The sequence below is a fragment of the Nicotiana tabacum genome, chromosome 10 (assembly GCF_000715075.1).
Source record: "Nicotiana tabacum cultivar K326 chromosome 10, ASM71507v2, whole genome shotgun sequence".
NCBI lineage: Eukaryota > Viridiplantae > Streptophyta > Magnoliopsida > Solanales > Solanaceae > Nicotiana > Nicotiana tabacum.
The window spans coordinates 93,413,269-93,485,357 of record NC_134089.1 but is presented as its reverse complement, the minus strand read 5'-3'; the positions used below and the strand labels follow the sequence as shown (position 1 = coordinate 93,485,357).

The window sequence follows — 72,089 nt, the reverse complement described above, 5'->3', positions numbered from 1 at the left end:
GGGATTTAAAATTCAGTCCTAGTTAACTTATTTAAATAATCAGTGATTCACTAAAAATGAAATATTAGTTTAATTACAAGTCCCATGTACCTTCAACTGATGGATATCTAATGGTTTATTGACTCATGAACTTTGGGCTTTAAGCCAGGCCCAAGCAAGATCTCTAAATAATCAGCCCTTTCTTTTAAAAAGGTATTTTTTTAGCTAATATGGGCCATGGTACAATCATAACTCTCTTAGTGTTTTAGATAATTAAGTTCTTTAATTGATGGAAGTAAGCCATACTAGATAACACAAATGGCTTATGGTCCTCCAAAGTCTAGTTCGAATTCCCTTTTTAAAATTGGAATTGAGGGGTTGTGCCAAATAAAATCTTCAAATGCATGGCCCTCGCTTAGCTAATATTTTAATCCTTAGAATTCGAGGCGTGCCATTTAGAGAATTTTCCATGGCCCTCGTAAAGATAAAAACGCGTAGTTGCTTTAGGGCGCGTTATTTAATAATTTTACTTTCTTAAACTTGGGTGCGCATTTCATGTGACCCAAATCAAATCTTAAAACGTTGAATAAAATATGTTTAGGATTGCAGGTGCATTTCATGTAGCGTGATCCAAAGACGTGTTTTAAACGACGTTCAATCTTCTTTATAAATAATTAAAAGTGGTTAAAGGTTTAAAATCTGCACATAGGTTCACAATGGATTAAAATAAGATAATTAAGCCAAATTGTAACAGTTGAGCAACCGTGCTAGAACCACAGAACTCGGGAATGCCTAACCCCTTCTCCCGGGTTAACAGAATTCCTTACTCAGATTTCTGGTCCGCGGACTGTTAAACAGAGTCATATTTTCCTCGATTCGGGATTCAACCGGTGACTTGGGACACCATAAGTCTCCCAAGTGGCGACTCTGAATCTTTTGACAATAAATCCCATTTCGATTGTCCTTTAAGTGGAAAAACCCCTTTACGCCCTTGCGGGTGTAGTGAAAAAGGAGGTGTGACAGCTCTGGCGACTCTGCTGGGGATCAAACCCAGAATCTCTGGTTCAGGGTTCAAGAATTCGAGCTTAGAATAATTGTTATAGTTGGATTTATCCATTATCTGATTTTGTTACATGATTTGGGCCTAATGTGCTAACTGATTGCTTTTACCGCTTTGATATTCCGTGAACTGTATATAAATTGTTGTGAAATCCCTCCTCTCTGAGTCTTCTAAATCATGAAGAAGTGTGCACTTCGTGTGACTTCTTTTCTGTTAGAGTCATATCCCAAATTTAGAACGAGGTTCGGACAAGTTGCAAAGCCGGTGAAGCTTCTGTATTCCTGGTACGCTGCCCCCCTCGGCTCGAGCTGTCCGCTCAGGTAAGCCAGGTATAGAACAATAAACCTGAGTTTTGAACCTAGTATAACAAGACCTCACGCCGGATCTCTAGTAGGAACGTTTGTTTGCATCATGTGCATTTTGGATTTGGAGGCTCAACACAGGGGTTGGGTCTGTCTAGGACAGGTGCACCCGAAACAAAATGACCATCCTGATGCATCCTACTTGCTACTTGTGCATTTATTTGCTTCGGACTTGCATGCTGACCGGTTTATGAATATTGGGAAAAGTTGAGGAAAGAGAAATAGCAGTTTGAGGGTTAAGAGAGTTAATCGCCTCTCCTGGAAAAATAATGTCCAAATAGTGTCGAAACTCTGCCGAATTTTGAGAAAATAAAAACAAAAAAAAGAGTGGTCCAAACAGTCTTGTTTTCAAACAAAAATAGTTTGTTTTGTTTGCCCAAACTACGCCAGTTTGATTCTCACAGTGCGTGAGATACGTCGGCAAATCCCATCGGGTCCAACTCCCTTTTGCGAAAATAGCCAGAAGCCCAAAAATTTTACTTTAATTTGAAAATAATTAGGGTGATGTCATTCTTGTCAGAAATAGCCAAATGTCCTTAAAAGGGCGCCGGAAGGCTGTTTTTGCAAGAACAACCACTTTTTGTCACTTTAAAGGTTTTGGCTGGTTAGCTGACACAGCCTTAAAATCTTCATTTTCGAAGTGCTGAAAGGTCGTGTTGGCAGGGCCGGATGTTTTGTGGAAAATTTTGAAAACGGTCTTTTCTCATAAGTCAAAATGAGTCATAGTTTTCTTTTAATTAAAATCACCTTAATAAATATGCAGGATGAGCACAAATCAAAATGAACCTTTCTCAGTCCGTGAAGAGATCCCTTTGGAGCTACATATGTGGTGGCATGATTTGGGGGACGACAGTAGGAAAGTTGTGACAAAAGCATTGGGCGGTCTTATTGGGCTTTTGAAGGTTAAGCCTAGAAAAGATGTGATTGAGGCCTTGATACCGTTTGGGACCCAGCCCATAATGTGTTCCACTTTACGGATTTCGAGTTAACTCCTACGCTAGAAGAGATAGCAGGCTATGCCAGGTTCGAAAGGAATCTTAGAAGTCAGTACCTGGTAGCACCAAGAGCAGTAACCCCTCACAAATATTTGGACTTGTTAAGCATCAGTCCGGACATCCGAGATGGAAATTTGGCCAAAGGATTTTGTACCTTCTACTTTCTGTACAGACGATACGGGAATCCTCGTGGCTTCGAAACACCAGATACTGGTCTTACTCATGCTGGGAATCAAGACAAGTGGGAAGCTCGGAGAGGATTAGCTTTCATAGTGGCGTTCCTGGGTATTTTGGTTTGCCCGAGAAAAGACGGGAACATAGAGATGGGGTTAGTAGGGATAGCTGAATTTATGATGAAAAAGGAAAATGGGACTATAGTGCCGCTGTCTTGGCAGAAATTTACTGAGCTCTCACTCTCCGTCGAGAAGGAGCGAAATTCTTTGAAGGGTGCAATATGTTGTTACAAATATAGATGGAGAAACACCTTTGCCACCGTCCTGGCTACTTGAATTGCGGTATGACCGGCCTTGAGTGCATTGAAAAACATGAAAAGCGAGTAGAGGGTTATGATTTTCCGGATGGTACGGAAGCATGGCATGCTCATTTGAGATCTTTGACCGCAAATAAGATCGAATGGACATTCGGGTGGCTCTCGATCAACTAAGTAATCTATATGTCGGCTGAGGTGTGTTTCCTGTTGTTGATGGGCTTTCGGAGTATCCAGCCTTATGCTCCGCACAGAGTCTTGCGTCAGTTGGGACGATACCAAACCATCCCACATGATGAAAATTTGAGTCAGCAAGTCATTGAGTTAGACCCAAAAGTTGCCTTCCCAGAAGAGAAAGTGCATCGGATTTGGCATCAGTGCAGATTCTTAGGGCCTAATACTCAGGTACGAGACCTACCTAGAGGCGAGGTGGAGCCTAGTTATACTGCTTGGTATGGTAAATGATACCAAGCGCAACATGAACCTGACAGGCCTGCAAAAAGACCCCATGTCCATCAATTCACCGACGGAGCTCAGGTGCAATGGGATTGGCTAACCAAAGAAAACGAGTACAGGGATACCATAAGCAAGTTGGAAAAGCAAGTCAGAAAAATTCAATTCGAGAATAGCTTGCAAGTGGCGGCGGATGAAGGAGAAAAGAAAAATCTAGCCAAAGAATGAGGCCCTTCGAGCTCAAATTCAAAAATTGAAAGTAGCGACAGAAAATCCAGTCCGAAGTGACAGAGATGAAAAGCTCATAGCTAACCTGAGGCAGGAAGTGAGTGACTATAGTTTCGATTTGAACAAAGCAGCAAGTGAACTAGCCAAGGCTCAAAAACAATTAGTTAAAAACACAGAGGAACGAGTACGCCTGGTTAAGAAATTGAGAGAAAGGTACGACGATGAGATCGCAGGGTTAAAGAAAAGGGTCATCGCCCGGAAAACAAAATGATCAAACAGGCAAAAGACTTCAAAGTTGAAAGGGAATATTGTTATACAGCATTGGCGCAATTAGAAATAGGTTTGCAACAACTCCAGGAGCAAAATCATGCGGCTGAGAAAACTTTGGAAGCCAGGGCCCAGCAGATTAGGCATTTGCTACAAGAAAAAGCGTCATAAGAGAGAGAATTAGAAACATTGCTGACTACATCGTTATGAAGTGCCAGATCTATGAGGATATGACTCGCACTACCTTCTTTGCAGCAGTAATGACATTTGTCAAACAGATAATGAGCGACTTGGATCGACTTCAAAGGGAACTTGCATATAGGCCCACAGTGAGACCGAATGATGTCCCGCGGGCACCAGGAGCACTGATGTATTCATGATTTGTCCGTTTGAGTCTGCATTTCCCTTTCGTTAGCGTCTATTAGTCATGTTGAGTTTGTGTCTTCTTTCTGCTATAGTTTGGCAAATTGTTTTCGAGTCTGTATTTTCTGCTGTTGATGTCTATTTTCGGAGTCTGTATTTCATCTTTGCGTCGAAATCTGTTAGTCTTTTGGAAGTTATTAATTTTGAGTTTGTAATGGAAGCATTTGTTGTTTTATTTTATTTTATGAAAATTGAAAATCCCAAAAATATTTTATTTCGCACTTATCTACAAGAACTACGCTTGGTCTGATTCATGCGGGGTCATGATACGTAGGTAATCTCCATAGAATTCGACCGTAACCAAATAAAAGAGAGAAAGAAAGAGCGAAAAAATAAGAGAGAGAAAGAAAATAAGAGGGAAAACAAGAGAGTAAAGAAAAGAAAAGAGCAGAAAAAGAAAAGAGAGAGAAAATAAGAAATAAGAGAGAGTAAAAACAAAGAGAGAACAGAGGCAAGAATGAAAGGAAAGGAAAGAAAAGAAAAGAAAAGGGGATGTTTGCAATTAAAAGAAAGAAAAGGCCGAGATGACGCATGCAACCGATCAAATACATAATAGAAATGGTTAACTGTTTAGGTGCATTCACGCCCAATATGCGGTTACCAATCTGTTAAAACCTAATCGCTAACAAGGTTGGTGTTTGATGTATTAAGTCCAGGCAGGTGGTTAGCTGACTGGCATTCTGGCAACTCACTCCTACAACACCCGATCGAAAGACAGGCTGAATATGGTCAACCAGGAACCGAAAACAAGTATTGTCGACCCATCGAAAGAGGTGGAAGAAATGGACGTTAATGCGATGAGGGAAGAAATGTATAAGCTGAAGCAGCAGATGGCTGAAATGTACCAAGCTTGGGCAAAGGGGCATCCACTACTGGTTTATCCCGCCAATCCTGCTTATATCCCACCATCAGTCCAACCTCCGGAGCCTCCCACTGTGAACTCATCTCCAGCCTTTCCCCTCTACCAACAATGCCATGGCACCACTTCCCATACTTGTCAAGCTCCACCACCCAAACAAGTCCCGTACCCTCTCCCACCAATTACACCTATTTTTGTGGCACCTCCACCTGCTACATTACACCGATCTTCCAGTGAACCCCTGTTCCAAACTCACGACAACCAGTACTATCCCCCTGAACCCACCTTAAAAGTTCCAGAACCATATCCTTACACCCTTCATTTTGATATCCCGGTAGAGACCGAGAAGCCGCCCAAAAATCCCGAGCATGAAGAGTTGATCAGAAAGGTCAAAAGCTTAGAGCAATCGTTCCGAGATATGATGGGGCTGGGAGGTCAAGTGAGTGTGGCCTAAGGATTTATGTCTGTTCCCAGATGTTCAGTTGCCGGTAGGGTTCAAAATGCCCATGTTTGATCTGTACAATGGGCATGGTGACCCAGTAGCGCATTTAAGAGGATTTTGTAGCAAAATGAGAGGAGCAGGTGGAAGAGATGAATTGCTGATGGAATATTTCAGCCAAAGTTTAAGTGGATCGGCCTTGGTATGGTACACCAGACAAGATCACAACAGGTGGTACACATGGGACGACTTGGCCCAAAGCCTTCGCCTGCCATTTTCAATACAACCTCAAAATTATCCCAGATCGTCTGTCGTTGACAAAGTTGGAAAAGAAGCCCGGTGAGAGCTTCATGGAATATGGATTCCACTGGAGAGAGCAAGCAGCGAGGGTTGACCCTCCGATGAAAGAAAGCGAGATGGTTGATTATTTCTTGCAGGCTTTGGAACCCACTTATTTCGGTCACTTGGTGTCAGCAGTAGGTAAGTCCTTTAATGAATTCGTGAAAATGGGAGGCATGGTTGAAGAGGGACTCAAGTCCAACAAGATCATGAGTTATTCAGCAATCAAGGCAACCACTCAGACCATTCAAAACGGTACTGGGGATGTGCTCGAGAAGAAGAAGATAGAGGATGTTGCGACGATCGAGTCGGCAGCTTGGGCTGGATCCAGGAACCTTCCCCGTTTCTATAACCAGCCTCAACCATATCCCCAAACTTACCCCCACACACCATATAGCCCACCACAACACTATTACCCACTGCCAGATCCCCATTTTTCTGTCCATCACGCACAAACCTATACCCAACCCCCCGTTCACACACAATGGCATGCACCAGCTCTACAGAGTCCCTACCAAGCTCCACAAAATACCCATCCACCCCCAAAAGCCTACAGAAATCCTCCTGGAACAGGTTTTCGGCCCAATCAAGCTTTTAAGAATGAGAGGTTCCAGAAGCAGAAGACTTTCACTCCATTGGGAGAATCATATACCAGCCAATTACACAGACTGAGACAGTTGGGTATGTTGAATCCGATCAAGTCCAAAATGCTGAATCCCCTTCCCAGAAATCTTGACCGCTCGGTGAGTTGTGAGTATTGTTCGGGGGCCCCAGGACATGACACAGAGAAGTGTTGGAAACTGAAAATAGCAGTGCAAGAGCTTATTGATACTCATCGGATCGAGGTTCAGGCCCCAGAAGCACCAAATATCAATCAGAATCCGCTGCCAGCTCACCACGAGACCCATATGATTGAGTTGATACACAAGGGAGGGGAGCCTAAGAAACCCTCGCAGACGGTGATGATGATCTGTTCCAATGAAACCAGTCCCAAGGAAAAGGTAACCAGTGGGAAATCAGTGGTCCAGTTGAAACGGGTATACAATAAGCCAGCGGCGGTAGCCGAGAAAGGGTCTTCAAGCACTGTTGCAGTGAGACCGGAGAAAGCTAAAGTGGTGGTACCAGGGGTTACAAGTAAACCTGTTGTGGTCATGAAGGGTGCTCGCACAGAGTCTGTTATTATAAAACCAGTAACTCAACTTCCAGTAGTCAACAGCAAGGCCGTGGATTTATGAATGAGTGACAGTAACTTACCAGGGGAAAGAGGTTAAAGAAGAAGTGTGTGAGACCCATGGTTTGACTCGATCGGGGAGATGTTTTGCCCCCGAAGAGTTGAGAAAAGCTAAGACCTCAAAAGATAATCCAGTGTTGGTGAAGAAAGCGGTGACTGAGGAAGAAGCAGAGGAATTCTTGAGAAAAATGAAAGTGTAGGAATATTCCATTATGGAGCAGTTAAGGAAGACACCAGCTCAGATATCGCTCTTGTCATTATTGATCCATTCAGACGAGCACCGTCATGCTTTGATGAAGATCTTGAACGAGGCCCACGTTCCCGACAAAATATCAGTAAACCACTTGGAAAAGATAGCTAACAAGATATTTGAAGTAAACAGAGTCACTTTTTCTGATGATGAGTTGCCCGTGGAGGGTACCGAAGACAATAGAGCCCTCTATCTGACGGTGAAATGTGAAGATTCCGTGGTTACTCGGGTACTGGTTGACAATGGGTCCAGCGCGAACATTTGTCCTCTATCCACATTGAACAAGCTACAAGTGGAGGATGAAAGAATTCACAAGAACAGTATTTGCGTTCGGGGATTCGACGGTGGGGGAAAGATTCAGTCGGGGACATAGTGCTTGAGCTCACAATAGGGCTAGTTGAATTTACTATGGAATTCCAGGTGCTCGATGTGGTTGTTTCATACAATCTGTTGTTGGGACGACCCTGGATCTATGCGGCCAAAGCAGTCTCATCTACTCTGCATCAAATGGTCAAGTTTGAATGGGATCGACAGGAAATTATAGTACACAGCGAAGATAATTTGTGTGTGCCCAACGGTGCTATTGTTTCGTTCATAGAGATTGACGATGACAAGGGACCATGGGTTTATCAGGTTTTCGACACAGTATCGGTAGAGAAAATTCCGGAAGGAAAGTGCGTGCCAACTCCAAAGATGGCTGCGACATCAGTTATGGTGGCTGTTGAAATGTTGAAAAATGGTTTCGTACCGGGCAAAGGTTTAGGTGCGTCTCTGCAAGGTATTGTGCAGCCAGTTTCTCTTCCAAAGAATCTGGATACTTTTGGTCTGGGTTTCAAGCCTACCGTTGCATACGTGAGAAGAGCTAGAAAAATGAAACAGAAAGCATGGGCATTGCCAAAGCCAATCCCGCGTCTGTCTAGATCATTCGTCAGGCCGAGTATTAGAAAGCAACTGCTGTCAAAGATTCCTGGATCACTGATTAGTGCCGATGGAGATTCGGAGAAGGGGTTCGAAAGGTTATTCGCCGAGGTTAACATGGTTCAGGCTGGGGAAGGGTCCAGCAGGGCATGTTCAATTCGTGGGACCACGTGCAAAAGTCAACAATTGGGAAGCTACCCCTCTTCCTATCCGAAGGGAGTCTTGGTAGTGGGTTTTGATTTTCTTTTGTTGTCTGGATTATTCCAGGGTCTGTAATTCATATATTATGTTTTGTCCAGTTGGATGTGTTAAAACCCTATTATCTTTAAATTCAATGAAATGCAATTGTTCCCTTTTCCTTCATTTCTTCTAATTTTATTTTTGTTTTCTTCTTTTATACAGTTCTTTTTATGCTATATCAATGACATGACATGCATGAGGAATCTTCGGCCCAGTTTTAAAAGCCAATCTAACTCTGAAATAATAATACAAGAAATTGAGTGTGATGATGAGTTGGAATTTGATGATGATGAGGCCTACGAAGAAATTAGTAAAGAACTAAGTCATTTTGAGGAAAAGCCCAAACCTAATTTGAACGATACAAAAGCAGTTAATCTAGGGGACCAAGATAATGTCCGTAAAACTAAAATAAGTGTCCATCTGGAACCTCAACTCAGTGAGGAGATAATTAAAATATTGTTCGAATACAAAGATGTTTTTGCATGGTCCTATGACGACATGTCGGGTCTAAGCACTGATTTAGTGGTTCACAAGTTGCCCACTAGCCCGACATTCCCTCCTGTCAAACAGAAGCTGAGAAAGTTCAAAACGGATATGAGTGTAAAGATCAAGGAAGAGGTCACCAAGCAGTTCGATGCCAAAGTCATTCGGGTCACCCGGTATCCCACCTGGTTAGCCAATGTTGTGCCTGTACCGAAGAAGGATGGCAAGACCAGGGTGTGTGTTGACTATCGGGATCTCAACAAGGCGAGTCCAAAAGACAATTTCCCATTGCCGAACATCCATATATTGATTGACAATTGTGCCAAACATGAGATTGGTTCTTTTGTGGATTGTTACGCGGGTTATCATCAGATCTTGATGGACGAGGAAGATGCAGAAAAGACGGCATTCATCACGCCGTGGGGAATGTACTGCTATCAGGTCATGCCATTTGGTTTGAAAAATGCTGGGGAAACCTACATGAGGGCAATGACAATAATATTCCATGATATGATACACCAGGAAATCGAGGTGTACGTGGATGATGTGATCGTGAAGTCTAGAAAGCAATCTGACCATGTCAGGGATCTAAAGAAGTTCTTCCAAAGGCTTCGCAGGTACAATATCAAGCTTAATCCTGCAAAGTGTGCTTTTGGGGTGCCGTCTGGAAAGTTGTTGGGGTTTGTAGTCAGCTACCGAGGCATTGAATTGGACCCATCGAAAATCAAGGCCATCCACGAATTGCCACCTCCGAAGAACAAGACCGAGGTGTTGAGTTTGTTGGGGAGATTGAACTATATCAGCAGGTTCATCGCTCAGCTCACGACAACTTGTGAGCCTATCTTCAAGCTGTTAAAGAAAGACGCTGCAGTCAAGTGGACAGATGAATGTCAGGAGGCGTTTGATAAGATAAAGGGGTATTTGTCAAATCCACCCGTATTGGTCCCGCCAGAACCAGGGCGACCTTTGATTCTATATTTGACGGTATTGGACAATTCATTCGGCTATGTATTGGGTCAACATGATATCACTGGCATGAAGGAACATGCCATACATTATCTCAACAAGAAATTCACACCGTACGAGGTCAAGTACACTCAACTTGAGAGGACATGTTGCGCCCTAACCTGGGTGGCGCAGAAGCTGAAACATTATTTGTCATCTTACACTACCTATTTCATATCTCGCTTGGATCCATTGAAGTATATCTTTCAGAAGCCTATGCCCACAGGGAGGCTTGCAAAGTGGCAGATCCTGCTCACAGAGTTTGACATTGTCTACGTGACTCGAACTACAATGAAAGCACAGGCCTTGGCGGACCATTTGGCCGAGAACCCAGTTGATGAAGATTATGAACCTTTGAAAACTTATTTCCTTGATGAAGAGGTGATGCACATTGATGAGTTAAAACAAGTTGAGAAGCCGGGGTGGAAATTTTTCTTTGACGGGGCTGCAAACATGAAGGGCGTGGGAATAGGAGCAGTACTTATTTCTGAAACAGGGCAGCACTACCTTGTTACGGCTCAACTTTGTTTTTACTGTACCAACAACATGGCTGAGTACGAGGCATGTATTTTGGGTTTGAGGTTAGCTGTGGATATGGGTGTCCAGGAAGTCTTGGTCTTGAGTGACTCGGACCTCCTGGTGCACCAAATTCAGGGAGAATGGGAAACACGGGATTTGAAACTCATACTATACAGACAATGTTTGCATGATCTTTGTCAACGGTTTCAGTCGATAGAATTCAGGCATATCCCAAGGATCCATAATGAAGTCGTCGATGCTTTGGCTACTCTGGCGTCAATGTTACATCATCCGGATAAGGCTTATGTGGACCCTTTGCAGATTCAGGTCCGTGATCAGCATGCTTACTGTAATATGATAGAAGAAGAACTTGATGGGGAAACATGGTTCCACGATATCAAAGAATACCTCTGGATGGGGGTATATCCAGTACAGGCCACAGGTGATCAGAAAAGAACAATTCGGCGATTGGCAAGTGGATTTTTCTTCAGTGGAGGGGTGTTATACAAAAGAACTCCAGATCTTGGATTGCTAAGATGCATAGATGCCAGACAGGCCACCGCTATCATGACTGAGGTACACTTCGGAATTTGTGGACAGCATATGAGTGTGTACGTTCTGGAAAAGAAGATTCTCCGAGCAGGTTATTACTGGCTCACTATGGAGCGGGATTGCATCAGTTTTGTGCGCAAGTGTCATCAGTGCCAGGTGCACGGAGATTTGATTCATTCCTCACCATCTGAATTGCATACGATGTCTATGCCATGGCCCTTTGTTGCTTGGGGCATGGATGTCATTGGGCCAATCGAGCCAGCATCATCGAATAGACACAGGTTTATTCTGGTAGCCATCGATTATTTCACCAAGTGGGTTAAAGCGAAAACTTTCAAATTTGCGATAAAGAAAGCAGTGGTGGATTTTGTGCATTCAAATATCATCTGTTAGTTTGGGATTCCGAAGGTAATCATCACGGACAACGACGCTAATCTCAACAGTCATCTGATGACAGAGACATGTCAGCAGTTTAAGATTATACATCGCAATTCCATCCCATACCGCCCTAAGGCGAATGGAGCAGTCGAGGCAGCCAACAAGAATATAAAGAAGATACTTCGAAAAATGGTGGAAGGTTCTAAACAGTGGCATGAGAAGTTACCTTTCGCATTGTTGGGTTATCGCACTACTATTCGCACTTCAGTAGGGTCCACTCCTTATTTGTTGGTGTATGGCACGGAGGCAGTAATACCCGCAGAAATTGAAATCACATCCCTTCAGATTGTCACTGAGGCAGAAATTGATGACGTTGAATGGGTCAAAACCCGTTTGGAGCAACTAAGTCTGATTGATGAAAAGAGATTGGCAGTAGTATGTCACGGCCAATTGTACCAAATGGTGAGAGCATATAACAAGAAGGTACGTCCACGGAAGTTCAAAGTGGGTCAGTTAGTGTTGAGACATATCTTGCCTCATCATGCTGAAGCAAAAGGAAAGTTCACCCCGAATTGGCAGGGGTCATTTGTTGTAACTAGGGTATTGTCCAATGGCGTGTTATATCTGACAAATGTAGAAGGGAAATGTGTGGAAATGGCTATCAATTCTGATGCAGTCAAGAGATACTATGTATGATTTCTTTGTTTGATTGTACTTGTTTGTATGTGGCATAATTTGAAGATTGAAATGACGAAGGCGCTTTGTTCTGCTATCTAAACACTTGATCCCTCGTCACCCCTTTTGAGCCTTACTTGTTTTCTTTCTTACCCCTCTTTCGGAATTAGTAGTGAATATCAGAAACACAAGCGTGAAAGATAACTAAAGGAAAAGGAGAAAAGAAAATAACGAAAGGGAGAGGAGAAAAATGAAAATTGAAAAAAAGAGAAAGAAAAGAATGAAAAGGAAAAAAAAAAAGAAAAAAAAACAACAACAAAAAGAGAAAAGAAAAGAGAAAATCACAACAACAAAGTAATTCCTATGACATGAATTACGTTCGACCTGATTCCTTTTAAGGATACATAGGCAGCCTCACGGTTTGGTCTCATCAAAATAAAAATCCAAAAATCCCCATGCAAGAAACTGGGGCAGAAGTTGTGGTTGTTGTGAGAAACCTGATTCCGAAAGTTGTAATTTTAACCCATTTGTATTGTTTTGAGCCTTTTATACCCTCTCTTCCTAGCCCTGTCCAAAAGCCCATATTACGGTCCAAAGAAAGACCTTCTGATCAGTATATGAGAAATGCCAAGTCAAGCAGGTAAAAGGTAATTTATGTCGGGGGCAACACTCTGGTTCAAGCAAGGAGGGAAATTGAAATGAGAGAGTCTTATTGGTGAAAAACCTTCACGGGCACCGTAAGGCGATGGGAGTTGAGAGAAATTAAAATGAGAGAGTCTTATTGGTGAAAACTCTCACGAGCACCGTAAGGCGATGGGAGTTGAGAGAAATTAGAATGAGAGAGTTTTATTGGTGAAAACCCTCACGGGTGCCGTAAGGTGAAAGTGAGTTGAGAGATGAACGAATGAAAGAGGTCTACTGGTGAAAACCTTTCAAGGCGCCGCAAGATGAACAAGGTCAAGGTTTGGGTAAAGTAATCAGGTCATGGAAATTCTGGGGCAACGAAGTACGACAACTGAAAGTTGATTGGTTGGACAGATTGTGCCGATTAATCCAAAATGCATGTCATGATCATTGGTACCAGTTGTTCCACTTAGATAAGTTTCTTTTTCTTTTTCCTTTTGTAGCAGTCACCTGGTTTTGGATTCTTCTTATCCTTAACCCGCAAAGTGATTGCATTTTATTTTCTTTTGGGTATTTATCTAAAGATGTTTCAATGTCAGTCTTGTTCAAATCAGGTGAAAAAGATTTCAAAGCTCACTACCAACTTCCAAAATTGTAAAGCACGAAGTGGTCAAAGCATACTAAGGATAACATGATGTAAGAGGGGGATACAAGAAATCACCGGAAGTTTCATCGGTGGAATGGTTTGGTAATGTCATGGGAGATGCAAAAGTTTAGATAAAGGGTTCAGAGGTAAAACAACAGCGGGGGTGTAGAACACTCGGCTCGTCAAAGGTCATGGGGTTTGAAAGTCAGTCAGAAAGTCAAAGCGGTTCAGGGCCAGTTCGGAGAAGCCAGTCAGAACAAAACATTGCAGCAGAAAGATCTTCAGCAAGAATGCCATCAGCTAACCACCTTTTTAAACTGAAAAAAATTTCTTTGATTGAAACAGGGGCAGAAAATTTGTTCGATTCGGAGAAATTCTCCGTGGAGAAGGCAGTCACCAAACAGGTTTGATTTTTGATTTTTAGGACCCTCATGGAAAATGAGACCTAGTTTAAAGTTCAGAAATAGCATAATCTAGCCTAAATGTATCCCAAAAGAATATAAGTTAGCTTAGAAGTTTGCATGTTCGAGATAGGATTCAATTAGGAGTTCCCAGGACCCTCCTGAATAATGGGACTTAGCTTTAAGATTTCGGTTAGATAACAACATTTACCGTAAAGTCTGTTGTAGGGTAGTATAATTCAGCCATAAAAGTTGTCACTCTTAAGATAAAATTGGACTTTTGATTTTCAGGACCCTCATGGATAATGGGGAGTAGTTTAAAGATCCTCTTAGATAGCAAGATTTAGCAGAAGTCACACTTGTAGAAGATATAACTTAGATTTTAAATTGTCGTTTAGTTAAGAGTTGTCAGGACCCCCCTGAATAATGGGACCTATCTTTCAAATCCTTAGTAATACTTGGTAATATGATTAGTTTTACAATCACATCTGTCCCCAACCACCGAACTGGGGCAGAAAATTTTCTTTGTTTTTGTCTGTTTTATTGAAGTCAGGAGCCCATCTGGAGAGCAGGGAATACATTTCAAGTTAAAGTCAGGAGCCCGCCTGGAGAGCAGGGAATATTTTCAAGTTGAAATCAGGAGCCCGCCTGGAGAACAAGGGAGTACAATTTAAGTTTTAGTTTTCAATTTTTTTTGTTTTGTCTATTTGAAGTCAGGAACCCGCCTGGAGAGCAGGGAATACATTTCAAGATGAAGTTAGGAGACCACTTGGAAAGTAGGGAATACTTTCAAGTCAGCAATCAGGATCCCGCCTGGAGAACAAGGGAGTACAATTCAAGTTTTAGCTTTCAAGTTCTTATCAATATTTGGTAATGTGATCCATTTTACACTTACATCTGGGCCTAACCACCAAATTGGGGAAGAAAATTTTTCCTTGTTTTGTCTATGTTGAAGTCAGGAGCCTGCCTGGAGAGCAGGGAATACATTTCAAGTTAGCAGTCAGGAACCCGCCTGGAGAGCAGGGAATAAATTTCAAGTCAGCAGTCAGCAGTCAGGAGCCCGCCTGGAGAGCAAGGAATACATTTTAAGTCAGCAGTCAACAGCCCGCCCGGATAGCATGAGAATACATTCACATTTTGTAGTCAGGAGCCCGCATAGATAACATGGGAATACATATCAAGTTCAGCGGTCAGGCACCCACCTGAAGAAGGGGAAGACATCTCAGCTTACAATTCAAGGGGACAACAAATGGATATCACCAAGAGAATAGAGGACAACAAGGCAACAAGAAACACAAGAGCAAGTTTGAAGATCTAGATAGAATTTTGTAAAACATAGATCATAGTCTAGTCTAGCTTTTTTTTTATTTTTGACATGGTGTAATAAGGGGTTCAGTAAGCAGTAGCAGCAACAACAACAACAGTGAAAGCCCAGCTTCATGGTAGTCCCAGCTACCAAACATTCCCGAACTACACCGACCTGATTCCATTTTAGCCAAGGATATGTAGGCAACCTCGGAAGTAGGGTGCAGTCAAATATTTCAAAGATGCTTCCCACAGAGTACTCAAACGGGCAAAAATCGCTCGTATCCGCTCACTTTAACTTTGCACGAAAACTCTTGTTGTTTCCAGGCAAAGAGGGGCAGCTGTGAGCAGGTATTTTTGCCCTATATGAATTACTCCCATAAATTCAAAACAAAATAATTTCTTTTCATTATTTGCAATTTTGTGGAATTTTCTGTTAATTGTTTGCATTTGTCTGCGCATTTTTATTTTTGTTTAATTAATGAAAAATACAAAATATGTTGCATTTGCATTTATAATCTAATTTTGCATTATTGATTAATTAGTAATTTAGTTTTTTATAAAAATGGAAAGATCACAAAAAATAACTTATTTTGCATTTTTAATTTTTAGTTTTGAATTTTGGTGGTTTCCTTTAATTTGGTATTTAATTAGTTGTGGTAATTATTATTTAGGGTTGATTAATTTAATTTGGTAGCATAATTTGATTTAGAGAGTAATTTAGGTGTTATTTTTAATTTTTCTTGAAAAAAAAGAGAAAAGGGAAAAGAATTTTGGCAAAATTAAAAGAAAAAGAGAAAAATTTGATTTAAAGAGGATCAGGTTTTTTGGGCCAAAATTAGCTCATTTTCCCCCAGCCCAATTAAAATTCCCAAAAGCCGCCCCGTCTGAGCCCAATACCCGCGCCCCAACCCGGTTCAGACCCCTCCCTCACCAAACGACCCCGTTTAGTTTAAATTTAATCTAGACCAACGAGGTTAGTCGATCTGACGGTCCAGAACTAACCTCGTCTGATATATAAATGTCCAAACACCCCCTACTCCTCGCTCATCTTCCTCACCCTTCAGAACTCCCTTACCCCTAACAAACCCTAGCGACGCCGCCCAAACTCCCACCGCCCTAGCCCGGCGGCGCCGGCTCCAAACGCCACCAAAATCACACCACTGAACCACCATGGCTCCCTCTTCCCAAATCCGGCACCATTTCCCCTCGAATCACCCTAGTCCTTTTCGAATCTTAAATCGAACATCGGAGCGCTAAAATCCCAGGACCCCAAATCGTTGAGTTGATGAAATTTTGAGGCCGAAATCGATCTTAATCGTGTGTTTTCGCTTGAGAACATACGATTAAGGCCCGTTTCGGTCAAAAATCGAAGATTCCTTTAAAAGTTTTCAAGATTTTACCCGCCTGGTTTTAGGTATGTTCAGTTTCATTTCTTTCCTTTCATTTTTTTCTCTTCTTCTTCTTTTTGTTTCATTTAAAGTCCTAGTCTTCATCTGCTTTTACTTCATTTTTTTAAAAAAAATTGGTTCTATTTTAAAATCAAAGTTGTTCGTGCATGTCGTTTAATTTCTTTGTTCTGTGTGTTATTTCATTTTTTTTAGTTTTCAAAGAAAGGAAATCTGAATTTCTTTTGGGCAATTCTGTCTAGCCCAACGATTCTATATGGGCTCTGTTAGACGGAGGCCCGGGAGAAAGGATTCAGCCTAGTCTTGTAGACTAGGTTTGGTTTGAACCATTGGGTTAATTTGACCCATTGGTTTCCTAAGAAAAACGGGGGGTCTGGAGGGTTATTTTAGGAATTCTAAATTAGGGAATCTTCAATAACTGAACAAGAAAGCTTCTTAGAAGTTAGGGTTGGGACTTGTGTGAAAACCTGATTTTTAAGTTAAGGATTAAATAGCAAAAACAAAAACTTCAGAAGGAAAAAAGTGCAAAAAACTGATCTCATTATGGTTGCCCTAGTAACTTGCCTATAAAGGCATTGTTACTTGAGGCTCAATTCAGATTTCAGAGGGCTAGAATTCCAGAAAAAAAAAGACAGACAAAATTGCTACTGTTTCATTAATTTCCTTATTGATTTCTGAAATTTTTCAGTTCTGAAATACTTTCTATTTCATTTTGAGATTGCGTATGAATTGATTTGGGACATAAAACTGCTACGAAGTTGGGTCCTAGGGTCCGTTTTGTACCATTGGGTTGGGATTGATTTTCTGCTGATCTTTCTTGGATCTGGGAGCTGTGCTTCGTTTCAGATCAATTCTTCGCTGCAATCGCTTTATTAGCTGCTAGCTACTGATCCTGCTTTGCTTTGGATTCTGTCTTATTTCCAGGTACACACTGAGAGGCTTTGTTGTTCTTGAAGTTGGATTTGGAAGTTGAAAATGAAAGTAATAGTCTGAAATGTAGTATCAATTTGCCTTCGACTTTTCTGTATTGCTTTGGAGTATTGTGTTTATTTTATCAGTTTGTTGTTATGGATTACTCGATTCTATTCTGTTTTGAGTTAGGAACTTTGATATTTTAATTGATTGGGAAATGTCATGAAGTTTTAGGGAAAGTAGCTTGTTCGACTGAATCAACAACTTAGTTTTTGCACTCATTTGTGATTTTATATAGTGTGCACTGTAATGATTTTGGGTTGAATGGGGTATGGTTGTATGAGATTCATTGGACTAACTATAAGCCATATGCTTATCAACTCATTTATTCATGCTGTTAGTCAAATGAATCTGGTTTCATTTATATTTCCCTGTAATGTGTGTGTTCTGGATTTGCTTCTTCACTCTTCTTTAGCTATAGTTTGATTTCAGGTTTAGTTTAGTTTTTTTTAGAATCTGGGTCTTGCATCACAGTCTTTTATCACATTTCCTTTTAGAATTCAATGTTCTCGTTATTCTTGTTCACTGTTCAGTTTCTCCTTCCCAGAAAGTTAATGATCAGTTGGGGTATTATTGCAAGCCATTTTGACATGTTCTTATGCGTTATTGAAGGCTCGATATAGAGCCTTGCACTCGTTGATATCAGGCTACAAAGATCTGGGCTGTACTGGGCCAATGCTCGTTGTTCAAATAAAGAGGCCATACGAGTCTAAGGCAGACTCAGGCCCAAATCACGTTAGGGATTTAAAATTCAGTCCTAGTTAACTTATTTAAATAATCAGTGATTCACAAAAAATAAAATGTTAGTTTAATTACAAGTCCCATGTACCTTCAGCTGATGGATATCTAATGGTTTATTGACTCATGAACTTTGGGCTTTAAGCCATGCCTAAGCAAGATCTCTAAATAATCAGCCCTTTCTTTTTAAAAGGTATTTTTTAGCTAATTTGGGCCATAGTACAATCATAACTCTCTTAGTGTTTTAGATAATTAAGTTCTTTAATTGATGGAAGTAAGTCATACTAGATAACACAAATGGCTTATGGTCCTCCAAAGTCTAGTTCAAATTCCCTTTTTAAAATTGGAATTGAGGGGTCGTGCCAAATAAAATCTTCAAATGCATGGCCCTCGCTTAGTTAATATTTTAATTCTTAGAATTCGAGGCGTGCCATTTAGCAAATTTTCCATGGCCGTCGTAAAGTTAAAAACGCGTAGTTGTTTTAGGGCGCATTATTTAATAATTTTACTTTCTTATACTCGGGTGCGCATTTCATGTGACCCAAATCAAATCTTAAAACGTTGAATAAAATATGTTTAGGATTGCGGGTGCATTTCATGTGGCGCGATCCAAAGACGTGTTTTAAACGACGTTCAATCTTCTTTAAAAATAACTAAAAGCGGTTAAAGGTTTAAAATCTACATATAGGTTCACAATGGATTAAAATCAGATAATTAAGCCAAACTGTAACAGTTGAGCGACCGTGCTAGAACCACGGAACTCGGGAATGCCTAACCCCTTCTCCCGGGTTAACAGAATTCCTTACTCGGATTTCTAGTTTGCGGACTGTTAAACAGAGTCATATTTTCCTCGATTCAGGATTCAACCGGTGACTTGGGACTCCATAAATCTCCCAAGTGGCGACTCTGAATCTTTTGACAATAAATCCTGTTTTGATTGTCCTTTAATTGGAAAAACTCCATTTATACACACCTCTCGGGGGTGTAGTGAATAAAGAGGTGTGACAGTGACAAGTTGGTATCACAGCTCTAGGCTACATAGGTCTCACAGTTCACAGACAAGCTTAGTAGAGTCTGAGGGATTGGTACAGAGACGCCTGTATTTATCCCTTAGGGGATACAGAGTTAGGAAAAACTTCACATTTATTCTTTCCTATCTTGCGTTTTTATTTCTCAATGCTAATTGAACTTCTACTATGTTCTTTCGCAGATGGCGAGAACACACATTTCCTCATCCTCCGCTCAGCAGCCTAAGCCCTCAGTAGCCGCTCCCAAGAGGGGCAGCGGGCGAGGCCGAGGCCGTGCTAGAGGCCGAGGTAGGGGCAGATCTCAGCCCCGAGCAGCAGCCCCAGTGACGGAGCCTCAGGTTGATTTTGATGAGGATTTTCCAGCTCCAGTAGTTCTGGTGGGCCCAGCTCAGGTCCTAGAGGGGTTTATTGCTACCTCAATTCTTCAGGATACTCTGGTCCGATTAGTGGGCCTCATGGAGAGTGTCACCCGAGCGGGCTTGCTTCATGTAGCACCAACCATCTCTCAGGCTGGAGGAGGGACCCAGACTCCTGCTACTCGCATTCCGGAGCAGATAGCTCCTCAGATTCAGACTACAGCGATTTAGCCAGTTGGAGTAGTACAATTGGGTGTGGTAGCTCAGAGCGGTAATGGAGCGGCTATGTCTGCCGATGCTTTGTGGAGACTGGATAGGTTCACCAAGCTCTTCACTTCTACTTTCAGCGGTGCATCTACTGAGGATCCCCAGGATTATCTAGACAGCTGCCACGAGGTTCTCAGGAACATGGGTATTGTTGAGACCAATGGGGTTGATTTTGCTACATTTCACTTGTCTGAATCCGCCAAGACTTGGTGGAGGGATTATTGCTTAGCGAGACCAGCCAGATTGCCAGCCTTGACTTGGGAGCAGTTTTCAGTGTTGTTTCTGGAGAAGTTTCTCCCCGTTACTCATAGAGAGGCCTATCGGAGGCAGTTTGAGCGCCTCCAATAGGTTCCATGACTGTGACCCAGTATGAGACCAGGTTCATCGACTTAGCTCGCCATGCTCTCATTATTCTCCCTACTGAGAAAGAGAGAGGGCGAGGAGGTTTATTGACGGTCTTATTCAGCCGATTCGTCTTCAGATGGCTAGAGAGGCTAGGAGTGAGATTACTTTTCAGGAGGCGGCCAATGTGTCCCATAGAGTTGAGATGGTTCTATCACATGGATTGGTCATGGGTCAGATAAGAGGCCCCGTCATTCAGGCCAATTTAGTGGTACCTCATCCGGAAGTCGAGATTCGTATCATTGAGGCCATCCTCCTAGGCCCTTTCAGTCAGCACTCTAGGTTTCTCAGGGTACTCCAGTGGTCGTGGTCCCCAGACGCAGTATCCCGATCAGCAGTCCTACAGTGCACCACCTGCTCATATCAATGCACCACCGCTTCAGAGTTTTCTATGTGGTCATTCAGGCGATCAGGGCCAGCAGTCTCAGCAGCCGAGGGCTTGTTACACTTGTGGTGATACGGGTCATTGCCAGGTTTTACCCTCGAGCACCGAGTAGCTCTCAGCATCAGGGATCTCGTGCTATGGTATGGGCACCAGGTGTTCCATAGCCCGCCCACCCAGCTAGAGGTGGGGGTAGAGGTGCTAAAGGTGGAGGTAGAGGTACTAGAGGTGGAGCTCAGGCCGCTAGAGGTGGAGGCTAGCCAGCTATAGGCCATCCCAAAGATGTAGTTCAGGGTGGTAGGGCCTAGCCCCAATGTTACACCCTTCCAGCCAGGCCCGAGGCTGAGGCTTCAAATGTAGTCATTACAGGTACTATTCTGGTTTGTGATAGAGATGCTTCAATGTTATTTGATCCAGGGTCTACCTACTCGTATGTGTCATCTTATTTTGCACCCTATCTGGTCATGCCTAGTGACTCATTGAGTATTCTTGTTTATGTGTCTACATTGGTGGGTGATTCTATTGTGGTAGATCGAGTCCATCATTATTGTGTTGTGGTGATTGGGGTTCTTGAGACTCATGTGGATTTGTTGCTTCTAAACATGGTCGATTTCGATGTTATATTGGGGATAGACTGGCTATCACCTTACCACGCTATCTTGGACTGTCATGCCAAGACTATGACCTTAGCCTTACCGGATTTGCCTCGTTTAGAGTGGAGAGGGACTCCTGGTCATTCTTCCCGCAGTGTAATCTCGTATGTGAAGGCTCAGCGTATGGCGAGAAGGGGTGTTTGGCCTATTTGGCATATGTTCGTGATTCTAGTGCTGAGGTCCCTTCTATATATTTTGTGCCCGTTGTTCGAGAGTTCCCTAATGTTTTCCTTTCAGCCTACCGGGTATGCCACCCGACAGGGATATTGACTTTTGCATTGATTTGGCTTAGGGCACTCAGCCCATTTCTATCCCGCCGTATCGTATGGCCCCGCCTGAGTTAAAAGAGTTGAAGGAGCAGTTGCAAGACTTGCTTGAGAAGGGTTTCATTAGGTCGAGCGTTTCGCCTTGGGGTGCGTCGGTGTTGTTTGTTAAGAAGAAGGACGTATCAATGAGAATGTGTATTGATTACCGGTAGTTGAACAAGGTTACAATCAAGAATAAGTATCCATTGCCGAGGATCGATGATTTGTTTGATCAGCTTCAGGGTGCCAAGGTGTTTTCAAAGATTGATTTGAGATCTGGCTACCATCAGTTGAAGATTAGGGCATCCGATGTCCGTAAGACAGCTTTCCGCACTCGGTATGGGCATTAAGTTCCTGGTCATGTCATTTGGGTTGACCAATGCCCCAGCAACTTTTATGGATTTGATGAACCGAGTGTTCAGGCCTTATTTGGACTCATTCTTGATAGTCTTCATTGATGATATTTTGATATATTCCCACAGCCGGGAGGAGCACGAGCAACATCTTAGAGTGGTTCTTCAGACCTTGAGGGATAGTTAGTTATATGCTAAATTCTCGAAGTGTGAGTTCTGGTTGAGTTCAGTTGCATTCCTGGGTCATATTGTGTCAGCAAAGGGCATTCAGGTTGATCCGAAGAAGATTGAGGCAGGCAAGAACTGGCCTAGACCAACATCAGCTACAGAGATTCGAAGTTTATTAGGACTAGCAGGCTACTACTATCGGTTTGTAGAGGGATTCTCATCTATCGCAGCCCCGATGACCAGGTTGACCCAGAAGGGTGCCCATTCAGATGGTCAGACGAGTGTGAGGTGAGCTTTCAGAAGCTCAAGTTAGCTCTAACTACGGCACCGGTGTTGGTTTTGCCCATAGGTTCAGGGCCTTATACAGTTTATTGTGACGCCTCTCGTATTGGGCTTGGTGCACTATTGATGCAAGATGTCAAGGTCATTGCCTATGCTTCGTGGTAGTTGAAGATTCATGAGAAGAACTATCCAGCTCATGATTTAGAGTTGGCAGCCATAGTTCACGCATTGAAGATTTAGAGGCATTATCTGTATGGCGTGACATGTGAGGTGTTCACGGATCACAAGAGTCTTCAGTATTTGTTCAAGCAAAAGGAGCTGAATTTGAGGTAGAGGAGGTGGTTGGAGTTGTTGAAGGATTATGATGTCACTATCTTATATCACCCGGGAAAGGCCAATGTGGTGGCCGATGCATTGAGTAGGAAGTCAGCTAGTATGGGCAGCCTGGTTTATATTCCGGTCGGTGAGAGACCGCTTGCTTTGGACGTTCAGGCTTTGGCCAATCAGTTTGTGAGGTTGGATATTTCTGAGCCTAGTCGTGTATTGGCCTGCACGGTCGCTCGTTCTTCCTTATTGGAGCGTATCCGCGATCGGCAATATAATGATCCCCATTTGTGTGTCCTTAGATACACGGTGCAGCGCGGAGGTGCCAAGCAGGTTACCTTAGATGATGATGGAGTTTTGAGATTACAGGGTCGAGTGGTGTGCCAAATGTGGATGGGCTCCAAAAGTTGATTTTAGAGGAGGCCCATAGCTCCCGGTACTGTATTCATTCAGGCATCGCGAAGATGTATCAGGATTTGTGGCAGCATTATTGGTGGCGGAGAATGAAAAAGGACATCGTAGCATATATGGCTCGTTGTTTGAATTGTCAGCAGGTCAAGTACGAGCATCAGAGGCCTGGTGGTTTATTTTAGAGTATTGAGCTTCCCGAGTAGAAGTGGTAGTGAATCACTATGGTTTTTTTTGTTGGACTCCCGCAAACTCGGAGGAAGTTTGATGCAGTATGGGTCATTGTTGATAGGCTAACCAAGTCAGTGCATTTCATTCCTGTGGCGGTCTCCTATTCATCCGAGAGGTTAGCTGAGATTTATATCCGGGAGATTGTTCGTCTTCATGGTGTGCCTGTATCTATCATTTCGGATCGAGGTACGTAGTTTACCTCGCGTTTCTGGAGAGCAGTTCAGCGAGAGTTGGTCACCCAGGTTGATTTGAGTACAACATTTCATCCTCAGACAGACGGGCAGTCCGAGTAGACTATTCTGATTTTGGAGGATATGCTCCGAGCTTGTGTCATTGACTTTGGAGGCTCGTGGGATCAGTTTTTGCCTTTAGCAGAGTTTGCCTACAACAACAGTTACCAGTCGAGTATCCAGTTGGCTCCTTATGAGGCTTTATATGGTAGGCGGTGTCGATCTCCGGTTGGATGGTTTGAGCCGAGAGAGGCTCGATTGTTGGGTACGGATCTGGTTTAGGAGGCTTTGGACAAGGTCAGGGTTATTCAGGATAGGCTTTGTACCGCTTAGTCTAAGCAAAAGAGTTATGCCGACCACAAGGTTCGAAATTTGGCATTCATGGTAGGTGAGCAGGTATTGCTTCGAGTGTCGCCTATGAAGGGCGTGATGAGATTCGGGAAGAAGGGCAAGTTTAGCCCTAGGTTCATTGGTCCATTTGTGATTCTTGATCGAGTGAGAGAGGTGGCTTATAGACTTGCATTGCCGCCGAGCTTATCAGCCGTGCATCTAGTATTTCATGTGTCCATGCTTCGGAAATATCACGACGATTCATCCCACGTGTTAGATTTCAGCACTATCCAGTTGGGCAAGGACTTGTCTTATGAGGAGGAGCCGGTAGCTATTCTAGACCGGCAGGTTCGTCAGTTGAGGTCGAAGAGTTTTCCTTCAGTTCATGTTCAGTGGAGAGGTCAGCCCACTGAGGCATCAACCTGGGAGTCCGAGCCCGATATACGGAGTCGTTATCCCCATCTTTTCCCCGATTCAGGTACTTCCTTCTTCTGTCCGTTCGAGGACGAACGGTTGTTTTAGAGGTGGAGAATGTGATGACCCAAAAGGCCATCACTTGTTTTAAAACAAAACTTCCATGTTCTGAGGCCTTGAAAACCTCATTTAGAGTCACCTCGATTTGCGACGCAGTCCGGGCGCATAGCCAGAAAGCTTAGATATGAAATTTTGTGAAAAAATGATAAGTTTTGACTATAAAATGAATAAATTTGACTTCGGTCAATATTTGGGTAAACGGACCTGGAACTGCGATTTGACAGTCCCGGAGGGTCCGTAAGAAAATATAGGACTTGGGCGTATGCCCGGAATCGAATTTCGAGGTCCCAAGCCCGAGAAATAAATTTTTAAAGGAAATTGTTTTCTGAAAATTTTTAAGGAAATTTGAAATGAAGTTTGATTAGAAAGAGATCGTATCGAGCCCGTATTTTGGTTCCGGCACCCGGTACAGGTCTTATATATGGTTTAAGTCATTTATGTAAAGTTTGGTTGAAAACTGACGCTGTTTGACGTGATTCGTACCTAAATTGCTAAATTTAATACTTGATGAAGTTTGAGAAAAAGTTCTTGGTTTTGAGCTTTGATTCATTGTTATTGAGGTTATTTTGGTAATTTGATCGCACGGATAAGTTCGTATGATGTTGTTTAGTTAGTACATGTGTTTGGTTAGGAGCCTCGAGGGCTCGAGTGTGTTTCAGATGTGTTTCGGTAAGTTTTGAACTTAGGAAAAAGTTGCAGATTCATAGAAGTTGCAGGTCTCTGAAGCCAGGTCTCGCGGACCGCGATGGAAAATTTGCGGCCGCGGTAGGGACTCCACGACCGCGGTGGAATTTGTGCGGTCCGCGATGAGCATGGCTAAGCCTCCGCGACCGCGCTTGATTTCTTGTAGTCCGCGGTGGAGCTCCACGGCCCGCAGTCCTTTTTATGCGGTCCGCAATGGAGCTCCGCGGCTGCAATCCTTTTTATGCGGTCCGCGAAGAGGGTCTGAGAGGAGCATATTTAAACGGACTTTTCAGTTATTTTCACTTTTCAAAACCCCAAAAATATAAGAGGCGATTTTTCAAATAACCTTTCTTCTCCAAATCAATTGTAAGCCATTTTTAACTAGTTTCTTCAATCATTAACATCTTTTAACATGATTTCAACTTCAAATCAATTATTTTCACGGGGGAAATTGGGTGTTTTGGGTAGAACTAAGTTTTCACAAAAATGGAGATTTGGACCTCGATTTGAGGTCCGATTTCAAAAAAAATTATATATTTGAGCTCGTGGGGGAATGGGTAATCGGGTTTAGGTCCGAATTTCGGGTTTGGACCAAGTGGTCTGGGGGTCGATTTTTGACTTTTTGGGGAAATCTTTATAAAACCTATTTTCATGCATTAGAATTGATTCATTTAGCATTTATTGATATTGCTAAGCAAATTGTGGCTAGATACAAGCGAGTTGGTGTTGGAAACAAGAGGTAAAGCGGTAATTGAGGCTTGAATTCTGTTCGTTGCATCGAGGTAAGTGTTTGGTCTAACCTTAGCTTGAGGGATTAGGAGTTGTGTCCTATTTGTTATTTGTTTCTTGTCAAGTACGACGTATAGGCATGGTGACGGGTGTCTATACGTTGGTGTCAAGCATGACTGTGGGTCTTATATTGTGATTTTTCATGATTTCGTGGTATTATTCATGCCTTGGTGAAGATTTCTAATTGTTGTATAAAGTTTGTGGAAAGAATTGTGATCTATGAACATTGAGGAGCGTTGGCTCAAGTTGTATAGCAAAATTGTAAAAGTATAAGTGACAATTGAACTTTTAGAGCATTGGCTCGAGTTGTGAAATGAGTTGTGAAAATATAAGTGATAATCGCACCTCTAGAGCATTGGATCGAACTGTGAAGTGAATTGTGAAGTAAAATTGAGAAAGAGAAGAGATCATTATGTTTTCACCCTTACCAGGCTATTGTTGATTTATTTGTTGTTCCCTTGCCGGGATTTAATTGTTTAATTGTTACTCCCTTGCCGGGATTTAATTGTTTAACTGTTGTTCCCTTGCTGGGATCTTTATTACATTTTTGTTTATTGCCTTACCCTATTGTTGTGATTATTGTTTGGGTGAGAAATAGAGTTAAAGCACGAAGGGTGATGTCGTGCATTGTTTGTTATTGTGAGGAAAGAGTGTAAAGCACGAAGGGTGATGTCGTGCCGCACGATGTACCATTCCATGCCGATTTTATTGATTATTTGGTGAGGAAAGAGAGTAAAAGCATGAAGGGTGATGTTATGCACATTTTTATTATATGATTGCTTTGGTGAGGACGATAGTAAAAGCACGAAGGGTGATGTCGTGCATTTGTTGATTTCTGATTCTTTGTTGATATCCGAGTTATATTATTTCTTTCATTACTTGTTGTTATTAGATTTACTTCGAGGTTATAGATTCCCTTATCCTAATTTCCTTGTTATTATTGTTTGGGTGAGGAAGAGCGTAAAGCACGAAGGGTGATGTCGTGTATTGTTTTGGTGAGAGAGAGTAAAAACGCGAAGGGGGATGCCGTGCACTTGTTTTGATTCCTAATTTTTATTGATAACTGTGTTACGGTTTTCTCTACACTAAATTGCTGATTTCCTATTGATACTTGTTGTTTCTCCGCAGCATGTTTTCCCCCTCCCATACTTGATTGTACATGGTTGTTTCTTTCTGTACTTCTTTTCTGTTGTATTTAGTTAAATTGCACAGGTTTATGTGGTAGTCTGGTCCTAGCCTTGTCACTACTTCGCCGAGGTTAGGCTAGACACTTACCAGTACATGGGGTCAGTTGTGATGATACTACACTCTGCACTGTGTGCAGATCCAGGAGCAGCTTTCGGAAAGTAGTTGGAGGGCTTCCTTCAGTCCACTCGGAGACCCAAGGTAGACTTGCAGGCGTCCGCAGGCCCTGGCGTCTCCCTCTATCTCTAATTCCTGTTTCATTTCCTTTGTTCAAAAATAATGTATTGTATTTTCTTCAGACCTTGTATGTAGTAACTCTTAGACAGTCTGTGATACTGTGACACCAGTTTTGGGGGTATTTAAGATTTTTTTTTTAAAAGTTGTAATGGACGTAGCCTTAAGATATATAATTGTTGACTTCTGCTTATTTATTTAAAATTCTGTCTTTATCATATTATCGACTTGTGTTTGTTAAAAGAAGCAAAAATGAAAGTGCAGCAAGTAGTTAAGGTTTGGCTTGCCTAGCTCCCATTAGTATGCGCCATCACGACTCGTGAGGGTGGAAAATCTGGGTCGTGACATTCAGATAGAGAAGCTTGGAAGCACTTTGATAGGACATATCCAAATTTTGCTAGTGAACCAAGGAACATTCGGTTAGGTCTATGTGCGGATGGCTTCACGCCTTTTTCTGTATCTGCGACACCATATTCATGTTGGCCCGTCTTTCTTACACCTTATAATCTACAACCCGAGTTGTGCATGACTAGTCCATATATGTTCTTAAATTGTATTATCCCCGGTCCACGTAATTCAAAAGTTTGATTGATGTGTATTTGCAACCTTTGATTGATGAGCTAAAACAATTGTGGTACGATGGTGTTGAAACATATGACATATCAACCAAGCAGAATTTCAATTTGCGTGCTAATCTAATGTGGACAATTAACGATTTTCCTGCGCATGGAATGTTGTCTGGGTAGATGACTGCTGGGAAGCTAGCTTGTCCTTACTGCATGAAAAATAGTAAAGCGTTCACTTTGAAACATGGCCGAAAGCAATCATGGTTTGATTGTCATCGTCAATTCTTGCATCCTGATCATGAGTTTAGAAGGATGAAAAATGCATTCAAAAAGAATAAAATGGAATATGATTCTCCACCTTCGATACTTTCAGGTGAGTAAATTTGGGAAAGGGTCCAGAATTTCAGTAAAGTTACTGAAGCTCCACCTTATAGATTCCCCAGATACGGTGTTACTAATAATTGGACGAAACAAAGTATATTTTGGGAGTTGCCTTATTGGAAGCATAATCTTCTTTGTCACAACCTTGATGTCATGCATATTGAGAAAAATTATTTTGACAATTTGTTCAACACAGTGATGGATGTTAAAGGCAAGACAAAGGATAACCCGAAGGGTAGAATGGACTTAAAAGAATATTGCAGGCGGCCTGAATTATACTTGCAGACAGAAAACAATGGTAAGATATTCAAGCCCAAAGCAAGTTACACATTCACTTTGGAGGAAAGACGGCAAATTTGTGATTGGGTAAAGAAATTGAAGATGTCTGAGGGTTATGCATCGAATCTTGGTGTCACGACCCCGGTTCGCCCTCCGTGAACCATCGTGATGGCACCTAGTCTCCACGACTAGGTAAGCCTAAATTTGCGGAAGATAACCAAAACTTGTGGAAGTAAAATAATTTAAAAATAGAAATAAGGCAATAACAGTGTTTAAATGTGCCGCTCGGCATACACCATATATAAATCTCAAAGCCAATGTCCAAATCCAAGACCCGAAAACCCACGAATCACAAGCTAAGAAAAAGAAATACTACATAGCTCTAACTCCGGAATTTGTCTAATAAGAACAGAAAGTACAGAAGGGCTAAATACTAAAAGGTACGAATAGAAAGGGACTCCTCGGTCTGCGGACGCAGCAGATGTACCTCGAAGTCTCTAAGAAGTCGCCTCCCTCAAGGATAGTAGGCCTAATCAGCGGTACCTGGATCTGCCCATGAAAAACATGCGCAGAAGGGGCATGGGTACACCACAGCGATACTTAGTAAGTGCCAAGCCTAACCTCGGTTGGGTAGTGACAAGGAAGGTCAGGGCCCTACTGAGGTTAAATACAATATAAGGGTTAACAGTGTGGAATAAAACAGTATAAATAAGTGCAACAATAAGAAATAATATAGAATTGACAGAACAACAACTAGATCAGAGACAAAACAAGACACGGAAAGAAATACAGCTCAACATAGAGATAACAACCGGGGCACCTTCCAGGATACCGTCCTGTAGTCCCAATCACAACTGTCCAGTGGATCTCCCGGGATATTGTCCCGTAGTCCATCATATATATGTCCGAAGGATCTCCCGGGATCTCGTCCTGTAGTCCAACTATCAATGCGCGGGGATCTACCGGAAGTCCCAAATTTAAATACCCAGTACTGGGGGAATCTACCGGGTGCATTCTCGGAGTTCCATATAACTGTGCAGGGGATCTATCGGGAATCTAACCCGCAGTCCCAAAGTAAATGTGCAAGAGGATCTATCGAGAATCCAACTCGCAGTCCCAAAGTAAAAGTGCAGGGGGATCTATCGAGAATCTAACTCGTAGTCCCAAAGTAAATGTGCAGGGGGGTCTATTGGGAATCTAACTCGCAGCCCTAAAGTAAACAGACAAGGGGGAGCTACCGGAATCCCACATCCGTAGTCCCAATGTAAATACACAGCAGCAGCAAGAAAATATTCAGAGAAGGGAAATTTCATGTTAAGGCAACAAGATATTCTAGCCTAGCATGCTGCACAGAGTTCAGGTAAACAGATTGAACAATTAAAGCAATTAAATCACTTAGACATGCTTTCCTAAGCTAACAACGGTCTCAATAGTACAAGTAATAAAAGCAAGAGAAGTAACATACTAATAAGTACTTAAAGAAAACTGAATTTCCAACAATTTGCACAAGTACGAACTCGTCACCTCACGTACAAGGTATTTCAATTACCAAATATATCAATCCTAAGGGGAAGGTCCCCCACACAAGGTTAGACAAGCCATTTACCTCGAACCGGCTCAAAATCAACCTGAAACCACGCTCTTGCCACGAGTACTTGACTCCAAATGGCCCAAATCTATTCAATTCAATTGCATAATATAAATAACACTTTAAGTAACTGATTCTACAATTAAATTCTAAGCTAACACGCAAAATTATGTAAAATGACCAAAACACCCCTCGGTCCCACATCTCAAAATCGGGTGAAATTTACATTTTTAGAAACCTCGTACTCTCACGAGTCCATACATAACAAGAACACTGAAATCGGAGTCCAATTGACCCCTCAAATCCTCATTTAAAGGCCGCTTAAACTCAAGCCCTAATTAACCATTTTTTCCAAATTTCTCACCACTAATTAGGTCTTTAATCACATAAAAACGAGTTATGAAGTCAAGGATGTCATCTCCAGGCGATTCCCCTTTGTTTTCCTCCAAAAATCACTCTCAAAAGCTTCAAAAATGATTAGAAATGGTGGAAATAAACTCCCAAGTCGCGAAACCCCTTTTTAAACAATGTCCAGCAGTTTCCGCATCTGCGGTCCCGCTTCTGCGGAACAAATGTCGCATCTACGACTTCCCACTTAAAGCCAGATTCCGCATCTGCGGCCCTTTACCCGCAGGTGCGGTACCGCTTCTGCAGAAAATATACCGCATCTGCGGTTACTGGAGAGATGGCCAATTTTTGCTTATGCGGCTCCTTAGCCACTTCTGCGGCTCCGCATCTGCGGTCCCTAAACCACAGATGCAAAAATACCAGAAGGCCAACTGTTGCACAACTTCAACTCTAAATTTTTCTCCGTTAACCATCCGAATTCATCCCGAGGCCCTCGGGACCTCAACCAAAGGCATCAACATATCCTAAAACCTTATTCAAACTTGTACAAATCTTCAAAACACTTCAAACTACATCAAAGCAACCAAAACACATCGGATTCAAGCCTAAGTTTCAAAAATCTTTCGAATTTTGTTTTCGATCAAAAACACCAAACCAAAACACGTCCGAATGGCCTGAAATTTTGCACACACATCCCAAATGACATAACAAAACTATTGCAACTCTCAGAATTCCATTCCGACCCTCGGATCAAAATCTCACTATCGAACCGAAAACTTCCAAAATTCAACTTTCGGCATTTCAAGCCTAAATTAGCTACGGACCTCCAAAACACAATTCGAACACGCTCCTAACCCCAAAATCACCCAACAGAGCTAACAGAACCATCGTATTTCCATTTCGAGGCCGTCTTCACACTATTCTGACTATGGTCAACTTTCTAACACTTAAGCTCTCATTTAGGGACTAAGTGTCCCAAAACTCTTCGAAAACTCAAAGCCAAACATCCCAGCAAATCAAAATAGCAGAAATAAACTTGGGGAAAGCAGTTAATAGGGGATTGGGGTGTAAATTCTTAAGACGACCGGCTGGGTCGTCACACTTGGAAAAAAAATTGATATGGAGGTAGGGAAGTTGAGCTATTTGAAAAGTCATGACGGCCATGTTTTCATGGAGACCTTAGTGCCTATTGCATTTTTTGGTTTGCCCGAAAGAATCTAGAAACCCATCACAGAGATTAGTTAATTTTTCAAAGACTTGTGTTCTTCCACATTAAGGGAAGAAAACCTACTCCGAATGGATCAGAACATTTACGTAACTTCTACTAAGATGGAAAAGATATTTCCATGTGGTTTTGTTTTATATGATGGAACACCTTCCAATCCAACTTGTACACGAGGCACGACTTGGAGAGCATGTCCAATGCAGATGGATGTATCCCTTTGAGAGGTAATATTATAAGTTTGATGTAATTTTCTGTTTTATTTGAATGTTCTTGGCTAACCTTATATTATGTAGGACAATTGGCAAATGCAAATAATTTGTTAAGCAGAGGAATAGGATTGAAGGATCTATATGCGAAGCTTATCTTGCAAAGGAAACTGCTCATTTTTGTTCTTATTATTTTGAGAGTAATGTGTCATGTGCTAGGAATAGGCCCAACAGGCACACAGTCAAATGTGTGAATGATCCACTATATCCGCCTATGTCCATATTTAATCAACCAGTCCGATGTTCTAAGGATGTTAGAAAGAGAAGTTTGAGTGATATGGAGTAAAAGTCAACTACACTTCATGTTTTACTAAATTGTCCCGGAGTTGTACCATTTCTCAAGTAAGTATTGATTTATTAGTTATCAAAATATAAAATTTATTGTGACTACATCTCAATGCAACTACTAAAAATATTTGATGTGTCACAGTCACTTCGTGGGTCAATTTGGTCATGATGTTGTATATACGAGATTTGATACGTGGTTCAAACAATTTGTAAATTTATCCTTATAATATTCTAACACTTAGTAGGTAAACAATGTTTGGAAGTTATGCTAACTTATGAATTTTTTTAACAATATGTAGGTAAATGATCCAAATAATGGTGTAAATCAATTTTTGAAAGGTATATCTTGGGGACCTGGGCTTCTGGTCAGAACAATGTCCAAGTACATTGTGAATGGTTATAAGTTTCATACAAAAGATTGCTCTAAAAATAAAAATAGCAACAATAGGGGGATGTGGGTTCAAGGTGGTGATGACAACCAAGTTGGAGATATTGATTATTATGGTGTGCTCAAAGAAATAATAGAACTAGAATATACAGGTTGGCCATTTAAGAAATTGATACTCTTTAGATGCAAGTGGTTTGACCCAAATCCAACAAGAGGTACAAGAGTACACAATCAATACAATCATACGAGGGAGTATGATCGCTATGATCCTTTCATAATTGCACATAATGTTAGGCAAGTGTATTATGCTCCTTATCCATTGCGGCGGAATAAGTCCGATTGGTGGGTTGTAATAAAAACTAAGCCTGTAGGTAGGGTGGAAGTCGAGAATGTGTTAGATGTTGCATATCAAAACGATATCTCCAGTGTTCACCAAATAGTGGACGAACTTTTAGAAAATGATTTGGAACATCCTGAACACATATTGGAAGAAGTTGATATAAATGAAGTAAGAATTATAGAAAACGAGGAAGAAGAATCAACTGATGAAGCTCAAACTAGTGAGGAAGAAGAATTCTCGAATGAGGAACAATACGTCGATGAGCTTTAAAAAGTTGGTTTCTATAATAACTCTCGTTTTATAGCTAGTTTCTTATATATTTCAATCTAAATATGTATTATATTATGCAGATGACAGGCAAGGGTTGAGGTAACAATGACTCTACTAGTTCTTGGGGTCGAGAAAAGGCTAGAAAGGGAAAGAGGAGGGTAGAAGATAATACTGTATCTTTTCCACCCTCTTCAGAGATGCCTATGCCTATGCCTATGTTTTATCCTCCACCCCAGAGCTATTCTGAGCTGCCACAACATCACGAGCCCTACACCTTCGTGCAGACATCAGGTCTTTCATCACAGGGTCATAGGGTTATACGTCTGGCATACAGTCCAGCTGCCTCACGACCACGTGGATCGCAGCCATCTACATCGCATGGATCACATCCATCCATGTCACATCCACATAGATCACATCTATCCGTGTCACAGCCACTCGGGTCACAAACATCAGTAACATAGCCATTTGCGGTCCATCAAGCTATGTCGCAGTCATAGGGATCGCAACTATCTTCATCAGCGACTTCATCTATTTCAGGCATTCACCTGCGAGATAGTAGCTCTGACCCCCTTACACCTTCCACACATGCCTCTGATATACATGTTTCAGACGGTGATGCTGATGATGATGAGGAGGTGCATTATGATCAATATGGCAGGATCATCATAGTCCCTAAGGGTGATGGGTAAGAGTTATTTGTTATTTTTACGTTTATTGTTTTGTACAATTTGTACTAAGATATTAATGTATTTTTTTATTAAATGGTAGGTTCATCCCGAGTAATATTACTACGAGGATAATCACCAAAGCTACCAGAAAGCTTTATGATGGCCCTTATGCGACTTGGAGTGAATTCCCATTCTCGCTGAAGGAGCAAATTTTCAATCAATTTAAGGTATAAATGTTCTTTTAAGCAGTATACTCCCTCCGTTTCAATTTATGTGAACCTATTTTCTTTTTAGTTCGTGCCAAAAAGAATGACCTCTTTCCCTATTTGGAAACAATTTACCTTTACGCAATGATTTATAACCACACAAAACATATGTGCTTCATTTTACACCGCAAGTTCAAAAGTCTTCTCTCTTTTTTTAAACTCTGTGCCCAGTCAAATGGGTTCACATAAATTGAAACGGAGGGAGTAATTATTTATATTTATGATATTTTCATATAATATTTAACTTTTGAAATACAGAGCAAGTGCGTATGGGAACATCGCTATAGTGCGGAAATGGTTGCAAATTTTCATCACAAAGCTCGCAAGCGGTTGTCGCATAGTTTCTCCAAAGCTAGAAAGTTGAACCAGAAGCCTGACTGGTTGCTTCAGAATTTATGGGAGGATTTGCAAAGGCAATGGCTTACCGCAAGGTTCTTAGAGAATAGCGAAAAAGGAAAGAAAGCTCGCACATCTGAGAAGGGAGGATCCTTGCACACTGGAGGTGAAATCAGCCTAGGGACAATAAAAAGAAGATTGGTACGTAATTGCTTAATTTATTTAATTTTTAGAGTATATCTATTCTGTTTATTAACTAAAATTTATGAGTTTTCAGGAAAAGAAGTTGGGGCATCTAATGAACTAAGATAATCTATTCAAGGAGACTCATATTGTAAAGAAAAAGAAAGACACGGATCAAGAAACGTTGGTCGAGGGCCGAGCCTCGATTGTACATGTAAGTTTTCACTTTTCATTAAGTATTTTGATTTACTTTTATATAAAATTTGAAATACTAATTCAATGTAATTTTTTTTATAGGGTGGCTTCACAACTCACGTGGAGGAATTCATACGCAGTCAGCCACCTAATAAGTCGGGCGAGCCAATCTAACCTTCGGACGAGGATGCTAAAAGAATATGGACGGAGGCTGTTGGCGGACCAAAATGGGAGAAGGTATACGGGCTTCCTACTAAGAAATTTTATCGCTATAAGTGTGGAATGCAAGGAATAAGGACTTCCTCGCAAGGCGAGCAACTTGATGGGGAGAGCCTCTCCGCTATGCGGGAGACTGTGCCAAAGCTCACATCTGAGCTAGAAGCGGCCAAGGAAAGAGAAAAGCTTAGAGATGCTCAGTACATTGGCATGCAAGCTCAGTACTAGGGCATGCAAGAGCAGCTCAAATCTCTCCTAGCTTCTGGAGGTTTTCCAATTCCCCGGTCTCGTGAGTCATCGCCAGAGGCTCGACTTGGACGTGAGCGTTCCTTCCATCCTCCCCGTGCTCGTTCCTCCCGTCCTCCCTGTCCTCGACAAGTAGACCCTTATGTATACCGTCTTGTTGATGAAAGTTCATTAGACGGTGATGATAAGATGTCGTACAAAACACTCCTTGACTTTTATATACTTTGAACTAGACAAATAGAACCGGTTTTGAACTAGGTGTAATAAGCGTTAACTTAGTTTAATTTGTTAGTTCTATTGAACTTTAATTTGTTGGTTTTAATGTGTTTTTTGAATTGTGTTGTTGTTGTTCTGTTGTTGTTGTTATTGTTGTTGTTGTGGTGGTGGTGGTGGTGTTGTGTGGCTGTGGAGATTTTGGTATTGAAATTATAGTTTATGAATTGAATTATATTGTTATTTACGGATTTTGGTATGCTGGCAGGTGGTGTAGCTGCTAAAACAGGCATTTTATGCCAAACTTATTACCTAGAAAACCGACCAAAGTTGTCCGCTTACCTATTAAAAAAACAATTCCAAGGTTGGTCGCTTATATATAAAAAAATTAAAAATTTGAAAATTGGCGACTAAAGTTGGTCGCTAATGAATACATATTTTATTAAAAAAAATATACTGGAAATTAGCGACCAAGGTTGGTCGCTTATGTATAAAAAAAATTAAAAAAGAAAAAAAGCGACCAAAATTGGTTGCTTATGAACCCAAATTATTAAATATATATTTCTTCAAATAATATATATTTTAATTTAGCGACCAACGTTGGTCGCTAATTTTTGATATATAATAATTTAAAAAATATCGTAATTTAAATGTAGAGACCAACGTTGGTCGCTAAATTTATATTATTAAAATATTGTACCGACAAAAGTTGGTCGGTATTTGTTTACAGTGAACATTTGGTCATTTTAGCTAAGCGACCAAAGTTGGTCGCTAAGGTAAAAGGACCGTCAATATAGCTACCAAGCCTGTTTGGACGCGTTTTGGTCGCTATATTGAGATAAGCGACCAACGTTGGTCGCTTTTGTGGTCGCTAAAACCCAAATTTCTAGTAGTGCTTGTTGTTGTTACTGTTTTTTTTCATGGCTTCTTTACTACTGTATTTTCTTAAACTACTGTAATTATACTTTTCTTAAGCCGAAGATCTATTAAAAATAACCTTTCTACCATTACAAGGCAGGGGTAAGATATGCATACACATTTTCTCCCCAAACTCCACTTGTGAAATTATACTAGGTATATTATTGTTCGGGTTGTTGTTGGCATTTATTTAGTGCCAAATTGATTTGACTGAGACATACTCGTTTTGGGTCGAAGAAATTAATGGTTAATTAGCTAGCCTCTTGATCAAGCAAATTGATAATTTTAAAAAGTGCAAGTTTTATGTCACATACGCCTGGGGTGGGGGGTGGGGGGTGGGGGGTTTAGGTGAGGAAGTTCTTCCGTGATGACTAAAACATAGTGTTATTTTTAGCTTAAAGCTCCATTGACATCACTGTCACCACTCATCTTTCACCAACTCATGCTTCCGAAATTTACTAGCACGAAATATTGTTTTTCCTAATCTGAAAATGACATTATTTTTGGCAAACAAATATTATAACAAAAAGCAACCCAATTATAAGATCTCTGAACATTTTGATTGAAACCAATCAGACGGTTCAGGTAACGTAGATGAATTGGAAGAATCCAGAATAAATCCAGTAACATCTAACATGTACGCGTTGGAAACTTTTCCCGACAAAACGATACCTTCCTCCCGTAATTGCTTTATTTTACACTTTATTATTGATACATTGCTACTTTATTCCAAACCCATAAACTTACTATTGACCGCAATACATCCACGCTTGTGAAATTTTTTGTAACCAAAAGAATTTCTCGCTCTCACACACACACAAAACTCCAATTCTCCACTTTTTTATTTTGATTTAAGAAAAAATAAAAGGAAAATGAAAGAAAATACAGCCAATTCTAATCGATTTATATCTATACTAACATCATAAATAATTTTACATTATATACACCTTCCAAGGATTTTACCCTACAATAAGCTAATACAGTCAAATCTCTCTATAATAACCTTGTTTATTTCGGATATTTTTGAATGTTATAGCAAATTATTGTTATAAAAAACATATACTATAATAGAACATGAGATTTAATTCCGGAAAAATTTAATTTTTATAGAGAAGTACTATTATATAAGAATATTATTATAGAGAGCTATGATTGTATAACATTTATATTTTCTACTAAAAAATAGTAATTGTGACGTCTAAACTCTAAAAGACTAGCAAAATACATTTAAAAAGAGATTTTATAAACAGTAATAGTAACAACTAAACTTTAATTTCAAGCAAGTTAGAATAGCCTCTATGATTTCACCCTATACATATCTCTATATTTAAATTGAACATAGTTCAAACTTGACACAAAACAAAAAAAAGAAGTCAAAATCGACACAAAAATTGTTGGAAACCACAACAAAACATCTATAGTGGCGGAATCACGATCAATCATTTCAGATTTCTCGCTAGTTTCCAAAATTAGTCTCAGCTGTAGTGTTGTGTATCTCTATATCAAGTGTACAATACTACTTCGGACCCCCCCCCCCCCCAACCCACCCTATATAAACCTTCAATTTCTCTCCAATATTTCAACTCCATAAAACATCATCAAACTTCTGACCAGACCCGCCAATTCCGGCGCTACCTCTGTAATAAAATTTCTCACTAATTTTCATCAATGGGAGATGCAACCCAAAACCAAAGCCAAAGCCAATCTTTACTGCCCAAAAGTATAGCATATAATCGTAGCAAATCTCATGCGTACGACGAATTGCGCAGTTTTAGGAGATGGCTAAAGTGGATGTGTGTAGATCAATCTGATACTTGGTCTACTTGTCTTTCTTGGTTTGTTTTCATAGTTTTTACAATTATTGTACCTTGTCTCTCCCATTTCCTTTTGGCTTGTGCCGATTGTGATGCTACTCACGATCGGCCTTATGACAACGTTGTTCAGTTGTCTCTCAGTGGCGTTGCTGCTCTCTCCTTCATATGTCTATCTGGGTTTGTTAAGAAATTTGGGCTGCGTAGGTTCTTGTTCCTTGATAAGCTTTGTGATGAGAGTGAGACTGTCAGAAAAGGATACATGCAACAGCTCCATGTGCGTTTTCTCTTTCTTATCATTCTCTCTCTTAAAAATCTTTTTTCCTCAATTTCAGTCAAAATTAGCTGATTTGCTTTCTGTAAATTTGCTGAAAAATGACAGATTTTGACAATCAGATTATGAATATGTTGATGATTTGACAGTCTAAAACGCAGAGGGATCCCCTGTTTCCGTATTTAAATTTAACAAACTTAACTATAGATTGAATTTTTACCCCAAATGTATCTACTCACTAGTGATTGACATGATCTCTTTTTCTAAATCTTTTTTCCTTATAATATATCTACCCACTGATGATTACTATGCTTACCTTAACCGATGGTCTTTTCGAAAATATCCTCTCTACCACAACCTAGGGTAAGGTTTGCATACTGTTGAAGTTTGGCAAAATGCCAAAGTCCCACATCGGTTGGGAGTTAAGTTTTGGGGGGATTTCCCCCTATAAAACAAGGCTTAATGTTTAGGATTTAAACACACCTCTCATTTGCCTTCTCATCTGTTTAAGGCATTTGTATCTTCTCTCTTTAGTATTATTTCACTTGTATTTTTGGAGTGGAATAAAATATTGGTTGTGTCCGAGGAGTAGGCAAAATTAGCCGAACCTCGTAAATTCTGGTGTTTCCTTTATTGTTGTTTTATTGTCTTATTTATTATTTGGTGCCTGTCATAATTTTTGGTATAGTAGTTGTGACTTATTCACACTATATACATTTGGCTTCCGCAACAATTGGTATCAGAGCCAAGGTACTGTCTAAGTATGCTCTGTGGTTGCAGCATAGTCTGATCTTCCACATCAGAAAAGATTTATCTTGGTAACTGAGTCAAGGTTATGTCTGAGTATGCTCTGTGGTTGCAGCTTAGTCTGATCTTCCACATTAGAAAGGAAATAATCTTGATTTGTGTCGTCAGCTATTAAATAATATTTGTGTCAAAGATGGGAGACAATAAACAAGAAGAATCTACATCAAGTGTCAACAATACGTCATCATTGGCATCTTCGCTTATGACAAGAATTGTGTCAAATGCGAAATTTGCGGTAGAAATATTTGACGGGTCCGGACATTTTGGGATGTGGCAAGGCGAGGTTCTAGATGTCCTTTTTCAACAAGGGCTAGATCTGACCATTGAAGAAAAGAAACCAGATGTTATTGGAGAAGAAGATTGGAGAATTATCAACCGTGTTGCTTGCGGTACCATTCGATCCTACCTTGCTAGAGAGCAGAAATATCCATACACAAAGAAAACTTCTGCAAGTAAATTATGGAAAGCACTGGAGGATAAATTTTTGAAGAAAAACAGTCAAAATAAATTGTACATGAAGAAGAGACTGTTTCACTTCACCTATGTTCCTGGTACCACGATGAATGAACATATCACCAGTTTCAATAAGTTGGTCACAGATTTGCAAAATATGGATACAACTTATGATGATGGTGACTTGGCCTTGATGTTGTTGGCGTCACTTCCTGATGAGTACGAGCACCTTGAAACTACTCTACTCCATGGAAATGACGAAGTTTCTCTTAGAGAAGTTTGTTCGGCTTTGTACAGCTATGAACAAAGAAAGCGAGAAAAACAGAAGGGCGGAGAAGGAGAAGCACTATTTGTGAGGGGTCGTCCTCAAAATCAAATGAGGACAAAGAAGGGAAGATCCAAGTCAAGATCCAGACCCAGCAAAGATGAATGTGCCTTTTGTCGAGAAAAGGGGCACTGGAAGAAAGACTGTCTGAAGTTGAAGAATAAGGCCAAACATAACAATGGAAAGGCCATTATGGATTTAAATGTAGCTGATTGTGATGATTCAGACTTCTCATTAGTTACAACAGAGTCATTAACATCATCAGACATATGGTTGATGGACTCGGCTTGTAGCCATCATATGTGTCCCAACAGGGACTGGTTTGTGGAATTTTAAGAAGGAGAATATGGAGTCATCCACACAGCGGATAACAGCCTTCTTACCTCATATGGCATTGGTTCAATACGATTAAGGAATCACGATGGAATGATCAGAACATTAACAGATGTTCGATATGTACCAGACTTGAAGAAGAATCTTATCTCTGTGGGAGCCCTAGAATCAAAGGGTTCAAAATCATTGCAGAAAATGGAGTGATGAGAGTATGCTCCGGTGCACTAGTGGTAATGAAGGCTAATCGGAAGAATAATAATATGTACCGCTATTGTGGCAGTACAGTTATTGGGACAGCGACAGTGACATCCAGTGACGACAAAGAGGCAGAAGCAACCAAGCTATGACACATGCGCTTGGGACATGCTGGAGGAAAATCCTTGAAAACTCTATCAGATCAAGGATTGTTAAAAGGAGTAAAGGCTTGCAACTTGGAGTTTTGTGAGCATTGTGTTAAAGGGAAACAGACAAGGGTTAAATTTGGTACAGCGATCCATAATACTAAAGGCATTTTGGATTATGTACACTCTGATGTTTGGGGTCCTTCCAAAACACCTTTATTGGGTGGGAAGCACTATTTTGTAATCTTTGTTGATGATTTTTCTCGAAGAGTGTGGGTGTATACAATGAAAAACAAAGATGAAGTGCTGGAAATTTTTCTCAAATGGAAGACGATGGTGAAGAATCAAACAGGCAAGAGGATCAAGTGTATTCGCACAGACAATGGAGGTGAATACAAAAATGATCATTTCAATAAGGTTTGTCAAAATGATGGCATCGTCCGACACTTCACTGTCAGACATACACCACAACAGAATGGAGTGGCTGAACGTATGAACCGGACCTTGCTGGAGAAGTTACGGTGTATGTTGTCCAATGCTGGCTTGGGCAAAGAATTTTGGGCTGAGGCAGTTACATATGCATGCCACCTCATTAATCGCTTACCATCTGCTGCTATTGATGGCAAGACACCATTTGAAAAATGGTATGGAAAGTCTGCTTTAGATTATGACTCTTTGCACGTGTTTGGCTCAACTGCATATTATCATGTGACGGAGTCAAAATTGGATCCAAGGGCAAATAAGGCTATTTTTATGGGAATTACTTCTGGAGTCAAAGGATATCGCTTATGGTGTCCTATGACAAAGAAAGTAATATTCAGCAGGGATGTTACCTTTGATGAATCTGCTATGGTAAATAAGGTAACAGAAGACACCAAACAAAATAAAGGTGCTTCTAAGCAGGTGGAGTTTGAGGGAAAATTTATTTTTCCTACACAAGAAGCAGAGGAGGAAACAAATGAAGATTACCCTCTGGAAGAAGAGCCAGTAGAGGAGATTCCAACTCAGGAACCTCAACAACAACTTGAATCAATAGCAACCAGCAGGCCAAAAAGAACAATAACGAAACCTGTTCGCCTCATAGAGACGGTTGCTTGTGCAACCTCAATTGTAGCTGATGATGTTCCTATCACTTATGAAGACGCAGTCCAAAGTTCAGAAGAATATAAGTGGAGGATTGCCATGAATGATGAAATACAGTCCCTTCATCAGAATCATACATGGAGATTGGCCAATCTCCCGAAGGGAAAGAAAGCAATTGGGTGCAAATGGGTATTTGCAAAGAAGGAAAGATTTCCTAACCAAGTAGATGTTCGCTACAAAGCAAGATTGGTGGCCAAAGGATATGCTCAAAAGGAGGGAATTGATTACAATGAAGTATTTTCTCCAGTTGTAAAACATTCCTCCATTAGAATTATGTTGGCTTTGGTAGCACAATTGGATTTGGAACTAGTTCAGATGGATGTAAAAACTGCGTTTTTACATGGAAACTTGGAGGAGGAAATCTACATGACTCAGCCAGAAGGATTCAAAGTTGCTGGAAAAGAAAATATGGTATGCAAACTTGAAAAATTGTTGTACGGATTGAAACAATCTTCTAGACAATGGTACAAACAATTTGACGAGTTTATGTTGCGACAAGGGTACAAGAGAAGCAAATACGATCATTATGTGTATTTGCACAAGCTTAAAGATGGTTCCTTTGTATATCTTCTCCTATATGTTGATGATATGTTGATAGCTTCCAAGAATTCGGAAGAAATTGATAAATTGAAGAATCAACTGAAGAAGGAGTTCGAGATGAAAGATTTGGGTGAGGCAAAGAAAATTCTTGGCATGGAGATAATAAGAGATAGACGTTCAAAGAAACTCTGTTTATCTCAAAAGGAATATTTGAAGAGAGTACTTCAACGTTTTGGCATAGATGACAAGACTAAGCCAGTTAGTACTCCACTTGCTTCCCATTTTAAGCTAAGTACTACTATGTCGCCAATGGATGAAGCTGAACGAAAGTATATGTCAAAGGTACCATACGCAAATGCTGTTGGTAGCTTGATGTATGCAATGGTTTGCACAAGGCCTGACATTTCACAAGCTGTTGGAGTTATTAGCAGATATACGCACAATCCAGGGAAGGAGCATTGGCAAGCTGTGAAGTGGATTCTACGGTATATTCATAATACTGTAGATGTCGGGTTAGTTTTTGAGCAGGAAGACAATCAGTCTGTAGTTGGATATTGTGACTCAGATTTTGCGGGTGATCTGGACAAACGAAGATCAACTACTGGTTATGTGTTTACTTTTGCAAAAGCACCAGTTAGTTGGAAGTCTACTTTGCAGTCAACAGTTGCTTTGTCTACAACAGAGGCAGAGTACATGGCTATTACAGAGGCTGTGAAGGAGGCAATTTGGCTTCAAGGATTGCTAAAGGAGCTTGGTGTTGAACAAAAAGGTATCACAATTTTTTGTGATAGTCAAAGTGCTATTCAATTAGCGAAGAACCAAGTTTATCATGCAAGGACGAAGCATATTGATGTTCGGTATCATTTCGTACGAGAAATCATAGAAGAAGGAGGAGTCACAGTGAAGAAAATTCATACTACGGAGAATCCTGCTGATATGCTAACTAAGGTGGTGACTGCGATCAAGTTTCAACATTGTTTGGATTTGATCAACATTGTTGAACACTGAAGATTGAAGATGAAGACACAACCAAAATTTGTTATTGAGAGAGAATTGAAAATGTGGAATTTTGCCAAGGTGGAGATTTGTTGAAGTTTGGCAAAATGCCAAAGTCCCACATCGGTTGGGAGTTAAGTTTGGGGGGATTTTCCCCCTATAAAAGAAGGCTTAATGTTTAGGATTTAAACACACCTCTCATTTGCCTTCTCATCTGTTTAAGGCATTTGTATCTTCTCTCTTTAGTATTATTTCACTTGTATTTTTGGAGTGGAATAAAATATTGGTTGTGTCCGAGGAGTAGGCAAAATTAGCCGAACCTCGTAAATTCTGGTGTTTCCTTTATTGTTGTTTTATTGTCTTATTTATTATTTGGTGGCTGTCATAATTTTTGGTATAGTAGTTGTGACTTATTCACACTATATACATTTGGCTTCCGCAACACATACATGCCATCCTCCCAGACTCCACTTGTGAAATACACTGGATATGTTGTTGTTGTGGCTTTAAATTTTTAGCTTCTAGTATTATAAGAAAACAGATTATGCTATTGGAAAGTGACTGAATTGATGGAATGTAAGACGCTCCAAATGATTGTGTAACTAAGAGGCCAGTGGCGGAGTCACATTCAACCGAGGGGTGTCAATCGACATCCCTTCGCCGGAAAATTACACTGTATTGCTAGATACTTTTTTGGTTTTATGTATATTTACTATATGTTGACTTCCTTTGACTTTTCGGTATATCTGATTTTTTATATTTTGACACCTCTTGGTGAAAATTGTGGCTCCGCCACGGTAAGAGGCCTCAAAATCGTAACTTTCTTCTAGAATAAATTTGTTGTAAAAAGGAAAAATCATTACTGTTTTTATTTTTCCTAAAGAAAGAAAGGACAAATCTTGCTGATGGTATAACTGATCATACTAGTTAATCATTGTTGTAGTTGTAAAACTGGTGAATAAACCATGTTTTGGTGACCTCTTTTATGAAAGTTAATATCTTCAATGTTGTGATCCTATTCATTTTTAAAAGAAATCTCTCATAATAATCCTAAAATCAGTTCTTCCAAATCCTTATCCACTAATAAAACAAATTCAAGATCAACAAAACAAAATAGAGCTGCTATTCACTAATGGCGATATTTATTGATATATTGATCGCCATTTGGTTTCTAGCTTGAAATTGGTGTGAAATTATAGATTGAACAACATGACATAACAGTGACCGTTTTGTCGATATGCAGAGATCATTGAAGATCCTATTCATTTTTGTGCTGCCATGTTTTGCTGCTGAAAGCATATACAAGATTTGGTGGTACAGTTCAGGTGGAACCCAAATCCCCTTCTTAGGTAATGTCATTGTGAGTGACACTGTCGCGTGCATTCTGGAGCTGAGCTCCTGGCTTTATAGGACGACCGTGTTCTTCCTAGTGTGTGTCCTTTTCCGCTTGATCTGTTACCTTCAGATTCTCCGATTACAAGATTTTGCTCAGGTCTTCCATGTGGATTCTGATGTTGAGTCAGTGTTGAGAGAGCACCTCAGAATCAGGAGGCACTTAAGGATCATTAGCCATAGGTATCGTAGGTTTATCGTGTTGGCATTGGTATTCATCACAGCAAGTCAATTTGCCTCCCTTTTCATGAGCACAAGATCAAGTTCTGATCTTCATATCTACAAGAGTGGTGAACTTGCGGTATGGCTTCTCAACTGCTCCTTTTTTTTTTGTCAAATGTAGGATCTTGTGTTTCATTTTTTAATTATTTCAAAGAAATTCCTAGCATTTCTTTGCTTGATACCTCTTTGATAAACGAAGTCAATGACTATGACTTACCGTTGCACTTGGTCATTGATCACATATTTTTCTTGATAGTATACAGTAATTAATGTTGTACTTCACTATCCAAGCATTTCTAACAACAGAGCAAATACACTAAATTTATAACCATGTACAATTTTTAATCCCTCTAGTGTGGGATGGTGTGCAGTTTGTTATACCGATGAAGTGTCATGTAATGAGCTTTCAAGAGTAATGTCTTGAGACAGTTTGGAGATGTTCCAGTAAATGGTACTGCAGAGCCAATTTTCAGCTATGCAGCTCTATAGTTAACCAACAAATGGTGCTACCATAATCTGCCAATCAGACAATCGGAAGTTTAACTGCTAATTGCTTCAATTCTCTCTTAATTCTGTCATCATATTTCACAGAGATTTGAAATTTAGGAAGACTCCTTTTTATTTAACTTAGTAATAGTAATAATAATAATTACTGTCCTTGTTATTTAAAGTTAAATTTGAAAGGATCCCACAGTGTGGGATAATAATGAGTATGTTGTTTGTTTGTTTAAATTCGGAAGGATAGAATTCCCCAAAATTGCACTTCAAACCACACACTTTTCAAGACAACTGGTAATAGGCTTGTTGTATCCTAGAAGAGCATTGTCTGTTATCCGTAAAGTCGGACTATCACTCTTCTTTTGAGAAAGTGATAATGTCAAGCCACAAGCCTTCTTTTGTTTCTTTATTTTTCTTTTTACTTCATATCAAATTTCTATCACGAGAGCCTTAGTCTTTTTGCCTATTTCTTCCCGGAATCATTACTTATTTCTTCTTCTTGATATGCAGCTGTGTTCTGTCAGCCTTCTTGCTGGGCTTTTGATACTGTTGAGAAGTGCAGTGAGGATTACTCATAAAGCACAAGCTGTTACATGCTTAGCAGCTAAGTGGCATGTGTGCGCAACAATAGACTCTTTCGATTCAGTTGAGGGTGAAACTCCTCCAATTTCTCAAATAGTCAGCAACCAAGTTTTCCCTGTGAGTTCTCAAGGATCATCTGATGCTGACGATGTCGGAGATGAAGAAGATGAGCTTGACAATACACAATTTGTCCCCTCTTATGCCTATAGCACTATTTCATTCCAGAAAAGGCAGGCACTAGGTATGCTTCTTTCACTTCGTTTTTGTGCTTACCTTTCAAAAACAAATCGCTATCTTGACACCATTTTTGTCGATATTAGTCCATCTCATCAAAGTTGAGATTCAAAGAAGCTATCAAATCTATTCTTGATGGAATCACTTTGTGTGTCATTGAAACACATACTTCGCTTCTTATTGCTTCATCTCTTCAAGTGACGAAGTGATAACTTTGAATAACATTGCTTATTTTTTTCATTCGAGAAATGGGCAGTAGTACTAGTAAAATTCTGTAATATTGTATTGTTCGAATCAACTAACGATGATTTGATTTGTCGCTTGTGGTGCAGTGACATATTTTGAGAACAATAGAGCAGGAGTTACTCTATATGGCTTTATGCTGGACAGAAGTTATCTTCACACCATTTTTGGTATAGAACTCGCGCTGGTGCTCTGGTTGCTTGGGAAAACTATTGGCATTTCTTGAATCATTGGGTACAGAATTGAAAGGGAGTTTTGTTATTTACTTGTGCTATTGTCTAAAGTATAACATGTGGAATGTAGAATTGTTTTAGAGTGTAACATATCCGTTGAGAGCGAGCATGTATAGAGTTATTTGTTTATTCAATTTTGTATGGTAATCGTATTTATTTCCTTGTCTTATTGGCGATCTGGATCAGATAATGTTGCTCTTGTACTGGATCTATAAGGTGAAAGATTGATGTAATTTCCATGTTTTTTTTCATGCTCTTGTGTTTACGGCGAAATTGTTGCCGCTTGTCCCTTCATGTAAAATAGTTTTCTTTTTATTTCGCTTGCAACTGACATTTTAGATCGCGGTCTAAAGATCCTTTTCATCAAACTGAAAATCTTATAAAAAACGGTCGGCCACAGTCTAATATTTTGTAATTTATTGCAAATGTTAGTACACAATTTAATGTTTTGGGGTCAAACTGGAAATTAGATGGGCAAACATTAGAACCGAGCTAATGTTGTGCGGAAGATAATTTCCCGAGAGCTATATTTGCACGTAAATTTGTACTCACTTTTTAAACTTCAGTCCCTTTCTCATCATCATTCTCCTCCTCAAAGTTATATCCGTCCTCAATCCGATAGTTCCATTAGAAGAAATTCAAAGCTTCCTTACCAAATGTTTTTTGGTGATGCTGTCAAACTGTTTTATAATTCCAAAAGACCTGAGAAAAACAAGGTATTCAAGACCCACAGTAAGCCAATAGAACTGAAAAAGGTTAAACATGAACAAATAAATAAGAAGAAATTAAATGGGCAACCAGTGGCAGTGGAAAAGTATCCAACAGAGAAACTTCCTAACTTCTAGTTTTAAAGGATACTGTCTTTGATTATCAAGTTAACACCATTTGAAGGAGGCAATCTAATCAAACCAAATTGACATCGAATCATATGGAAAGTCAGTTAAAACTTCAACTCGAAGAAGGCTGAAGTTCGCCAGTTACAAACAAAAACTTCAGCTCTTCGGCAGTTACAAAACAAAAACTTCAGCTCTAGAGTTGAAGTTCGCCAGTTACAAAACAAAAACTTCAGCTCTAAAGCTGAAGTTCGCCTGTTACAAAAACAAAAACTTCAACTCCAGAGCTGAAGTTCGCTAGTTACAAAACAAAAACTTCAGCTCTGAAGTTCGCCAGTTACAAAAACAAAAACTTCAACAATTACAAACAAAAACTTCAGCAAATAGAGAACAAAACTTCAGCTACTATGCTTAAGTTCAGCATTACAAATAAAAACTTCAGCACACTTGCTACTTCAGTCCCGTCTACTAGAATGCTGAAGTTTTGCGTGATTGTCTTTGCTACTTCAGCCCCGTATGCTGAAGTTACGCGAAAAAGTGGGTACGCTTGCAATTTTTTTTGCAAAGCGGACGCAAGTTAAAACGTGACCCAAAAAGCGGGTATAGATGTAAATGCACACTTTTTAAAATGAGGACAAAATCTAAATAGTGGCCTAAAAGGGATATTTGTGCAAATCCTTCCCATCCCTCCATGTCGTGATAATAGTATAGGCTAGTCAGTTTTCGGACTGATAATTAAAAAAATAATCAGCATTTGTAAAATCATTGAAAAATAGCCACTATTTTGCTGAAACACAGAAAGTTGCAGCATAATATGCTGGATTATGGAGCTCGTGCGTATAAACTTTCAGCATATTATGTTGGAACTTCAGTATATGAAAAGTTTCAGTATAATATACTGGATTATGGAGCTCTTGCGTATAAAGTTCTAGCATATTTTGTTGGGACTCCAGCACATTATGAAATTCCAGCACATTATGTTGGAAGCTCATATGTAAAAAATTCAAACTCAAGTATATTATGCTGGAATATTTTCGAAATTTTAAGGACATTTTTGTTCAGATTTTATCTTTACATAAAAAATGGCTAAATTCTGATTACTTTTATAACTGTGACAGTTTTACAATACCAATTATAAATTTGGCTATTTCTAATTTTTTTTCCCCAATGTCAAATAGTGTTGCTCCCTGTACTGTATCTGTAAGAGGAAAGATGATGTTATTTACGCATGTTTTTTGCCGCTCTTATATTTGTGATCATGACATGATCAAAAAGTTTTTTCTCGCCTATGAATATTTTGACAGTACCACTAAAATCGACAAATTAAAGGACAAAAATAATTTACATAAATAGTCGTCAGGATTTATTATTTGCTTTTCCTAGTAGGTATATATATAGAGAGAGAGAGAGAATATTTTTAGTTTAAGCAATTGATATGAGCCTATTTATTACTTTTAGTTCGGCGCCAGAAATAATTTACATTCGATAGTCAAAAATATGTATAAAATTAATTATTTCATTGTCAAACTTAGATGCGACAAGAGCAAGTGCACTTGAAATAAGTATAGCCAAGTGCATTCATATCTCGATTGCTCAAAGTTGTGGCCCTTTTTCCCGTTTACTAAAATTTGCCAACTAAAAGAGTTACTCCCTATGTTATTGTATACGGTCGAGATCGGAGAGCTCGATTTCGAGTACCGAACGAAACCTCAGGCTCAAGTTCGGGGTAGCATGAAGTAAAGACCAGATCTGGCTGGAAAATACATACCTCGGGGGAGCAAATCGAAGACCCGCCAATCACCAATCGCCATGATCTGCCTCGAGGGCAGTACATTTTCGATGACACTCAAGAAAGAGCGGGAATTTTTCAAGAACACGTGGGTCAGGGTATAAGTTAAGGGATAAGATCTGTACGAAATAGCACAAGTTCGTACTATGTTGTTATACAGGTGTACCAATAGAATTCTTTGCCATAATTTGAAATGTACCATATTAGGGTTTTCCCCTTCTATATAAAGGAGACCCCAATTGTTAGTTTGTGTGAGTCCACCAAACAGTAGAATACTTGGTCCTCTACGAGATTCTACTGAGAATGCTAATAAAGCAGTACGTAAATAAGGCAGAGGATTTTTACGTGAAAAAATCCCACACAGGGGATCAAAAAACCACGACCTACACCTATAGGCTTTCAACTTCACTAACTTGTAAAAAACCTATTACAAGTCACTTTGCAATGACTCCATTACAAAGAATTTACTCAACTAACTTGTGGTACTCTTACCACAAGCCACTTTGTGACTTCCTAGTTACAAAGGCTTTTACTAACTTGTGATGCTCTCACCACAAGCCACTTTGTTACTCTACAGTTACAAAGACTTTTGCTTATGACTAAACCTAGTCACAATATAAACTCAAGGAGTTTACGGATTTACAAGAGGATTCCTAATCAAACGCTTCTAGCTAAGCAATTTAGGAGATACAATAAGTACAATCACAAAGTTACAACTCAACTAGGACAACAACAAGCTAACTTTTGGAACTGGCCCGTAGTTGCGTTCAAATTTGTTCTTCAAGCTTGTGAGGATTGATTTCTCTGTTTTGGTAAGAAGCTTGAATGAGAAACTGAAACATTCAAGTGATGTTTTGTATAAAACCATTGTAGGTACACTTGGATTACATCACTTGAAATGATGCGAGCACTTTAGTTGGTCAGAGAATGAGTGGGCACTGGAAACAGTGCAGTGCGGCAGAAACAGTGCAGTCAGTCACTTCGTTTCCAACTGTGTCCAATTAATTTTGTATTGCGATGAGGAAACTACAAGGGTATCAGATCCTTGTTTGGGTTCCTAGCTCCTGAAGCTGTAGCAGTTCACCTTTAGCTGGAATCCGTTAAGTTTGCAGTATAATCTGAGTAGGTTAGGTTCCCTATCTGGTTCTTAACAGTAAGTTTGTTAGATCATCAAAACATAAGGCAAGAACATTTAAAACCTATCAATTTCCCTTTTTTTGATGATGACAAACTTAACATTTATAGAGTGGATTTAGAGCAGTAAGAACCAGATTAAGTAACAAGGGAACACAGGTTCCCCTTAACTTTATGCCCTTTCGTGACACATGTGTTCCCCCTGAGTTGACGGCCATATTATTTTTTCCCTTTTGGCATCATTAAAAAACACAGACAAAATAACAGCACAAAGAAGTCCAACTAAGCTAACTCATGCCACATATATGCACACAAGCATGATAGAGAATAGAAACACGGAAATAAAGTAGTGACATAATAAAACAAGGATTGATATTAATAAAACTTTAATATGCCTTTGCTTTGAAAAAGCAAAAGCAATATTGGACTTGTTAAAATGGGAGCAGTAGTGTTTCATCCCAACCTCATAAAAAAAAGAAAACAAAAACATTTGCCAAAACATCAAAGAAAATTTCACAAACATTTCCAGAAACTGGTCACTAAAGGGGTACTTAGGGGGCACTAGGAGTAAAGGGCTTGGAAGCTGCAACAAGCGTTTGGAGAACGAGGTCCGACTTTTGCTCATTGAGCAGTTTTGCTTTCAGGTTCTCTACTTGCGCCCTGAGATCAACATTCTCCTTTGTCAAACGAGCTACTTCATCATTTGACACCGGAACCCCTTGGGCTTGCTGACCTTCTATGATAGCATTCTTGGCCTTCCAAATTTCCTTAGTTGCACTGTTCTGAGCATTAATAAGCTGTGAGACGGTTGATCTACTTCCTACCCCCCCCCCATTCTTTTCTATGCACTTGCATTCTTCCAAGGTTGTCTAGGAGAAAGTCTGCTTCCTAGTCCCCACCTTGCCTGTCCCCAGTGGTACTTCAAAGAATTTGAACACTTGAGTAAGCAGGAACCCATAAGGAAGGCCATGATTGCCATTTTTGAAGGTGTCAATCTTTTACATGTGTTCAATCATAATAGCAGGCAGACTCACAGAAATAAAACTGTCCAGTTGCTCCATCAAGAACAGGTCAGACTTAGAAGTCACTGACCTCCTCTCAACTCGAGGCAATAGAACTTTGTTAACCAATTCGAATAGCAGCTAATAGACAGGGAGTAGCAGTTTCTTATGGATCTGGTCCCCCTTCTGGTTTGCATTGTCTTTTACCACGTCATTTTTGAAGTTAAACTGACACACATCTTTTACACTGGACACACCAGCTGTAGGAACTTTAAGAATCTCTCCAAGCAACTTTACATCGAACACAATGTCTACTCCATTGACCAAAGAACAAATGTGGTTAGTCTCAACGGGAAAGAGGCTAGCAAAGAAGCTTTGTACCTCATCCTCATATACCTTAGGTGCATCAATTTGAAATAGATGCGCCCAGCGTTGAAACTCGACCATTTCCAGAATATGGCGCATACCAGCAATCTCAGAGATTGTTGGGTCAAATGTACGACCCAGCAGAACTTTTTGATGCCTCAGGCGTTCAGAGCCAAGGCTGACTTCACTTCTCATTCTCTTCACAGAACCAGGTTCTTCAAAAATTTCAGACTTGCATTTGTCGGACTTCTCTCCACTGAATTTCCCTTTTCCCTTGGATTTGACTAACACATCCTCATCAGGCATCGAGAACTCACTCACCACCTCCTTCATCTTGGACCTAGAGGTTGACCCCTTCTCTATTGAAGCAGGCTTCTTCTTTTTCGAAGACCGTCTAACAAGTGAACCGGGTTCATCTGGGGTTTCCTCTTCCACGTATACTACAGGGATCGCCTCATCACTTACAGGTACACTTTCTTTCACCAACTTTCTCCTTTTCTTCTTACTAATCTTCTTTCTCTTTTGAAGGGCAAAATCGTAGGCCACCTTAACTTGAAGCATGGTAGTAGATCGTTTGGTTTCAGACTCAAGGGTGGACACAACCCTTATATTACTTATGAATGCATCAAGAGCCACATTATCTAGGTCTTCTTAATCACTGGATCTCATTTCAGGTACTTGAATTTCCAAGGGCATATCAGCGAATGCAGGAACAGAACTGTCCTGGGAATGATAGCCCTGACCTGGGTCCTCCGGAGAGGGATCAGGTTCCTCATGTGATGCCCCAGTAGTATCTGCTAGTGCATACCCTTCAACAGTTACAATGGCCCCTTCATCCCCCACACCTTATACCTCATTTTTCTAAGAGATGATATCATATAGTACACCATCAGCAGACACCACAAACATGGTTACAACATTTTTCTCTTCCTTAAATGGTGCTACTACCACTATGGAATCGGTAGCAACGATGGTAGAACTCTCTGTGACCTCAGGGTTTTGACCTTGTTCTCCACTTGGTCTTTGACTGGTGGGAGCCTCAGACAATAGGGAGGATGGAGCAGCAGTTTTAAGGGTTTCAAAATTAGGAAGAGACTGAGAAACTGGGTGAGGTGTGACTGTAGCAGTAGGAGTAATAGTGGGTGAGGAAGGCTCAGTGGTAGCGGAAAGCTCCATAGGTTGATTAGTAGTAGTTACGACTGAGACAAGGAGATCGGAAGTTGTCTCAGCCATTGAAAAAATGGTGTGATGATGCTTTTGGGAAATTCTAATGTAAGACTTATGGTCAGGAAGAGGAGAAAAAAGGGTTTTTAAGAGGAGAGGATAATCATGAAGAGAGAGGAATAGGCATCGGTTCTGAAACAGCGGTTGGGCGTGGCGAATTGCAATGTTTCAGAGGGAGATGGAATGATTTGAAATGAAGAGATGTGACAACAGGATCTAAAAAGTTGAATGACATGGAAGTTGTGTTTTGTACCCTTTTTAAAACGTGTATTAAAGGATGCACAGAACTACTAACCTTACAAGAACAAGGTTCTTAACCTTTTATTTGAAAGAATCAATCCTCTTTTATCATTCATGCACTGCATCTACAGCTTCTATACTCATCATGCGTGTTTACCTGCAATGGTATTGAAGTGAGTTACACATGGCCATAAAACACTTTTAGTCAGTTATTTCTTGAAGGTAATTTTCATAGCCAGATAAAGAAGAATCAGGTTCTCAATTGGGCTTTAAAAGCCCCAACTTCACTTTATTTCTTTCAAACTGTTCCCTACTTAGCGCCTTGGTGAAAATGTCTGCAATTTGATCTTCTGTGCTACAGAACTTCATACATATCAGCCCTTTCTCCACATTGTCCCTCAGAAAGTGATGCCTCACATCAATATGTTTTGTCTTTTTGTAATGAACTGGATTCTTGGCCATGTCGAGTGCACTGGTGTTGTCACATAGAAGGGGCACACTCTCAGTGAGTACCCCTAAGTCCTCCAATTGCTGCTTGATCCATAAAAGTTGAGCACAGCAGGATGCTGCAACTATATATTCAGCTTCAGTTATTGAAAGAGCCACTGAATTTTGCTTCCTTGTGCCCCAAGAGATAAGACATGAACCTAAGAAGTGAGCCATTCCAGAAGTGCTTTTCCTGTCCACAAGATAACCTACATAATTTGCATCAGCATACCCAATCAGATTAAAACTGTCACCTGACGGATAATATAGCACCATCTCCTGTGTTCCTTTGAGATATATTAGTATTCTTTTGGCAGCCTTCAAGTGAACTTCCTTGGGATTTGATTGAAACTTTGCACACAACCCTACACTAAAAACAATATCAGGTCTGATGGCAGTGAGATAGAGGAGAGACCCAATAATGCCTCTATAAATGGTTTGATTCACAGAAGATCCAGTTTCATCCATGTCCAGTCGAGTGGCAGTAGCAATGGGAGTGTCTATCACCTTTGATGCTTCCATGTCAAACCTCGTCAAGAGCTCCCTGATATATTTTTGCTGACAAATGGATATACCCTTTGGGGACTGTTTTACTTGAAGACCTAAGAAGAAGTTCAGTTCCCCCATCATGCTCATTTCAAATTCGCTTCCCATGAGTTTTGCAAATTATTCACACAAAGAATCAACTGTTGCTCCAAAAATGATATCATCAACATAGACCTGAGCAATGAGCAGGTTCCTTCCTCGTTTTCTTTAAGAAAAGAGTGTTGTCAATTTTCCCTCTTTTAAAGCCATTTTCCAAGAGGAACTTTGACAACCTTTCATACCAATCTCGAGGAGCCTGCTTTAGCCCGTACAAAGCTTTGTCAAGTTTAAACACATATTCAGGTTACTCATGACATTCAAACCTGAGAGTTGATTCACATAGACTTCTTCCTTAAGGAGTCCATTCAAAAATGTACTCTTGACATCTATTTGGAACAAGGTGAATTCCATATGAGATGCAAAAGCGATTAGAATTCTAATAGCTTCAATGTGAGCCATTGGAGAAAATGTTTCATCATAGTCAATCCCTTCCTCTTGACTGTAGCCTTGGACCACTAGTCTGGACTTGTTCCTTGTGGTAATTCCATGTTCATCGAACTTTTTTCTGTTCCTATAATGGTTCAATCTGGGGGTCTAGGTACCAGGTGCCACACATTGTTTCTCTCAAACTGATGTAGCTCGTCTTGCATGGTTGTAATCCAGTCTGCATCTTTCAAGGCTTCCTTAATATTTTTGGGTTCTATTTGGGAGAGAAAGGCTGAGAAGGCAAGTGAATTTCTGGCTCTTGACCTGTCTTGTACTCTGGAATCTAGAGGAGTAATAATGTTGTCCATTGGATGAGAGCTTTGGTGTAATAATGATGCCTGAGGTTCATTCTGAGAGGAAGAGGGTATGTTTGGCTGATTTTCCTCTGTCCTTCTCTTAGGTGCTAGTGGAGTTCCCTGAATTGCATCAACTACTATTTCTTCAGCTTCAGTGATTGTAATTGAAGTGTTTGGTTCTATTGAAGATGAGGCAGCATTTTTTTCATTTAGCTCATTTACTTGACTCATCATATCTGTCTTTCCATTTTTCATGTTAATGACTTCACCAGGGACTAGTAAGGGTTCTCCATCTTGATCTTCCTCAGCACTCTTCTCACAGGATGGATAAGACTCATCAAAAATAACATAGACACTTTCCTCAACACATTGAGTTCGCTTATTATATATCTTGTAAGCCTTGCTTTGAGAAGAGTAGCCCAGAAATATTCCTTCATCACTCTTGGCATCGAATTTACCAAGCTGATCATTTCTATTGTTGAGAACATAACATCTGCACCCAAATGTTCTTAGGTGAGTCAGGTTGGGTTTCCTTCCATTCAAAAATTCATACGGGCTTTTGTTCAGAAGTGATCTGATCATACACCTGTTCACCAGGTAGCAGGCAGTGTTAACAGCTTCAACCCAGAAGTTCTTTGCAATTCCACTGCCGACCAGCATTGTTCTTGCCATTTCTTCCAGAGTTATGTTCTTCCTTTCTAGTACTCCATTTTGCTGGGGTGTTCTGGGATCTGAGAAGTTATGAGTGATGCCATTTTCATTGCAGAATCATCAAATTTGACATTGTCAAATTCTGTCCCATGATCTGATCTAATGCATGCGACTCTAGATTCCATCTTCACCTAGATTTTCTTCACAAAGGCCACAAACACCTCAACAGTTTCATCTTTGGTTCTGAGAAACAAAGTCCATGTGAATCTGGAGTAGTCATCCACTATCACAAAAATGTATCTTTTTCCTCCTCTGCTTTGCACTCCCATAGGCCCACATAGATCCATATGCAGAAGCTCTAGTGGCTTTGAGGTGCTCACTGTCACACCTCCTTTTTCCTACACCCCCCGGAAGGGAGTATATAAGGGAGTTTTTTTCCAACTTAAAGTGACAATCGAAACGGGATTATTTATTTAAAATATTCAGAGTCGCCACTTGGGAATAATTTATGGTGTCCCAAGTCACCGGTTTAGAATCCCGAATTGAGGACAAGATTGACTCTGTATTACAGTCCGCGAACCAGAAATCCGGGTAAGGAATTCTGTTAACTCGGGAGAAGGTGTTAGGCATTCTCGAGTTCCGTGGTTCTAGCACGGTCTCTCAACTATTATCATTGGTCTAATTATCTGATTTTAAAATACTTTTAAACCTATGTGCATTTTAACTTTAAATCACTTTTAATTATTTTAAGGAAGATTTCAACGCTATCTAAAACATGTCTTTGGACCGCGCCACATGAAATGCACCCGCAATCCGAAACACATTTTATTCAACGTTGTTAAGATTTGGATTTGGGTCACATAAATGTGCACCCGAGTTTATGAAGGTAATATTATTAAGATAACGCGCCTAAAGCAACTACGCATTCTTAACTTCGCGAGGGCCATAGAAAAATTTGCTAAATGGCACGTCTCGAATTCTAAAGATTAAACCAAATTAATTAAACGAGGGCCATACGATCATCATTTTTATTTAGCATGACGTAGAATTTCTTTTACCCAACTATTCATTTAATCAAATTGGTCCAAACTAAAATACAATAATACTTTTTAAACTAATTTTCTAGTTTCTAAGACAATCAAAGGGCCGAACTAGATTAAATACTACCCAAATAACTCATTAATTAGTAAAAGTACCTCAAATCTAAAAATAATCATCACAACCACCTTGACAAATTTGTGCCAACTACCAACGTCTTCCCTTTCAAGCAGAATAACAGAACTTAACAAATACAAAATTATAAACTTTAATAAATGGCTAAATCATACCTAAAGAAATTAATTCAAAGGACAAACATAAACTTTCATCCGTTGACTCCTATAGAGAAGAATCATGGCGGTTGTAGTAGCTGTCGATGCCCCCTTTTTCTCTAACCGTGGGGTTAGAAATCGGGTATACGACATTGGGAAGGACAACTCTATTCTTTTTCGAGAATTGGGTTTAGTAGTTGAAGAGTCGCCACCTAATGATTATAGTGCATTAGGACACTTTTTAGAAGAGTTTGAGTTGGAAAGCCAGAGTTCGGGTAAGGGCTAGAAATTATATCGAGGGGAAGGTGTTAGGCACCTCTCAAGATCCACTAGTGTGGTTCCCGGCCATGTTACAATTGTGACTTTACAAGTAAACAATCAAGGCTCAAATAAGGATTCGCATATAACATTGCAATTAGGTTGAAACTTTTGAAGGTAAGTAGAGAGGGCAAAAATTTATAAAAGAAAGATTTGAATAGTTTTACAAGAAGAGATGAAAGCACATAAAGGGAGGGGGTCCTAGGTTTACGATTAATATGAATCACATCAATGCAATATCCAACAATCACTCCTCAGAAGAGGGGTCGCACGTGATATTAGCGCACCGGTCATCATATCCATATTCTACCTTTCCCACCTTGTTAAGCTATTAAAGCGCGAAAAGTTTCGTTACTTATTGCATGTTAGTACCCGTCCCACTCCTATCAGTCCCGGAGGCACTTAGGACTACTAATCCTAAAGGGAAAGGGATTTTAGGGACTTTTGAGAGTTTCAAAGGACAAAATACTAAGGCGTCAATCAAAACACATAATACAAGTAAAAGTGGAGGCAGATAAGCAAGTAAGGCTCAAGTAAACCTCCTTAAATCAGATAAGCCATAGGGTTTAGCATGTCTCACATGTACTGGTTTGGTCTTTAAAAATTAAAGCAATAAACGGACTGGTTTAACTCATATTTTTAGACAGGAAATCCGCATTAGGCTCGAATGCAGTTGTCAAAGACTGAGCCACTTTAATTAGTCAACTTTACCTTAAACGTGGGACAGAACTACTGATTGTAAAGGAGTTGCAGAATAAGATAAGTTTCAGAAAAGATTGCAGACTTAATAAAAAGAAAATGGTATAAAATGAGTTTCAGAAAACATACTTGTTTAAGAAAAAGAATTGCCGAGTTTTAACAAAAGAACTGAATTGCAGACTAATTCAAAAGGTTTATCAGATAAGTATAAAGAAGTGAATTCAGATTGATTTACCAAAAATGTTTGTCAAATTATCAGGAAAGCAGTAAGTTTTCAGAAAATATGCGCTGATTTGAGAATATTTATCAAGAAGGAAAAAGATGCACTGGTTTGGTTGCAAGAAAAATTTTAAGGGTTCAGAAAACGTGCAGAAAGTCGCTTGTTTTAGCAAAAAGGGTCAGTACTGTTTTAGACAAGTGAAACAATTCCGATTTGAAGTTCCTATAGGCATGATCTCTATAAGTTACTGATTTTAATACCTTTCAAACGTTAACAGCCTTACAAACATGATATCTATATGCTGGCTTATCATTAAACCTAACGGTTTGCCTAATGTCATTATAAATGCAGAAATGCAAATCCCTATAGGCATGGTATCTATATGCATAGTTGCAGAAATCAGAAAGTTAGATCCTATAAGCATGGTTTCTACTTGTGAGATTGCATAGATTAACAGTAAAAGTCCTATAGGCATGGTTTCTACCCTCTTGTGCATAAAAGTAAATCCCCTCCCCTTTTCACTAGATCCCCGAGTTTATACAAATTATTACATACCAAAAATAAGACAGAAATAAAAATACATCAGAAATTACAGCTACTTCCGAGCACCTTAATTCAGACTTAGTATCTAACAATATGAGATTGAGCCATTTCCGAGATCCAGATTTCCAAAGCCTTCTCTTATCTATGGTGTTTCAGAGATCCAAGGAGTTTCGAGAACTCCAGGCGGTGCTTACACCCAAAATTTTAATTAGAAAGAGTTATAGTGCAGTGTGGAAGGGCCAACCCTCAGGTGTCCAAGTTCAGAGGGAGCTCATGGATCCCAAAGCAAGGCTCACAAGAGAGGGGAAGAACTTAAGTTCTAGGAGTGAGTGCAAGTGCAGTAGAGGGGGGTTAGGGAGTGCCATGCCAGGCTGGTGGTCATGCCTAGCCATAGGATAGGCTGGCACACCCCTGACCAGGCCTGTTCAGCCAACACAGAAGAGCACAGACCTATGGAAGGTTAGACTATGGTCTGGACAGTGATTAGGACACTGCCAGACCAAAGTCTCAGGCTCAGAATACACATAAAGGGAAAGGGGAATGGGAATTGAAAGAGTTTAGGACTCAAGGAGCCCAGCCCATACACATGAACAACAATGTCAAGTGTTGTCATGCTTTTTGGACCATAACTCAACATACAAAGGGAATTGGGGGTGGGAGTTCATGTAAGCACAGAGAAAAGAAAAGTAAGTAAACTTGCAGAAATTACAGCATCGAAACAGTAAGACAAACAGAGGAAAGGCTGAGGAATAAACATGTAGTGGAGAGGCAGAATGTAAACAAAGAGAGACATACCAGTAAAAGAGCAAGAGCAGGATGTAAAGACAAAGTAATAGCAGTATATTAGCCTTGACTTTCAGCCGGCTAATAATAAGCAGGAGCAGAGAACAGCAGTAGAGAAAAGAGCAAGAGGGAATGCAGGTTTTGAAAGTAGTAGTAGTGTGTAAGAGCATGCAATTCGAAGTGTGTTGTAAAAGTATTGAATTGTCAGTGTGTTAAAAAATGCGGAAGGGTAGTCCCTTTTATAGTGCAGAGAAGCAAGTAAGAAAGGTAAGAAAATAGTTTACAATCAATCACATAGAATTTCCCTTCAGTTAAGGGATTTGATCTCAAACGGGTAGAAGATAATTAAGGAAAGAATTTTGATTAAAGCCTTTTCAAAGTAGCACAAAAGGGGTAAATACATAAAGGCTATTTAAGGACAAGGTCTTGACAGTACATGGATGTAACATTTAAGGAAAGAAAATCAATTAATAGCCAAGAAATCAGAATTACAAGCTCAATTCGAATGAACCAAGTCAAGAAAAGGTAAAGGAGGTTCAATCAAAAAAAAATAAGTGACAATCAATCAAACCCCATTAGAGGATTTCAGAATCAATCAATGAGTTAGTAAAAACCTTTGAAAGCAGAGCTCTCATATATAAAGCACACAAATATGTGAATCAAGAAGAGGCTGTCAAATTATTTAGAAGAGGGTTTAATTGAAGAGAAGTTCAGAATCATAAGCAACGAGATACAGGTTCAATTTGCAGACTCATAGCGAGTCTGAGAGTTTAGGGTCCCAAAGTGGAGCCTCAACTCGAACACAAAAAAAAATCAAAATCGTCAAAGGAAACCCCCAAATCCTAGGGTTTCAAAATTGAATCAGTCATGAAAGTGAGAAAGCAAGTCATTGAAACAGGGATGATAGCAGGTTTGAAACGCAAAGCAAGAAAGCCGATTTAAGAGCATAAAAGAACGTGTTTTAGAAAAGTCGGGGCTTAAGCAAGTTCAGAAAAGAAGGGAGGATACGAACTTAAACAAAAGTAGATGAAACATGCTTATCAAGAACACAAACAGAGTTTAGTAAAGCAAAAATCAAAGAACTCAACGGTAATCATATATAGTAAAAGAGTAAGGAAAACATAACACGGATTAATATGTGAGTACTGGAGTAACATGTATAGTAGAAAAAGAAAGTGGAAGAACAGTACATGCGTAGTAAAAGAGGTCATACGAGCCTAACACAAACAAACACACGTAAAGAAAGAACAGAAAGAATCAGAAAGATGCTTTTTGAAAAACCTTTCAGAAACCCTAAATCGAAGGTAAACGATTTTAAAAAGAAAATTTGGGGAAAACCTTTTAAAATGTCAAATAAAGCATAGATACAGCATAGATCTAAGCAAACAAACAGAGAAAGAACCTCGAATAGCTTAGGATTTCGGAGAAACCCTAGAAATGAGAAAGGCTTGGAAACAGGTCCGATCTTGAGTCGGAAAGGTCAAGAATCAGTCTCCTGAGTCTTGAATATGCCGGAGCATGGCCGGAATCTTCGAGTCGCTGAAGGTCTGAGTGAAGACCTTCGAGGTCTGGCCTCGAACCTTCGAGCATCAGGCATGCAAGAGCCGGAGGAGGTGAGTATAGGCTGTTCATGGCCTGAGAAGCCATGGACTCCGGTGAAAACACGGTGGAACAAGGTAGGAGGAGGCTAGGGTTCTGAAGAACCTTGAGAGAGTCTGAGAGCGTTTGGGATTCAAAGGTGGCGGGTCAGGTGGAAAATGAAGGAATCAGGGTAAGTTGTTTGGTTTAATTATGGAAGGGTGGGTTATGACCGTCGATCTTGAATGATTAATGGTCCAAATTTGGAAGGGTAGGTGGGAATCGGGTAGGGTCATTTAGATTGGGTTATGGGTTGGGTCAGGTTAAAAAGTGGGTCGGTCCGGTTGGGGTTGGGATTGGGCCAAATGGTGGTTAAAATTGAAATATAAAAGGGACTGTAATTGAAATAAATGAGGCTAAATGTTAAACGGCCAGTTCTTCTCTTTTTATTTTATATAAAATAATTAAAAAGATTTTTAAAACAGATTAAAAGCATTAAACTAATTAATAAGGTATAAGTATTAATTTAAAAATACTGGAAATAATTTAATAATAATGAAATGCTGTTAATTGTAAAATAGGCTATAATTGCAATTACATGCAATTTAGCTTTTAAATATCAAATAAATTTGTAAAAATATGCAAAAAATCACCTTACATATATTTTGGTGTAAATATGAAAAATAAATAAATTATTCACCAAAAATGATAATTTTGGGAATAATTATTGAATTTTGCACTGATAAAATAGACAATAAATTGGTTTTGAAAGTCTTTAGAGATTTAAGAAAAATACAAAAACACTTGGGCATGCTTATGTATGCACATATATGTTATTTCGAAAGTATTTTGAGTGTAAAAAATACTTAGGAAAAAATTGGGTATCAACAGCTGCCCCTCTTTACCCGGGAAGGATGAAAGAGTTGTCGGGTAAAGATACGATGGCCAATTTTGCTCGAAAAGAAACGATTTGAAAAGTTTTGACCGAGCTCTGGTTCCTGAGCTACCTACATATACCTGGTCTTACAGGAATCAGGCCATGTGTAGTTCAGGATCCATTGATGGGATATGCCGATGGAGATTTTAAAAAGAACGGACACGATGTTTGGTTGAGAAAAGTGGCTGAAGTCTGATAGGCTGCGGGAACTGGAGCAGGATCGCTCCTACTGAGGCGGTTGTTGATAGTCGGTGTACCTGCAAATGAATAATACCAACATACATTGTGCATAAATTTAAACGTGATGCAAGTTCCCATCGGACCATGAATGTTGTCTTTGGACGGTTAGGATGACATCCTCAGACCATGACGTCCTGGGCCATGAAGTGTATAATAAAGGATTTGCAGGCTATGAAATGATGTTCTCGGGCTATGAGAATGATGCCTCTGAATCATGATGTCTTTGAATAATGATATGCAAAAGGTAAAATAGGGGTCCTCAGGCCATGGCATGGCGTTCTCGGGCTATGCAAATGGTACCTCCGAACAATAACGCCTTTGGACAATTTGGTGATCTTTCAGCCCATGAAATGCAGAAGGTGGCGATCTTTCAGCCCATGAAATGTAGGATTTGGCAATGTTTCAGCCGATGCGAGACGTAAAAGGTGGCGATATTTCAGCCATGCGAGAGAGATAAGGTGGCGATCTTTCAGCCGATGCAAGAAAATAAAGTGGCGATATTTCAGCCATGTAGGATGGAGACAGAGCTTAGTCTCGGAAGGTAGAAAGGTAGTCTTATGCAATGCAGTAAATGCAGATGGAGGTAGAGCTTAACCTTGGAAGGCAGAAAGGTAGCCTTATGCAAAATGCAGATGGAGACAGAGCTTAGTCTCTAAAGGCAGAAAGGTAGCCTTATGCAATGCAGGAAATGCAGATGGAGGTAGAGCTTAACCTCGGAAGGCAAAAAGGTAGCCTTATGCAATGCAAGAATGTAAAAGGATGGACACAATGCTTAGTCTCGAAAGGCAGAAAGGTAGCCTTATGTAATACAGGAAATGCAGATGGAAGTAGAGCTTAACCTCGGAAGGCAGAAAGGTAGCCTTATGCAAAATGCAGATGGAGATAGACCTTAGTATCGAAAGACAGAAAGGTAGACTTATACAAAATGTAGATGGAGACAGAGCTTAGTCTCGAAAGGCAAAAAGGTAGCCTTATGCAATGCAGGAAATGCAGATGGAGGTAGAGCTTAACCTCGGAAGGCAGAAAGGTAGCCTTATGCAATGCAGAGAAATGCAGATGGAGACAATGCTTAGTCTCGGAAGGCAGAAAGGTAGCCTTATGCAATGTAGGAAATGCAGATGGAGGTAGAGCTTAACCTCGGAAGGCAGAAAGGTAGCCTTATGCAAAATGCAGATGGAGATAGAGCTTAGTCTCGGAAGGCAGAAAGGTAGCCTTATGCAATGCAGAGAAATGCAGGAGGGAGAGGCAGAAAGGTAGCCTTATGCAATGCAGGAAATGCAGATGGAGGTAGAGCTTAACCTCGGAAGGCAGAAAGGTAGCCTTATGTAAAATGCAGATGGATACAGAGCTTAGTCTCGAAAGGCAGAAAGGTAGCCTTATGCAAAATGCAGATGGAGACAGAGCTTAGTCTCGAAAGGCAGAAGAGTAGCCTTATGCAGTGCAAGAATGTAAAAGGATGATTAGTAGTAAGATCTCTTAGCTGATAGCCGATTACGACAATATGACTGCTGGGGAGATTGTGTACGGATAGCAATTGCGGGCAAGTGATGATTCTGAGAAGTTGCATTCTTGGGAAAGTATGCGTACATAAATATACCGGACGATATTGCAAGTTGGGTGCCTGCATCCAAAGAAAATTGTGAGTTCTGTGAGGGGAAAGGTTAGTTCGTCTTCCCCGAGCTCTTGACGTTGTGTGTCATTGGGGCAGCGTCGCTAAACAACAGCAATCCGGATAATAGTTATGCATGATTTAGTAAATATAAAGTAAGTATATAATCGAAAATAGTTTTCTTTAAATGAACCAACGACTGCGACGTGGTTCCAGACATTGCAACCTCTTTCACTCTGGAATTTTGAAGATCCTCCTCAAAATTTTGCCCCAGTTTGCTGAGCGGAGATTTCTGACGACTGTACTGAATGACTAAAAAAATCATCTTCGGAATTTTGAGGGTCCTCCTCAAAATTCTGCCCCAGTTCCAATAGCGGGGAAAAGTGGAATTTTTATTAAATTATGACCGAACCCATAGGGCTGCCTACGTATCCCCTCTTAAACGGGAATCAGGTCAAGCGTAGTTCAAATTACATCATTAAGGGAATCATAAGTGGTTACACATAATATCATTTCATTGCATCTGAATTGATTGGCTTCGGCCAGACTTCTCCATCCATCTCTTCAAGAATAAGGGCTCCTCCAGTTAGAACCCGGTGAACCATGTACGGACCCTGCCAATTGGGAGAGAACTTCCCCTTGGCTTCATCTTGATGTGGGAATATTTTCTTCAACACCAGTTGCCCCAGTGTAAACTTCCTTGGCTTAACCCTTTTGTTGAAAGCTTTGGACATTCTGTTCTGATACAACTGACCGTGGCAAACTATATTCATCCTTTTCCCATCTATAAGGGCTAACTGCTCGTAGCGACCTTTTACCCATTCTGCATCATCCAACTCTACTTCTTGTATGCTCCTTAAGGAGGGAATTTCTACCTCAGTGGGGATGACCGCCTCTGTACCATAAACCAGCATGTAGGGAGTTGCTCCGGTCGATATGCGGACTGTAGTGCGGTATCCCAATAAGGCGAATGATAACTTCTCATGCCATTGTTTGTGCCTTTCGACCATCTTCCTTAGTATCTTCTTGATATTCTTGTTGGCTGCTTCCACAGCTCCATTTATCTAAGGCCTGTAGGTTGTAGAGTTCTTGTGTTTGATCTTGAAAGTTTCACACATTGCTTTCATCAAGTCGCTGTTGAGATTGGAACCATTATCGGTGATGATTGATTTCAGAACTCCTAACCGACAAACAATGCGGTCGCGGACGAAACCCACCACAACCTTCTTAGTGATTGCCTTGTATGATGCTGCTTCAACCCATTTGGTAAAATAATCGATTGCCACTAAGATGAACCTGTGCCCATTTGATGCGGCAGGCTCGATAGTTCCGATAACATCCAATCCCCAAGCAGCGAATGGACATGGTGAGCTTGTTGCAGTAAGCTCGTTTGGAGGCGCCTTTATCATATCTGCATGTATATGACAGCGATGACATTTGCAAACATACTGGATACATTCTATTTCCATAGTCATCCAAAAATACCCTGCTCGGAGTATCTTCTTTGCTAAGACAAAACCATTCATGTGCAGCCCGCAGGTCCCTGCATGCACTTCGTCCAATAGCCTGGATGCTTCTTTTGCTTCGACACACCTTAGTAAACCCAAATCAGGAGTCCTCCTGTACAGGATTCCTCCACTGTGAAAAAAGTTGTTGGATAGCCTACGAAGTGTACGCTTCTGAGTAGCGTTGGCAAGTCCTGGATATTCCCTTATTGTCAAGTACTCCTTGATGTCATGGAACCATGGTTTTCCATCCGCTTCTTCCACAACGTGGGCACAATAAGCTGGATGATCATGAATCTTTACTGGGATGAGATCAATGAAATTTGTATCTGGATGCTGGATCATGGACGATAAAGTAGCTAATGCATCAGCAAACTCGTTCTGGACTCTGGGGATATGCTGAAATTCTATCTTTGTGAACCTTTTCCTCAACTCCTGTATATGATGCAAGTAGGGAAGTATCTTAGAGTTCTTGGTTGCCCACTCTCCTCGAACTTGATGTATGAGCAAGTCTGAATCCCCGATCACTAGCAACTCCTAAACGTTCATGTCAATGGCCATTTTGAGCCCCAAGATGCAGGCTTCATATTCGGCCATATTATTGGTTCAAGGGAACCTGAGCTTGGCGAATACCGGGTAGTGCTGGCCGGTTTCTGATACTAGGACTGCTCCTATGCCAACTCCTTTGAAATTTGCAGCTCTGTCAGAAAACAACCTCCAACCATCATAGGATTCTGCAATATCTTCTCCTATGAAAGATACCTCTTCATCGGGACGTTTTTAGGGGCTCGTAGTCTCCGTCCACGGGATTCTCGGCGAGATGGTCCGCCAAGGCTTGCCATTTGATTGCTTTCTAGGTTACGTAAAAAATGTCGAATTCACTTAGCAGGATCTGCCACTTGGCGAGCTTGCCAGTGGGCATGGGCTTCTGGAAGATATACTTCAGAGGGTCCATTCTGGATATGAGATAAGTAGTGTAAGCACAGAAGTAATGCCTCAACTTCTGCGCGACCCAAGTCAGAGCACAACAAGTGCATTCTAAAAGAGAATATCGGGCCTCTTACGGTGTGAACTTCTTACTGAGATAGTAGATGGCTTTCTTCTTTCTCCATATTTCATCATGTTGTCCCAGAACACAACCGAATGCTCTATCCAATACTGCAAGGTAAAGCAATAGGGGTCTTCCTGGCTCAGGTGGAACCAAGACCAGCGGCGTTGACAGGTATTCCTTAATTCTGTCAAAAGCTTTCTGAACATCATCAGTCCATTTGGTGGCAGCGTCCTTCTTCAACATTTTGAAGATAGGTTCACAAATGACCGTGGATTGAGCTATGAACCGGCTGATATAGTTGAGTCTTTCCTGGAAACTCATCACGTCCTTCTTGTTCTTTGGCGACGACAATTCTTGGATAGCTTTGACCTTTGATGGATCCAATTCTATTCCTCGACGACTCACGATGAAACCCAATAAATTTCCAGCAGGAACCCCGAATGCACACTTGGTGGGATTCAGTTTTAGATTGTACCTCCTCAGTCGGTTGAAGAAATTTCTTAGGTCTTCCATGTGATCCCTGCCTTTCTTGGATTTGATGATGACGTCATCCACATATACCTTGATCTCCTTGTGTATCATGTCATGAAAGATGGTAGTCATGGCTCTCATGTAGGTGGCACCAGTGTTCTTCAAACCGAATGGCATCATTTTGTAATAGTACATTCCCCACAACGTGATGAAAGCCGTTTTCTCTACATCTTCCTCATCCATCCATATCTGATGATACCCAGCGAAACAATCAACAAAAGACTGCAACTCATGCTTGGCGTAGTTGTCGATAAGAATGTGTATGTTAGGCAAGGGGAAGTCGTCTTTGGGACTAGCCCAATTAAGATCCCGGTAGTCAACGCAAACTCTAACTTTCCCATCCTTTTTTGGTACTGGCACGATGTTGGCTAACCATGTCGGATACTCTACTACCCTGAGAACCTTGGCTTTGACTTGTTTGGTAACCTCTTCTTTGATTTTCAAACTAATGTCGGGTTTGAATTTCCTGAGCTTCTGCTTTACCGACGGGCATGTTGGATCTGTTGGCAGTTTGTGAGCTATAATGGATGTGCTGAGACCAGTCATATCATTATATGACCAGGCGAATATGTCTTCATATTCCTTTAGGAACTCCATGTACTCTTTCTTTTCTGATGGTGACAGGTGAATACTGATGCGTGTTTCTTTGACATTCCTTGTATCTCCAAGATTAACGACCTTAGTTTCGTCCAAGTTAGACTTAGGCCTATTTTCAAAATTCTCAACTCCTTTGATGACCTCTTCTGGTATATCATCCTCTTCTGAGTTCGTATCCGTTTGTTGCGTTGTCTCGTTGCAAGTCACAATCGTTGGTTCATCGTCAAGGCAAGTAATAGTAATACCGTGTAAAATAAAGTCAATGATAGAAAAATAATAAGAGCGAGATATATAATAAACTGAAATGCTTCGATTAAATTCGTAATTGTTTTGAGTATCAGAGCTCTTTTCAGAATTAAAGACAGTGCAGAAATAAAATCAGCTAGTAAAAAGTAAAATGTGATGCATGATGCTTTTGTTTAGCCTTGCTACCCCGAAGCTTTCCGGGCCCTGGTGGTTCTGATTGACCAATTGCTGAGGTGCTCTCCTCGGTTCACAACTTGTATAGAAGGGCCTTCCTCCCCTTCCTCCTCGAAAATAACACAGCAGCCCATATCATCATCCTCCAGGAACAGATTCTTCACGGCTGCCAATGCTTCATCTTCCTCCGACCCATATATAGTATCTGCCGGCTGGAAAGTCTGCTCCAGGTGAGGTATCGGATGCTCCAGTGGGTAGTAGGGACCGCGCCATGGTGGCGACCAGTGATTGAACTCCTCCCAAGTGTACTCATACCCCAAACCATATGTAGTGCCATGTTTCTTCAGCTTGATGGGTTTGGCGATTCCCTGGAGGTTTTTGCCGAGTCCCTTTCCAGGTTCGTATCCACACCAATTCAGGATACTTTCAATCTTGTTATCCCCACCATTTATCTTTGTCTACAACATTGACTATTTCAATATGGTGGTATGTTTCTCCGCCTATTCTCCTTCTGCCTCCAATCATCGAGATGGTCTGGCGACTATATATGGGGTTGCTACCATCGCCATGAATGATCACCTCTTGGTGATTCCATTCGAACTTCACTGCCTGATGCAGGGTCGATGTTACAGCTCCAGCGGCATGGATCCATGGTCGTCCCAACAGCAAATTGTAGGATGCTAGGACATCTATCACTTGAAAGTCAACGTCGAACCAGGTTGGCCCCATTTGCAAGCATAGGCTGATCTCTCTGATAGTAGACCTTTGGGACCCATCGAAGGCTTTGACATTGATGGCCCCATCTTTGATCTCGTGCAGGCTCATTCCCAATGTTTTGAGAGTTATCAACGGACAGATGCTGAGGCTGGAGCCTCCATCGATCAAGACTCTAGTGACGAAGTAATCCTCGCATTACACGGTGATGTGTAGGGCCATGTTGTGACTCAGTCCTTCCGGCGGCAGCTCATCTTCGTGGAAGGTGATTTTGTGGCTTTCCAATATTTGTCCTACCATATTTGCCATTTCGCCCCCAGTTATGTTGCTGGGCACATAAGCTTCGCTCAATATCTTTATCAAGGCATTTTTGTATGCGTCAGAGCTCTGTAGAAGAGCTAGGATGGAGATTTGTGCTGGTGTTTTGTTCAACTGCTCAATGACCGAATACTCCTTAGCTTGTATTTTCCTCTAAAGATCATCGGGACCAGTTTCAGTAGTCCATCCCGAGGCTTGCTTACTAGACTCAGCTAGGTGTTTTGGAGTGTAAACCCTGCCTGTTCTGGTCATACCCTGCGCAGTAATTGCTTCCCCCGTCTTGGTCTTTCCTTTCCTCCTTGCTTCAGCTGTGTAATCCCATGGTATGGAATTTGAGTGGAATGGAGTTATGTCTGACATTGCTACAGGAATGGGTACCCTTGGTGGTAACACAGCAACTTCAAAGAATACAGGTGCCTTTGGAGCCCCAAACTCAACCTCAATTGGCCCGGCCACCTTCGCAGAAGAACTTCAAATTCGAGAGGTATAGACATGTTTACTTCATCGCCCCTGGAGGGCTGGTTCTGCACAACAATCGGGTTAAGTGTGACTGCCGGTTCTTTGGCTCATCATCCTCAGCAATCAATCCTATCGACCCCTTGGGGTCCCAGTCATCTTCGATCTCGATCATGTGAATGTCTCCACCGTTGTGGTCAGGCAGAGGGTTGTTGCGGACATTAGGAGCAGGCTCCTTTGCTACGATGACCTTATTGTCGATCAGGGTTTGAATCTTGTCCTTCAATGAGCGGCATTCGTCAATGGTGTGACCTTTCATGTCGGAGTGGTACGCACAGGTCTTATTAGACTTGACCCACTGGGAAGGATTTTCTGGAGTTATGGTAGGGATAGAGGAGACGTAACCAGCAGCTTTAAGTTTCTCATACAGCTGGTCAATTGGCTCAGCGATGGCTGTGTATTATCTGGGAGGTCTGCGGTCAAAATTTGGTCTGGGTTTAGGGAAATTTTGGCGAGTGGGAGGTGATTGGTAGTGAGAGGGTTGGGCATTATAAGCTTGGTAAACAGGTGCAGGTTGAGAGTATCTGGGTGAAATGGGTTGATATGTGGGAGGTGGAGATGATTGGTAAACGGGTGGTGGATTTTGGTAAGAGGGTGTGGGTTCTTGGTAATTCGGGATAGCTTGATATGTAAGTGGAGGTGACGGGTAAGTATGGTATTTCAGTGGTGATTTGCCTCCCTGTGTGACCATCACGGCATTGACATCCTTCTTCTTGGACGTGCCACCAGACTGTAAAGCCTTGTTGGTGGCATGCAATGCTTCAAGATTAGTAACCATACCATTCTTAATGCCTTCCTCAATTATTTCTCCTAGTTTGATGATATTGGAGAATTTCTAGCCCTCGATCAGCATCAACCTCTCATAATATTATGGGTCCTAAGCCCGGACGAAGAATCTGTTCATTTGTTCCTCTTCTAAGGCCGGCCTGACCTTAGCAGCCTCTGATCTCCAACGAGTAGCATACTCGTGAAATGTCTCGGTAGGCTTCTTCTTCAGATTCTAGATGTAGAATACATCCGGTGCATTCTCTGTATTGAATCGGAACCTATCCATGAAATCCGATGCCATACCTACCCAGCTTGTCCATTTCTTGGGGTCCTGACTGATGTACCAGGATAAAGCATCTCCCTTCAGACTTCTCATGAAGAGTTTCATACGGATTTTCTCATTCCTTTCGACTCCAGCCAGCTTATCACAATATGTCCTTAAATGGACTCTCGGATCTCCCGTGCCATCGAACATTTCGAACTTGGGAGGTTTGTACCCCTCCGGAAGTTCAACATCTGGCTGAATGCAGAGGTCCTCATAATTCAGCCCCTTTATACCTTTGTTTCCTTCCATGCCCTGGACTCGGCTGGTCAACTTCTCGAGTTCTGCTGCCAAGTTTCTGATAAGAGAGTCCTTGTCATCAGACTCAGGTGCACTTGAGATTGGTTGAGTGTAGAGGGGTATGGTATCTACGTAGATGGGAGTGTTGTGGAGGTGGTCGTTTTTGGTGTTCAGTGGTTCAGGAATGAGTAGTGGAGTGTTGTTTGGAGTGTGGCATGTGTTGCAGTGTTGAGCATGAGTGGGTTGCATCTGTGGTTGTGGGGTGTTCTATGGAGGTGCGGGATTTTGAGCATTTGGAAAGTTGACATCAGGAGCGGTGAGAGTTAATGATAAATTTGCCAAGTTCCGAACTTGATCCAATTCTTCTTGGAACTTCAACAGTTTTTGCTCAAGTTGGGCAGTAGTTTCCTTAGCAACCGGGGTACCCTGAGGAATCTCAATTCTTTCAATTTCCTTTTTGGCGCTTGAATCTCCCATTCTACCTTTGTTCTTGTTCCGGATAGGACTCGGAGGAGGAGGAGGTGGAGGGCCCTTGGATCTCGTACTATATGATGATGGTGCCAGAATGCACAAACTAACCTTTGGGGAGGAGAATAAAAATAAAGAAAAACAAAAAAAGGTAACAAGTTAGTGGGGGTTATTAGAAGAAAATGTTGCAATATTTAAACACATCGTGCAAGAATATAAATCGCGTCCTAATTTGGGTGCCTCATTGTGACCGAGGTAGGCCTAGCGACAAATTAATTTGGAGAACTTATAATGCTAAATGCCTCATTTTATTGATAAA

The 72,089-nt window shown here is 40.7% G+C and overlaps 1 protein-coding gene across 1 annotated transcript; it reads left to right on the top strand.

Moving 5' to 3' along the window:
* The first annotated feature begins 38,006 nt into the window (after positions 1-38,006).
* On the top strand, positions 38,007-47,243 carry LOC107803536 (uncharacterized). Its single transcript, XM_075223132.1, has 4 exons — positions 38,007-38,653; positions 44,832-45,281; positions 46,211-46,523; positions 46,849-47,243. The coding sequence occupies exons 1-4, from the start codon at positions 38,234-38,236 to the stop codon at positions 46,983-46,985; spliced, it is 1,320 nt and encodes a 439-aa protein (XP_075079233.1). The 5' UTR covers positions 38,007-38,233; the 3' UTR covers positions 46,986-47,243.
* Positions 47,244-72,089: the final 24,846 nt, after the last annotated feature.

What these genes read in the sequence shown, in the direction of transcription:
- LOC107803536 (XM_075223132.1), top strand. Translation starts at nt 38,234, where the DNA reads ATGGGAGATGCAACCCAAAACCAAAGCCAAAGCCAATCTTTACTGCCC. An exon ending in GATACATGCAACAGCTCCAT is followed by an intron (nt 38,654 to 44,831) that starts GTGCGTTTTCTC and finishes GTCGATATGCAG; the next exon opens with AGATCATTGAAGATCCTATT. An exon ending in CCAGAAAAGGCAGGCACTAG is followed by an intron (nt 46,524 to 46,848) that starts GTATGCTTCTTT and finishes CTTGTGGTGCAG; the next exon opens with TGACATATTTTGAGAACAAT.